At 41.7% G+C, this 72,089-nt stretch overlaps 2 protein-coding genes across 2 annotated transcripts; both read right to left on the bottom strand.

Moving 5' to 3' along the window:
* On the bottom strand, nucleotides 28,649–44,900 carry LOC8062030. Its single transcript, XM_021453476.1, has 7 exons — nucleotides 44,688–44,900; nucleotides 30,636–30,804; nucleotides 30,292–30,539; nucleotides 29,981–30,199; nucleotides 29,785–29,877; nucleotides 29,128–29,229; nucleotides 28,649–29,044 (listed from the first exon to the last, which is right to left on the bottom strand). Exons 1-7 carry the CDS (start codon nucleotides 44,898–44,900, stop codon nucleotides 28,649–28,651), a joined length of 1,440 nt encoding a protein of 479 aa, XP_021309151.1.
* LOC110432694 lies at nucleotides 58,499–59,838 on the bottom strand. Its single transcript, XM_021453475.1, has 5 exons — nucleotides 59,831–59,838; nucleotides 59,649–59,719; nucleotides 59,413–59,514; nucleotides 58,870–59,039; nucleotides 58,499–58,786 (listed from the first exon to the last, which is right to left on the bottom strand). Exons 1-5 carry the CDS (start codon nucleotides 59,836–59,838, stop codon nucleotides 58,499–58,501), a joined length of 639 nt encoding a protein of 212 aa, XP_021309150.1.

Genomic DNA, 72,089 nt, shown 5'->3' with positions numbered 1-72,089 from the left:
AGTGGGCACAGGCGCCTGCCATGGTGAGGCCACAATTAACTGTGACCTTTCATTCGTGGCGGACGCCAATGCCCACTGCGGTAAATGTAAAGTGCCCGTCACGTTCAACAGTTGTGTAGTAGTGTTTATCTTGAACCTGACGGAAGATCGGGAACCCCTGTCCCAATTATTTGGTATTCAAAGCTTCAGGTATACCGTCAAGATCATATTTACCCTAGTTTAGTTGATTTTACTTCATCCCATAGTCCACTGCCATATTTGTTTCCCGTCCTACAACCATCCGCACCATAGCCTTGCATATTTCAATTTCAGAGTCCATCGTATTGAGTTTGCATCCTAGGTTAAGGTCTTGTTGCTGGTTTAGATTGTGTTCTTTTCTAGTTTGTGTTAATCATTCCATCCGCCACCATCCTGTGTCATGATCTGTTTGCATCTTGTGTCCACTAAAACCCTGATTCAACCAGTTTCCTAAAAACTATCATAACTTGAAACAGGGTGAATTTTATATCTACGGAGAATGCTAGAAAATTTTAGATCTATTTTATCTCAGCAAAGCTAGGTTCATAAAAATTAGATTTGTGAAATTTGATTAGGAAAATTGAGTTTCCAGGCCCACAAATTTTGGTATGCTTTTTGGAGCATAATTCTAATTTTCTATAGGCTGCATCTTTTATCCAGTTGAGCTCAAATTTTTTATGGTTTGTCCTTGTGTGCTTCTTGCTAAGAAAAAATATCAAACGAGCAAAAGCAAGAAAAAAGTTTGGACAAAAAAAGAAAAGAAAAAATAGTAAAAGAAAAGAGAAGAGATCAAAAAAGGAGCACACAGGGAACACTCAATAGCTCTATTGTTTGTGGTGTCATTTGCCTTGTCCATATTTCCATTTCTACCTTTCATACTTGTTTCTATTCATATTTATTTTACTTCTTTGTTTATCACAACTGGTGTTAGGAACACGTATAAACCAGCAGCTAGGACAAGTGTTCTGGATATTTATTCAATATTGCTATCTATTACTAACTTATGTGCCACATATACATATTTATTCTTTTATGTGCCTGCTATGCTTCACATATACTTCAGATCGATACAGAAAAAGATCCTTGCAATCTTGGACTATGCCTTCTAGGTATCCTTTGCCTTGATAGTATGAACTTTGTAAGCACTTGATAAGGTGTTTACTTTGTTGTGATCTTGAGAGGCACCACTCCACCTGCGTAGTTGAATTATTTAGGATAATCTTCACTGTTTGTTGTTGTATTTCATATCTACAATGGTAGGTTATAACATTCATCAATATAAGACATCTATGATGCATGAGACATGCACTATTGCTGCTACACCTCCTCTCGCAGGTGGTTCTATTCTTTCTTCCTCATCTACTTATGATGCTATTGGTGTTGATGTGTACATTGACTGGGAAACTAAAATAGATAATATTTTTGCACAATGTCGTATGTGTGAACAAAGAAAGATTAAGAATGCATCTAGTGTTTTACGACATTTAGCATCAACATGGTGGGAGTCTTTAAGTTCTTCAGATAAACCTCATACATGGAACAATATGAAAATTATTATGAGAGGAACTTTTGTTCAACCATCTCTTGTGATTTATTCAAGTGATGAGGTCCATCAACTAGATCAGTCCCTTGTTATTCCTCCTGCTATGCCTAACCTTTTGTAGGACAATATACAAAAGAGTGAGGATGACGTGATAGAAAATGAGGTGCTCCCAACCTCATGTGAAATTTCAGAACCATCACCTATTACTCCTAAGAATGAGAGCCGAGGTAATGCCAATGATGCTAACAATGCTATACTAGTACCTTCTCTTGATTTACCATTGCACATGATGAATGTTCTATTGACCCTTGTGATAAGAGGAGTTATGTGATAGCACTGCTATGATTATTTCTATGCCCCAACTTACAAAAGAGATTGATTCTTTTGTTTTAGAACAAAATACTTATGCTCAAAATAAACATTTGCTTCCAATTGCTAATGAAAAAGATGAAATAAAATTGTTGTCTTCTTTAAATACTCTGGGATACATAGAATTTGATAATTTGTGTGCTCTGAGTAGATTGGAGAAGAAATTTAAATATATTGAATTGTCATGGTTTTCTATATGTACATATCACTTTATTGGCAAATACAATTATAAAGAAGAGTATATGGTACATCGAGTTTATATTTGTTTAAATCTAAAATCTCCTTTTCTTGTGCAACAATATCATCAATTAGAGGGCTGCAATTGTTATAATCTTGTCATGTCAAGATCCTCTAGTTTTGTTCTAAAGAAACAAGTTAAATTTCAATAAGGGGAGCAATGTTGGATACTACCTACAACCTGCCCCCGACAAAGCCCAAACCAAGGATGGTTTGTTGTCAAGAAGGGGAGGATGATAAGGGCATGACACCTTCGGATATGACCAGCGACTATATGGTGAGCTCATTCCTACATTTGTATAATAATATTTAGTATAATTTACTTGGTTCCACATGTATATGTTATTATTTGCATATAGGTACGAATGTGCCTCAAAGTGCAAGGTCATCAAAGCTGAATTTTCAGTTCGTTAGTGGCCCAATAGTGCTTTATTGGGAAGTCCATAACTCATCCATCTAGAGTGAGATTGAGGTCAATGAGTACTTGTTGGAAAGTTTGTTTGATAATCTTTCAAATAGATCTGGTCCCACCTCAATATCACACCAGAAACGCCTCCAAATCATCATGATATTTGTCGTTATTTCTGCCAAGAGCTACATCATCATCATCATGGGCATGTTTTTTATCCTTGGGACCCTGGCCCCAGTGAAAGCATGCTCCAAAGAGAAGAAGAACCCACAAAGGGAGCCCTTGGACGTCCTCCTCCTTGGACACGACCTTAGAAGGTCAGCAAGTTCGTTCAAGCCAAGTCAGAGGCCCAATTCATATCAAGTTCGAGTCTATCTCGGGCTCCAGAAGCAGTATATAGTAAAACGGACGCCCAGAACACATCCAGACTCTGTTTTTGATGATCAACATATGGATGGAAAGATAATTTCATAAACTAACCAATGGCTTTGTTTTGAGGCCCAAATTCCATCGGAGTCAACAGGAATCATTGAAACAGATTGAAGTCCACAATCTATCAGGGCGCTCCATCGCCGTCTTTTGGGTGGTTGGGCCTTATAACGTGTTAGGGCACCTTAGCCACCACCTACGTCAGGATTTGGGTTTTGCTTAGATTATTCTGTAAAGAATAGTTTTGCCGTTTTATCAGTTCGTGAGACCCCAACTCGTGAGATTAATTATTTCTCTGCAAATTTGGTTGCATTCTTTCTTGTTCTTGCTTGTGTTCTTCGATTCGCAGGCAAAGATAAGCCTTCTTGGCGAGGTTGACTATGCAGCACCCGTCAATAACCCGAGGAGACATGGTGCTAAGATTTTAGGGTTTGGGTCTTTGTGATCTAAAGCCAGATCGGTGTGTCGCTCTCCGACTAAATTGTTGTTTCTCTTGAACCTGACGGAAGATCGGGAACCCCATCCCCATTAGAGTGGAACCGCAGTGGCGGAGCTCGGCGGTGGTGATGGCGAGCGGTGGCACTGGCGAGTGCTGCTATGCAAGGTGTGAGCGAGAGAGGAAGTAAGAGAGAGCGAAGTGGAGGGAGTGGACGAGGCGGACAATTGTTGTCCTGGCCGGCCGTCGGTGTGGTCGTCGTGGCGGCCACATGCCGTCCACGTGGCATCCATAGCCTGATGCTGTCAGCCACGATGGCAAACACATGTGCGGGAGCAGGGAGGAGGTGGTCGGGCAAGGCTGAGCCAACTTCGGCTAGCATGCCAAAATGGGGTGCTCGGCCCAGTAGGGCGCCCCACCCTTCTCTTTTTTTATAAAATTATTTTCCAAATAGATTTCAAACACTCTAGGGCTTTAAAAACATTTTTAGAAATTGACCTAAAAATAAAAGTTTCTCAAAATGAAATTCTCTACAACTTTTCTTTAGGGTGCAACCCAAGAATTCAAATGGATTTTGAATTACACCGTAAAGTTAATTCTAGGTTTGAAATAAAATCCATTTTGTGAAATTTGAACTTAAATCACTTTCTTCAATTCTAGTGCTCAAAAAATGCTACTTAAAATTTCTAAATTAAGTTTAAGAATAAAACAATTTAATTTAGGCATCACAAACATTTTTAGACATAGCATGGTAATTATGATAATTAATTTACACTTAAAAGATATACATGAAATATCACTCAAGCACATGAAATGCTTATGAGATGAGATGCTGATGCTTATGCTAATGCTCATGTAGGTTTCGTGAAGCCCTAATGCTGTGCTTAACACTAGAGTGTTATAAAGGATGAGTTCAATGGTGGGTGTTGACACTTGCTAACACCACTTGAATACTAGGTTGTCATCCCTAGCATGGCACTAGAGTGTACTATGGTATTTATACGCACACAGATAAATCCGCAAGCGCACGGATACCGTTGTAGCTTTTACCCGGTTAAAGGTTTTATCGTATCCACAGGGAAACGGGAGAACTGATCTATGGTCTAACTTAACCTAGATAGATAGGTAGGTGTAAATAGGAAAGATGGTAGAATTGAATAAGAACAATATTAAAGGTAATATAACAATGGGTGATAATATGGGAATAGAGAGTAGAGCAATCTAGTATATCGGTGATGGTAGGAGAATAGAGAGGATAACTATGGTTTCTCTACTTCAAAGGGGTATGTCTATGTCTGGGATGAACCACGTGATAAGAATACACCACAAAGGATGCTTATCCATAGGCCGATAAACCCTACCCATCCTGCTAACAGGAGGTGGACTACAGGGGACCAACGTAACTGTCACCTACGCGGCCTACCACACGATCCAGCTAGACAGGGGATATCCACAAGTAATCTAGGTCTAAGCACCACGCTTACACCTATACTACAACTCTAACCTATAGGGTCCTATAGATTAAAAGTACTCAAAAGAGTTGTGAACCAGAACATACATGAATAGTAATTGCATAATGAAATAGAAGTAGACTACCAGAGTCATCCCATGAGCAAGCTTGATTAGAACTTGATCATGGCCAAGTACAACCGGAGGAAGAACTGACAGGCCGGCCTCTCCTCCAATCCTCCCTCGCTCTCCATCTCGCTACTATCTAGATCTACTCTAGTTTAGAGATGAGAGGAGAGCTCTCATCTCCAAACCCTAGTTTTTGCTCTGTCTATGTAGAGGAAAGGTTATCCTTCGAGGGCACCTCTCAACTCTACAATGAACTTCTCCTCCTCCAGGGGCCAGGGGGTCTGCTTATATAGTCCCCTCAAGTAAATTTGGGCCGTCGGATCAAACCGACATTGATTGAACGGTTATCCTTGATCCTTTAGGTCGGTGAAGCGTAATCCGCGAGACGGGTCCTGATTGGACTCTAACTCAGGGTGGGTGCCCTAGGGGGGAGGGCGGGCGCCCTGCCCCCAGGCCCGATTGCCTTCCCGTTCGTTCCCGTGGCTTCTGGAGTCTTCTAGATGATAGAAAATTGCACGGCACGTTAATATCTCTATGTAAACCCAACATGTGGGCCTTTCCTCCATATTTCCTGATAACCCCCTGCAGAAATAGACAAACACCAAAACTCGTGGAATTCTGTCAGATAAAACCCTAAGTTTGGGTGTTGGTTGTATTTGGATCCTTTTCTTTATTTATGTGATGATTATATTTGGTACTTAAGGACCGTCAACAACTCCCCCAAGCTTACCTCTTGCTCGTCCCTGAGCAAGGATGGACTCAAGAGTTTCTGCAGTGGTTTCATGCCTTAAAGGTACATATGTGTTCAAGCAAGATCTCATCTCTGAGTTAGAGTAAACTGTTAAGACTGAAAACTTACTCATTTTACCTTTCACCATGGGGCTTGCAACCGTCACTTGTGTCTTGAGCAGTTAAAAGATAGAACGGTCAAGTCAAGCGCCATGTCTCTTATTCTTGATCAGCTATGGCTCTGGAGTTTTTGCAGATTTTCAAATAAAACTCAGAGATTCCTTGTATGACTCTCTCAAATCTCTCTTTTGTGGTATTTCTAGATCCTTTCCAAGGTAGTAATGGTATATGCCTTCTCTCAAAGTACGTGGTATTTTTGGTATGAGGCATAGTGATATTGCCTTCTCTCTCACCCTACTCTAATAAGGTTTTGATATCTGGAGCTCATAGGTGGGAGACAGATAATACATACTTACAAGACATTTATTGCATAGTCAAACCATGGATCCAGAGAAACAAGTCAATAAGTAAAATCAAGATGTGCATGTGTGGCGAGTGAATGGTGTATGGTGATAACAATGGTGAAAGTCTAATTCTACTTTTGCTCTTTTGAGGAGATACATACCTTTCTTGCACTTGGAGCTTTTTGAGGGGAATGAGATGCTCTATATTTTATTTTTCTTTTCTCTCAGGTGGGTATCTTGTACCCCTAATTCTACTGTCGGGCACTTGTCTATTTTTACCTCTCGTCTCACTTTTTCTTTTCTTCGAGGTTCTAGGCACTTGCCCCTTTTTATTTCCTCGTATTTTTTTAGAGCACTCACCCTCCTAGAATAATGTAGCAAGTGGTAGTAACCAAAATATCTCGAGCATTTATTTCACGGGGAATAACAGAGATAGGATAATGTTTTTGGCTATTCTCTCCCGGATAGGAGTAGAATCATTTTAGGTGAATCTGGAGATGGGAATGAGTGGATGTATGTGGATGCGTACTTCCAGAGTAGAAGTAGCATGTATGAGTGAACGTGCAAGTGAATCTTGATTTTAACCGCATACAAGTTCCTAAGGGTCTACATAACTTGACCACACTCAATGCTCATAAGTAGTAAATGTACGGTTCATAGTCTAATAAGCATGTATATGTGGCTGTGGTAGGATTTTAAACTCTCGTCATACAGGAACTCATCATGTACATTTTAAAGATTTTCAAAGATAAAATTCTCCAGAATTCTAGCATCTCTAGGAACAGATAAAAAGCAGCTCAACCTTCCCATATCATATCCGTTAACGACTTAGACTTTAGATCAAGCACTCTTCCCACAAGCTCAGGTTTAGAGCAAATCTTAATTCATAACAGTCATGCCTAAACTTGAGAGAGAATTCAATTTTGAGAACTAGTCATGGCAGAGCAACTATTCATCATTTCCATGTGAGAGCTTATCATGAGGGTTCATAGCAAACTTTATTTATTTAGCAAACTAAGCATATATATATATATAAGCATAAAATCTTTATTTGGGTTTTTATGATTATGCATCTTTTTATTATTTGAGTAAAGTATAAACACGAGTAGAAACACTTAGCTGGATAAATGGGGGTGCTCTCCCCCAAGCTGGATTTTGACGTAATTTCTTCTCATGTAGCTAGCAGGTGGCGGAGGTGTATTTGAATGTCGGCAGCACCCTGACAGTGATTAGGATGTCCTCCGTCTCCTAGTCTTCTTTGATCATTGAATTCTGTGGAGCTCAAATAGATAACAAAGCTTTGTGGAACTAGTTAAGTGTTAGCATAAATATCTTGCCTTTATCATGTTGAGCCTCCTCAATAAATGTTACTCTCTCTGGTAGGATCATAAATTTATTTTTATATTTTCATTTTTATAGGACAGGAATATATTTATTTTATTTTTATGCCACCACAGTGAATGTACTTATGGGTTTTATGCCATGAGCATAATCACATGGGGCTTATTGTTTTTAACATTTTTATTTTCTTTTCAAGATAGCATGATTAACTAACAAGCCATTTAAGGAAAGTAAATAATTTAAGGAAAAATGGAATGCAGAAAGGATAAATATGGATAACTACCGATTTTACCTTTCGGCGAGGGTTCAATGTTTTAAGTCTTCTAAATAAGACTTCTCACTGTGTTTATTCTTTAGGTGCGTCATTTGATTTAGGTGTGGACCTTGACATCTGCACCTCTTGATACGGTGTCACCCATGTTGTTTGTTTGTCTAGTAGTTCGAGGTGCGGCATTGGCAGTATCTTGCTCAGTGTGTTTGTGCTCGTAGATCCACGTCCATCACTTGGTAGAGTCTGGGAATTGAAAAATCCTCCATGTTTCTCAAAATGTGTCCTGCTCAAAGAGACAAGGCAGAGATCAAGTGCATAGGTCCTATTGGTGAAAAACAGCAACAAAACCAAAAGTGTATTTATTCTTTTCTAACCTTAAGCATAGTGAGCAAGGCAAAGTTGATGGATGATAAGTTCATGAGTGTAGCACTTATAACATTTGTCAGATCAGATCGCTCAACCTTATGGAAAGATAATCTATCTATGTATATGTCTTTTTCTTTATATCTCTCAAAGATTGAATGTGTAACATTTTAGCTCATATGATTAGGAGTGTGGGATTATGGAGGTAGTACAAGATTAAAGGACTAAACATGCTGAATCGATTGGGTTGGTTAACCTAGAGTTGTAAATCATACATGTTTGTCTCTTTTATTCATATGAACGCCAGAAGCAAGGAGAAGCTTATAAAAGTGATAGTCAAGTGCCTTAAGATGTTACCTTACTTGAAGAGTGATGGTACAGTATCACCTTGTGGAAACTTTTCTTTCTTAGCGGTTGTGCATCTTGTTTATGTACTTTGTCTCCTTCCATGGATCATCTCTCTATGATGAATGAGCTATGTCCTTCTTGTGCAAATTGTTAAACTTTGTGAGTCACTCTCTTCATCTCCGATGTGAGTTTATCTCAGGACTTCCCAGGTTGATATTGAAAGGTTTCCTGCAGGGGTTAGTCCGACAAAATATACCAATATCTACTCAAGCAGTTTTTAGTTCAGTAACCAAACTAGATGTTGACGGTCCTTAAGTATCAAATTTAATTATCAAATAAACAAAGAAAAGGATCCAAATGAAATCAACATCTAGACTTAGGGTTTTATCTGACAGAATTCCACGAGTTTTGGTGTTTGTCTATTTCTGCAGGGGGTTATCAGGAAATAAGGAAGAAAGGCCCACATGTCAGGATTACATAGAGATATCAACGCACCGCGCAATTTTCTACCATCTAGAAGACTCCAGAAGCCACGGGAAGGAAGCGGAGGCCGAAAGGGGCCAGGCCCAGGGCGCCCGCCCTGAGGACCTGGGCGCCCGCCCACCTCTGGACTCCGTTCCGGACTCTCTTCGCACACGACGTTCCACCGACCTATTGGATTCAGAATAACATAGTACCACCTCGCCTATCGACCCAAAAACACATAGAAGGGGAGGACTATATAAGGAGACCCCCTCTGGCCCCTGGAGGAGACAAGAAATTATCATAGAGATTGAGGGGTGCCCTCGAAGGAAAACCTCTTCTCTAAATAATATTTCTTTTTAGGCTTAGCAACCAATGTAAGGTAGAAATAGATCTTCTAGTTTCTACTAGATTGAGAGAGATAGAGTGGAGGTGTGGATCGGAGGAAGGCCGGCCTATCGGTGTCTACTCCGAGTTGTACCTGCGGGATCAAGTCTCCTAACCCGAGGCTTGCTTCTAAGATTCTTCAGTAATTCGACTTCTAATACTAGTAAGTTCTTGTTTTATTGTTCTTTGGTTTATGAGTTTACTTTAATCCTCTTCCGGTTGAGTATTAGAGTAATCACTTGTTAGTGTAAACGTGGTGTTTAGGCTAGGGTACTCATAGATATCCCCTGACGAGCTGGACCGTGGTAGTAGCAAGGAACGTGACATTTCCGAGTTACCTTTGCAGATCACATCTCGTTAGCAGGACGGGTAGGTTTACAGGTGCGGGTCGAACATCCTTTGTGTTGTCTAGATTCCGTGAGCCTCCCCAATAGAACAGTAGATCATCCTTACCAAGGTTAGAACGAGACTAAGGTTGCAGTCTTCTCTATACATCACTCACATCGAGAGACATTCTTTGTAGCCTAAAGGGATAGTAGCCTAGATTTGGTTAGTCAGATGCACCCTTTCTCCCAGTGGTAAAAATATAAATACGATAACTCTGGATAACCTCCCGGGTGAAATGCTCACCGATATCCGTGCGCTTGCGGATCATTTTCTAATTGCGTTACCAAATATCAACAAGCATTTCTGGCGCCGTTGCCGGGGAGAAAGACGGTTTGCTGAGATAACTTTGAGTCTTGCTATTATCTTGTATTATACTTTTATACTTTTATTCTTTTATCTTTTTATTTTTATGGATAACTTAAATTCCATACCTATTATTGAATTCTTTGCACCTTCGGAGACCAGCCATAGACCATGGGAGTCAACACGTCCTGCCCCTAATTATGATCTGTGTCCGGAGTTGATTGCAATAGGTCAAAACCAACCCTTTTCTATAGCCGAGGTCCTATCTTTTAATCAAGAAGATAATGCACTTTTAGCTACACCTAGGGAATCTGTTAATCTTTCTATAAATTCTGGTTTAGACCTAGCCCTACAAGACCATGTTTTTCCTAGATATTTTCACATTGGTCTTAATCATATAACCTTTGGTAGAGTCTTTCTTTCTTTATCTATTAGTAAAGGAAGGTATGTCTTCATTTGTGGACATCCTTCTTGCACTAGTCTTCATAAAAATATCCTAGAGATAGAGAAGGAATCATCTCCCAGACGAGGAAAGGAAGTTTCAATAGCCAATTTCCAAACATTTCAATCCCATAATTCGGCTATCCAACCCATCCTTGAGCTTAATAATTTCTACTATGCTCTTTCTCTTGAACCTCCCAATGATCCTGTGAATCTCTCTAGACATCCCATGCATAAGAGTCACCAAGACCACAAGGAGGATCGAGAAGAGCAACATCAATGGCTAGAGGACATTAAAAATCCATGTGCTATCACCATTGAATGGATAGATAAAACAAACTTGAGAGACAATCCTAGAGGAATTTTAAGCATTTATGAAGAATCATCCTTGGAGTTTGAGAATGAGAGAAACAACAGTGAGCATGGAAGTTATTTCATAAATACCTTACCAAGTCCTTGCTCATATAAAACATCTCCCCAATCAATTGGTCTCTCCATCCTTACCACATTTGAGATCTCCAACCCCCTCTTCCTTTCTATTTATGAAAACTTTACAAGGGCAGTTGTCGATGCATATGTCTATAATAAATATTGCAGATCTTGTTGAGTTGATCTTGATATAGGTTGGTGTTGGAGGGGAAACCACTTCACCGACATAAATTGATGGTTTCCCAAAGACAAGCTTAGTGTCCTAAAACAAGCACTGATCAGATCGTAATATGAACCTCTAATTATTTACAACATTGCCGTGTGTATTAAGCATATAAAGATAATTGTAGAAATATTCCTTCGGGTATTCGTGTCACTAACCTTTCTAGGATTGGAGCAAGAAGATCGGAGGAATGACAAGCGCAAGGTATGCCCAACCAATCATCATGCAACATTGAATTAAATTCATCCAATCTTGAATTTTGCAAAATTCAAGCTTGGGGGAGTACTTTACATAAAAACATCTTTTGCCATGTTGCTACGTTGGTTGTCCTTACCTTTGAGACATGCTAAATTTGTTAAATACTAATTACACTACTTCATCTCCACTTAAGTAGATCTCTATAAATGCTCTCATGCTACCTTTATTTGCTTTAGTATATGTCTAGGTTTGGAATAGTTTCATTTATCTCTTAATTAAGCATGGTGCTTAGTTTAGGAATGATGATCTTACTTCCAAGGGATTTTAAATGAAGCATGGTGCTTAGGTTAAAATGCCCTTCTAAATCAAATTAGACATGGTGTCTAGGTTGATTTTTGAGCCGATAGTATGCTATAGTAGATATGGGATATTTTGTTGAACTAACCCCTGTAGGAAAACTTTCAATATCAACCTGGGAAGTCCTGAGATAAACTCGCATTGGAGATGAAGAAAGTGACACATGAAGTTTAACAATTTGCACAAGAAGGACATAGCTCATTCATCATAAAGAGATGATCTATGGAGGGTGCCACAAACACGATGCACAACCGCTAAGAAAGGAAAGCTTCCACAAGGTGATACTGTACCGTCACTCTTCAAGTAAGGTAACATTTTAAAGTACTTGACTATCACTTTTATAAGCTTCTCCTTGGTTCTGGCATTCACATGAATAAAGAGACAAACATAAATTAACCAACCTAATTTATTCACCATGTTTAGTCCTTTAATCTTTATTCTTAGTACTACCATCGTGATCCCACACTCCTAATCATATAAGCTAAAGTATTGCACATTCAATCTTTGAAAGATATAAACAAAACATAAAAAATAGATATATTATCTTTCCATTAGGTTGAGCCATCTGATCTAACAAATGTTTTAAATGCTACACTCATGATCCATCGACTTTGTCTTGCTCACTATGCTTAAGGTTAGAGAAGAACAAATACACTTTTGGTTCTGTTGGTGTTTTCCACCAACAGGGCCCATGCACTTGATCTCTGCCTTGTCTCTATGAGCAGGACACATTTTGAGAAACGTGAAGGCGTTTTACAACTCCCAGATTCCATCAAGTGAAGAACCGGGATCTACAAGCACAAACACAATGGAGATCAGGCGATAACTTTTCCAAAAGGAATATTGAAGAACCTTTGTGTCCGAGTTGGTACCTTGTACACTCCAGCAAACTTCGTGGTGATAGAGACTGGTAGTGAGGAGAGAGCACCCATCATCTTAGGGAGGCCATTCTTAAACACCAGAGCAGTCATCTACAAGATCAGTCTCTACATCAAGGGGAAGAAGGAGAGTTTCCTTCAAGAACAAGACTACACACAAACTTCAGAGCAATCCCGACATGAACCAAGGAAGAGGACCAACAGGAGGAACAGGAACAAGCAAATGTGGACCAAGTCAACTAAGAGGGTCACTGCAACTCAAGGAGGTCAAGATCGTTGACTCAAGTCACCTTTCTTGATCAAGAAGGACAACCCTGGTGTTCCAAGCATCGAGTACACAATCAACAGATACTCTTTTTAGAAGACACTCTACGACACCGGATCTGACGTCAACATAATGGCCGCAGTCACTTATCAGCTCCTGCATGGAACCATGCCCCTACAACCAATATATATTCAGCTCTAGATAACTTTCAGATCATTGACATGGGAGAAGACGAGTATGATCCACCCACCATCCTTGAAAGACCGTTCCTCAAACACTATCAAAGCCATCATCTATATTGGAACCGGAGAAGTCCACATGCACTTCCCCTCTGAGAAGGTACGCCACTACTTTAATGATTCTAACTATATAGTTGAAGATTCTAAGCAGGTCAGGACAAGAAGAAGACAACGCAACCGCAACCAGAGGAGGCAAATCATCAAGGATGGATGGGTAGACTACGAAAGAGAAGTGATAAGGTCTGAAGACATACAACTTGAACAGAACTGTCCTGAGGAGACCGTAGCACAGAGTCAGGTGTGGAGAGAGAAGATAGTTATACATGAAGAAGAGGCGCCGCCGGAACCACCGACTACGCCATCCAGCGAATCCCAGGACCACTGAGAAAACAGAGAGTCCCGTTCGGAGGACTTAAAAACACCGAACGCCTTGCCAAGAGGTAAACTTGGTAGTTATCCTTTCCCTTTTAATTATTTCAAATAGTTTACTTAGTTAATCATGTTTGTATTATCCTAGAAAGAAAATAAAAATGTGAAAAAAAACTGTAAGCCCCATGTGAGTAGACGAGTGGCATAAAACCCATAAGTACATTCACTGTGGTGGCATAAAAATAAAATAAATATTTTTCTGCTTTATAAAAACAAAAATATAAAAACAGGGAGTAATATTTATTAAGGAGTCTCAGCATGATAAAGGCTAGATATTTATGCTAGCACTTAATCAGTTCCACAAGCTTTGTTGTCTATTTGAGCTCCACAGAATTTAAGAATCAAGAAGACTAGCAGACGGAGGACATTCTAATCGCTGTCAAAATACTGGTGACTTTCAAACACACCTCTGCCACCTGCTAGCTACATCAAGAGAAATTACGTCAAAATTTATCTTGGGGGAGAGCACCCCCATTTATCTCACTAAGTATTTCTACCTATCTTTATACTTATATTATGTTAGAATATTAAAATACATAACTATGAAAAACCAAATAAAGATTTTATGCTTATATATCTTTTGCTTAGTGTGTTTAATAAAGTGGCTATGCTAATCTGAATCTTAATAATAAAACTTAAGCATGGATATGATGAATAGTTGCTCTGCCTAATTTGCAAATTTGAAGTTCTCTCTCAAGTTTAGGTATAACTGTTATAATTTAAGGCTTTCTCTAGACCTAAACTTGTGGGATGAAAACTTGATCTGAAGTCTAAGTTGTTAACGGATACGATATGGGAAGGTTGAGCTGTTGTTTATCTGTTCCTAGAGATGCTAGAATTCTGGAGAATTTTATCTTTAAAAATCTTTAAAATTTTGCATGATGAGTTCCTGTATGATGAGAGTTTGAATTCCTACCACAGCCATATATACATGCTTGCTAGACCTTGAGCCACACATTTACTATTTACTGCTTATGAGCATTGAGTGTGGTCAAGCTGTGTAGACCCTTAGGAGCTTGTCATGTGGTTAAATCAAGATTCACTTGCACGTTCACTCATACATGCTACTTCTACTCCGGAAGTACCATCCACATATATCCACTCATTTCCATCTCCAAAACCACCCAAAAGTATTCTACTCCTAATCCGGGAGAGAATAACCAAAAATATTTCTGTTTCCCCTTGTGAAATAAATGCTCAAGTTATCTTGTTACTACCACTTGCTATATTATCTCAAGAGATGAATGCTCTGAAAAAAAAGAGAGAAAAAGAAAATAAAAGATACGAGGAAATAAAAAGGAGCAAGTGCTCAGAACCTCGAAAGAAAAGAAAAAAAGAAGAGCATCTCATTCTCCTCATAAAGTTTCAAAAGCAAGGAAGGTATGTATCCCCTCAAAGAGCAAAGTAGAATTAGACTTCCACCACCATTGTTATCACCATCATCACCATACACCATTCATTCGCCACACATGCACATCTTGATTTGGCTTATTGATTTGTTTCTTTGGATCCATGGTTTGACTATGCAATAAATGTCTTGTAAGTATGTATACTTTATCTCCCACCTATGAGCTCCAGATATTAAAGCCTTATTAGAGTAGGGTGAGAGAGAAGACAATGTCACTATGCTTCATACCACAAATACTACATATCTTGAGAGAAGGCATATACCATCACTGCCTTGGTAAGGATCCAAAAATACCACAAAAGAGAGACCTGAGAGAATCATACAAGGAATTTCTGAGTTTTATTTGAAAATCTGCAAAAAAACCCCAGAGCTATAGCTGATCAAGAATAAGAGACATGACACTTGGCTAGACTGTTCTATCTTTTAACCACTCAAGACAGAAGTGACGGTTACAAGTCCTATGGTGTAGGTAAAGTAAGTAAGTTTTAAGTCTTAACAGTTTATTCTAACTCAGAGATGAGATCTTGCTTAAATGCGTGTGTACTTCTAAGAAATGAAACCACTGCAGAAACTCTTGAGTTCATCCTTGCTCAGGGACGAGCAAGAGGTAAGCTTGGGGGAGTTTGTTGACGGTCCTTAAGTATCAAATTTAATTATCAAATAAACAAAGAAAAGGATCCAAATGAAATCAACATCTAGACTGAGGGTTTTATTAAACAGAATTCCACGAGTTTTGGTGTTTGTCTATTTCTGCAGGGGGTTATCAGGAAATAAGGAAGAAAGGCCCACATGTCAGGATTACATAGAGATATCAACGCACCGCGCAATTTTCTACCATCTAGAAGACTCCAGAAGCCACGGGAAGGAAGCGGAGGCCGAAAGGGGCCAGGCCCAGGGCGCCCGCCCTGAGGACCTGGGCGCCCGCTCACCTCTGGACTCCGTTCCGGACTCTCTTCGCACACGACGTTCCACCGACCTATTGGATCCAGAATAACATAGTACCACCTCGCCTATCGACCCAAAAACACATAGAAGGGGAGGACTATATAAGGAGACCCCCTCTGGCCCCTGGAGGAGACAAGAAATTATCATAGAGATTGAGGGGTGCCCTCGAAGGAAAACCTCTTCTCTAAATAATATTTCTTTTTAGGCTTAGCAACCAATGTAAGGTAGAAATAGATCTTCTAGTTTCTACTAGATTGAGAGAGATAGAGTGGAGGTGTGGATCGGAGGAAGGCCGGCCTGTCGGTGTCTACTCCGAGTTGTACCTGCGGGATCAAGTCTCCTAACCCGAGGCTTGCTTCTAAGATTCTTCAGTAATTCGACTTCTAATACTAGTAAGTTCTTGTTTTATTGTTCTTTGGTTTATGAGTTTACTTTAATCCTCTTCCGGTTGAGTATTAGAGTAATCACTTGTTAGCGTAAACGTGGTGTTTAGGCTAGGGTACTCATAGATATCCCCTGACTAGCTGGACCGTGGTAGTAGCAAGGAACGTGACATTTCCGAGTTACCTTTGCAGATCACATCTCGTTAGCAGGACGGGTAGGTTTATAGGTGCGGGTCGAACATCCTTTGTGTTGTCTAGATTCCGTGAGCCTCCCCAATAGAACAGTAGATCATCCTTACCAAGGTTAGAAGGAGACTAAGGTTGCAATCTTCTCTATACATCACTCACATTGAGAGACATTCTTTGTAGCCTAAAGGGATAGTAGCCTAGATTTGGTTAGTCAGATGCACCCTTTCTCCCAGTGGTAAAAATATAAATACGATAACTCTGGATAACCTCCCGGGTGAAATGCTCACCGATATCCATGCGCTTGCGGATCATTTTCTAATTGCGTTACCAAATATCAACAGTAGACTCCATGTCTAATCGGATTAAGGAAGGCTATTTAACCTAAGCACCATGCTTAATTTAAATGCCAATGGAAGTATGTCGAGTACTTCCAAACCAACACTTGCTAGTAAATAGACAAAGGTAGTGGAGATGAAGTAGTGTGATTAGTATTTAACAAATTGAGCATGTCTCAAAGGTAGGGACAACCAGCATAGCAACATGGCAAAGGATGTTTTTATGTAAAGTACTCCCCCAAGCTTGAATTTTGTAAAATTTAAGTTTGGATGAATTTAATTCAATGTTGTATGCTGATCGGTTGGACATACCTTGTGCTTGTCATTCATTCGATCTTCTTGCTCCAATCCTGGAAAGGTTAGTGACAAGAATACCCGAAGGAATATTTTTACAATTATCCTTATATGCTCAATACACAAGGTAATTTGCAAATAATTAAAAGCTCATGTTACGATCTGATCAGTGCTTATTTTAGGACACTAAGCTTGTCCTTGGGAAACCATCAATTTATGTCGGCGGAGTGGTTTCCCTTCCAACGCTGACCTATATCAAGATCAACTCAACGAGATCTACAATATTTATTATAGACATATGCATCGACAACCGCCCTTTTAAAGTTTTTATAAATAGAAAAGAAGAGGGGGTTGGAGATCTCAAATGTGGTGATGTTAGAGAGACCAATAGATTGGGAAGATGTTACATATGAGCATGGAGTAAACGAAGTGGCTATGAAATAAATTCCATGCTCATTAATGTTATCTTCATCTCCAATCTGAATGTTTGGAGTTTCTCCTGGATTGGTCTCACCTATGTCCTTTTCTATAGTTGGATGAATCTCATCTTCAAAGGGAGTCAAGAACTCACCATTTGAAATTGAGCCAAAGTCAGAATCCATTAAGGCTTCTTCCTTGTTCATCCATTCTACACATTCCAGCCATATAGAACTTGTGATCAAGATAGGGGAGCTGATAGAATCTTCTCTATGGCTTAGCTCTCCTTCTATGGCATTACTTGACATGCCATCCTTATGGTCTTCATGACTCCTATGGTTTGGTCGTCTTGATGGATTGCTAGGATCATCATGAGACTTAAAAGGAGAGGGATAAGAGGGGTCTCTAAGGTCAAGGATGGATTTAGAATTTGTGAACATGGAAGGAGAGCAGATAGAATTTCCTATATGATTTAGCTCTCCTTCACTTGATATGTCATCCTCAACTTCTTCATAATAGGAACCAGGACATTTTCTAAGAGAACCATTACTGCAAGGATTTGAATTATCCCTGCTTGAAGGTCTCTTATGGAACCAGAAGTCTAAACCATCAGCATTTGAAAGATTTAAGGTGAGAATTCCTTCCTCCCTTGGAGAATTTTGGGATATTGATGGTTTAGGATCGATAGCTAAAGTTTGGAATTGAAGTGGTTGTGATCTGGCTATCAAAACTTCTTCTTGTCTAGGAACTGGTTCTTTCTCTTTCTTAGGGATATAAATGCTAGGAAACTTCCCACTCGATGAATCAATTAAATCCCTAGCTTCACTAGCATGTAGGTGATAGAAGGATCCTCTAGAGGCTGTATTCACGGTTTTCTTATTTTCCCTACTAAGGCCCTCAAAAAAGTGAATTAGAAGAACTTCTTCTGGAATAGAAAGCTTTGGGCCAGTGAGAGTAAGGTTAATAAAGCGGTCCCATGATTTGCTGAGAGATTCTTCTTCCAGTTGTCTAAAAGAAAGAATCTCACACCGAAGTTCCACCACTTTGGAGATTGGAAAATATTTAAAAAGAAAACTATTATATAACTCCTTCCAATCTCCGTGAACACTCCCTACTTTGAGTTTGTACCAATGTCTAGCTTTTCCTGATAAAGAGAACGGAAAGAGCTTCCATTTAAGGGTCTCATCGGACATGCCTTCAATGCGAAGGAGGTCACAGACTTGATAAAACTCTCTTAAGTGTGTGTATGGGTTTTCCTCACCTTCTCCTGAGAAAGGTTGTTTTCGAACAAATTGTATGTATTCGGGGTCTATCTCAAAATTAGATGCTATGATAGGCTTTGAAGATTTTGGTGGTTCGAGATGTGTGCCCGTAGGTCTATGAAACTGATAGATAGACATGTTTGCATTCATGATAGACCAGAAATCAAGGATTAGATAAGAGGAAAGAATAGTAGAGATCAGGCAAAAGATAAAAGGAAAAGTATTTTTTTATTATTTTTTAGAAAAATGATTAAGCTAGTTCGTAGTCAACTCAGCAACCGTTTCCCCAGCAACGGCGCCAAAAAATGCTTGTTGACACTTGCTAACACCACTTGAATACTAGGTTGTCATCCCCAGCATGGCACTAGAGTGTACTATGGTATTTATACGCACACAGATAAATCCGCAAGCGCACGGATACCGTTGTAGCTTTTACCCGGTTAAAGGTTTTATCATATCCACAGGGAAACGGGAGAACTGATCTACACTCTAACTTAACCTAGATAGATAGGTAGGTGTAAATAGGAAAGATGGTAGAATTGAATAAGAACAATATTAAAGGTAATATAACAATGGGTGATAATATGGGAATAGAGAGTAGAGCAATCTAGTATATGGGCGATGGTAGGATAATAGAGATGATAACTATGGTTTCTCTACTTCAAAGGGGTATGTCTATGTCTGGGATGAACCACGTGATAAGAATACACCACAAAGGATGCTTATCCATAGGCCGATGAACCCTACCCATCCTGCTAACAGGAGGTGGACTACAGGGGACCAACGTAACTGTCACCTACGCGGCCTACCACACGATCCAGCTAGACAGGGGATATCCACAAGTAATCTAGGTCTAAGCACCACGCTTACACCTATACTACAACTCTAACCTATAGGGTCCTATAGATTAAAAGTACTCAAAAGAGTTGTGAACCAGAACATACATGAATAGTAATTGCATAATGAAATAGAAGTAGATTACCAGAGTCATCCCATGAGCAAGCTTGATTAGAACTTGATCATGGCCAAGTACAACCGGAGGAAGAACCGACAGGCCAGCCTCTCCTCCAATCCTCCCTCGCTCTCCATCTCGCTACTATCTAGATCTACTCTAGTTTGGAGATGAGAGGAGAGCTCTCATCTCCAAACCCTAGCTTTTGCTCTGTCTATGTAGAGGAAAGGTTATCCTTCGAGGGCACCTCTCAACTCTACAATGAACTTCTCCTCCTCCAGGGGCCAGGGGGTCTGCTTATATAGTCCCCTCAAGTGAATTTGGGCCGTCGGATCAAACCGACATTGATTGAACGGTTATCCTTGATCCTTTAGGTCGGTGGAGCGTAATCCGCGAGACGGGTCCTCATTGGACTCCAACTCAGGGCGGGCGCCCTAGGGGGGAGGGCGGGCGCCCTGCCCCCGGGCCCGATCGCCTTCCCATTTGTTCCCGTGGCTTCTGGAGTCTTCTAGATGATAGAAAATTGCGCGGCACGTTAATATCTCTATGTAAACCCGACATGTGGGCCTTTCCTCCATATTTCCTGATAACCCCCTGCAGAAATAGACAAACACCAAAACTCGTGGAATTCTGTCAGATAAAACCCTAAGTTTGGGTGTTGGTTGTATTTGGATCCTTTTCTTTATTTATTTGATGATTATATTTGGTACTTAAGGACTGTCAATAGTGGGTTCGTAGAAGTCATCTAGTGTGGGCTTAGAAGTGAAGAGGATAGGATTGTCTTCTATGTAGTTCTGCTCTCCTACTATGGCATCACTAGACTTGCCATCCTTCACTCTTCCTAAATATCCTTCAAGGCGATTGGATTTGGAACACTTTCTAAGAGATCCCTTCTTGAGAAGATTCAAACTATATGCACTAAAATATCTCTTATGAAGCAGGAAGTTTACGCTCCTCCCAAAATCATCATTGAAAAAGGCTAGGGTAGAATTTCTTCTTCCCTTAGAGGAGTTTGGAGTACAACTAGTTTGGGATGGATAGCCAAATCATAGAATTAAAATATTTGTAATGTGACTATGGAAACTTCCTCTCCTCGTTTGGGGGATGATTCCTTCTTTACCTCTAGGAGTTCATCATGAAGGCTACTGCAAGGATTATGTCTACTAATAAGGACAAACCTTGCTTTACTAATGGACAAAGAAAGTAAAACTCCTCCAAAGGTGATATTATCAAGACCCGTATAAAAATATTAGAGAGGAACAGGGTCTTGTGAGGCTAGATCTAAACCTAACTTTATAAGAAGATTGTAAGATTCCCTTAGTGTAGCCAAAAGTTCATTACCTTCTTGATTGGAAGATAGGACATTGGGTTCATTACCTTCTTGATTAGAAGATAGGACCTTGGCTATGGAAAAGGGTTGGTTTTGACCTATTGCAACCAAACATGGGCGCAACTCATAGCTAGATATGAGAATCATGGACTCTGGTTGCTCTAAGCTTGTGCTCATGGGTGTAGCACATTGATAGATTGGCATGGAATTTGGGTTATTGTTGGAAAAAATGATAAAATAAAAAGGTGATAAATGAAAAAGAAAACTCAAATGAACTTGGTTTGATTCTAGAATAGCTACCATTCCCCAGCAACGATGCCAGAAAGCTTATTGGGTATTTTAAACACAAACAGAAAAATCCGCAAGTGCATGGATATCGATGTAGCTTTCACCCGGGAGTATTCCAAGGTATCGGTTTTCCACGAGGAACACGAAGTGTACTAGTTGAGGTTTAGATTGCCCAAGGATAACTATATATATGATTTTGTAGGGAGAGAGGAATTTTCCTAAGAGTCATATAGATTAATCTAGGAATCAGGGTTTACTTTAGGGTTACTTATTTTAGGACATCAGAACACAAACCACAAAAAGGGATGAGAAGGGGGCTAGGAAGTTCTGACTATGGTCGTATAAACACCGATCTGAATGTGGTGGGATACGTCGAATGTCAGGACTATCATGATCTTGGGGCTACCACAACAATCTACTGGATTGGGTGTAATTCTAGGTAATTGCAAGACTAAGCGCCACGCTTAACCTATTAATTACTACTTTAGCATATCAAAGAGCTAGAGCACTTGATGCAAGTGGGAATCGATTAAATAACTTAAAAGTAAATTATGAAAATTAAATGAAGAACTCAAGAATTATAAAATTAAAGAACCTAGAGATTGCCCAAAGATGAACCGGCTACTGCAAATGTATAATGTTGAGGAAGATCCGATAGATCCGGCTCCTCGGATCTCTCCTCTTCTCTCTTCCTCTTATCTAGTTTATAACTAGATGAACTAGAACTAGAACTAGAAGATGAACTAGAAAAACTAGAACTAGACGATCATCTAGAGGGACCTCTACTTATACTTGGATGAGGGGTGAAACCCTAGCTTTTGCTCTGGAGATGAATTATCAGAAGGAGATGCCTAAGGGTGGTCTGGCCCTGCTATATATAGCCTAGTGGGGTGAATCACAGACCTCAGATCAAACTAACTTAAAACAATGGTTGAGATGCATTGTAGAGGTTGGTTAGAGGCCATCATGCGAAGGGGGACACACCTAGTAGTGGGCCTAGACCGGCTGGCCTAGCATGTGGGGCCGATCGGCCCCACATGGTAGCCACTGAGCCTCCGCTTTGTTCCTATGCCTTCTAGTGTCTTCCACGTCCTTCTAGTGCCACGTTCCGATCTGTTTACACAATGAGTTGTGTCGTGGATGGATTCTTTCCTTTCCCAACTTCTGGATAAATCCTTGGAAAATATTATTTCACAGAACTATGGAATCTTATTAGTTTAGTCCCTGGTCTTCTGATGATGATGGTTTGAGGGTCTTTGAGTCTTCCAAGTCATATCCATCGAAGACTTGCTCTCCTGTTCTCCAAATATAGTAAATGATATGTATGTCTCGATCATTTTGATGAGCTCTCTACAATGGCGTACTCAGACCTTCCCTTGAGATACTTTTATATGGTGAAATATTGAATATCATGCAAGACAAGTGATCATAACACAACTCATGCAACTCGTTAGGATAAACCCCTATAACTATGCTTTGTGGTTCATATCATGTCATATCAAGCAATAGTTTATGGTTAAAAATGAGCAATAGTGACCATCAACACCGATATAAATAGGCATGAGGGTGGTCCGATCTTCATGATAGTAGATTGAAAGAACTAAGATAACTTGCTACGAATAGTGGTTTACTAGATTTATACCTCACAAAGGTTGGATGCGACCAAGCGATGAGGAGAGAGGCACCAAAACCATGAAGACTTTAACTCAATCATCAAACAACAATAGAACCATAATCTAGAGCTAATCCACACAAAACGGTGTGGCTAAATGGTAATTGAAATAGCACAGACTAGGGGAACCTAGAGGATTCACTTCACAAGTCCAAGAAGAACAAGGAAGAACAAAGGTTGAGTAAGGCACTCAGCAGTGCGGCTGCAATATCATGTAGTTTATCAAATGATCAAAGGTTTTCTAATAGCTTAGAGATAGGGAATATTTATACTAGGAACAACCCTCCTAGGTGGGTATGAAAATAAAATGGAGTTTCTGAAGGAAGGCAGTGTGAAGGGGCCCCCTCGGAATGGATTCTCGAAGTGGTTTCGTGTGACTGTTGGCCTCCCAGAGTAGTTTCCAATAAACTGACCATAACTCCTCATTGGAAAGTCCTAATGATGAACCCTTTCTTGGGTGTGAAACTAGACTCTATGTGCTTTATTGCAACATATTCCCTGCACCACAAAACATTGTAGATTGGTACAATTTTGCACGGCAAGTTGAACTAACATTCTGTCACAATACACTATTAACCTTCTAAGCAGTCTTGACTAATCCAAACATAACTCTTGATTGTGACGTCCAAATGAGGTGTGGATTGTGGCATTGGAAAGTGGACTTGATGAGCTTTCCAAATGTCCTCATGGGCCTCCAAAGCTTCAAGGAGTTGAGAGTTATAACTGCTTCTTTCTGATGTCCAAACATTCATGTAACCACTTTCAGACGTCCAAACATTCATGCGTGTTATTTTTCTAATGTCGCAATTCTATATCAGTTTCTCTTCCTTCGCTTCAAGTATATTCCTAAGTACAACCAATGTAGAGCACTTAGGTAGTATAACATTCAAGTGTAAAAATTACAATTAGTAAGAAAAGAATTCACCTGCTCTTGTAGCTTCTTAGCACGGCTTCTTGTAAGTGGACCTTGATTTGTAGCATTTGGACTTGAACGAGCATGCATAGCAGGGATGTCCTCATCATCCTCCCCCTCTTGAAAAGGAGTCATCCTCAACTCTTCCAATCCAAAGAAAGGAGATAAATCGGCGACATTGAAGCTTGTACTCACACCATATGTACTTGGGAGGTCAATTTCATATGCATTGTCATTGATCTTGCGAAGCACTTTGAATGGCCCATCAGCTCGAGGTTGTAGCTTACTCTTGCAATGTTTAGGAAAGTGATCCTTGTGTAAGTGCACCCAAGCCAAGTCTCCTGGTTCAAATAACATCTTCCTATGACCCTTGCTGGCACACTTCTCATATAGCTTGGTCATCTTCTCAATGTTTGCTTTAGCTCGATCATGAAGCTTCTTGATAAATTCTGCTCGCTTGCATCAAAGTTCACACATTCTTGCATAGGCAATGGCAAAAGAATGATGGGAGCAGTAGGTTTGAACCCATAGACAATCTTAAATGGACAAAAATTTATGGTCGAATGAACCGCCCTGTTGTATGCAAACTCCACATGAGGCAAGCTTTATTCCCACAATTTTAGATTCTTCTTCAAGACAGCTCGCAGTAATGTTGACAGTGTGCGGTTCACAACTTTGGTTTGTCCATCAGTTTGAAGATGACATGTTGTGGAGAATAGCAGCCTTGTTCCTAGTTTTCCCCACAAGGTTTTCCAAAAGTAGCTTAAAAACTTAGTGTCTTTGATCAGACACGATGGTACATGGCACTCCATGTAGACGCACAATTTCTCTAAAAAAATTTAGCAATGTGTGAAGCATCATCGCTCTTATGACAGGGAATAAAGTGTGCCATTTTGCTAATCCTGTCAACCACAACAAATACAGAAGCCCTTCCCCTCTTAGTTCGAGGTAAACCAAGAACAATGTACATAGAAATATCTTCCCAAGGTACACTAGGAATAGGTAGAGGAGTATATATACCATGTGGGTTCAAATGGGACTTAGCTTTGTGGTAGGTTTCATAGCAAAGAACATGCCTCTCCACATCTCTTCTCATCTTAGGCCAAAAGAAATGGTCAGCCAGCACTTGTTCTGTTTTCTTTGCACCAAAATGGCCCATAAGTCCTCCCACATGAGCTTCCTACACTAGCAAAATGCGAACAGAGCAATCTAGAATGCAGAGTTTATTAGCTCAAAAAAACCATCATGTAAATGGAATTTTTCCCATCCCTTACCACCACAACACTTGGAATATGGTTCAGCAAAATATGAATCAATGGCATATAATTCTTTTATACTTTCTAATCCAAGAATTTTAGTATCAAGTTGTGAAAGTAAAGTATGACGTCGAGACAAAGCATCAACTACAACATTATCCTTCCATTTCTTGTACTTGACAACATAAGGAAAAGACTCAATGAATTCACTCCATCTTGCATGTCTTCAATTCAGTTTTAGTTGACCTTTAATATGTTTTAAAGATTCATGGTTTGAATGTATCACAAATTCTTGAGGCAAAAGGTAGTGTTGCCAAGTTTCCAAACTCCTAACAAGAGCATATAATTCTTTATCATAAATTGAGTCATTTAGAGTTGGCCCACTTAGCTTTTCACTCAAGTATGCAATCAGCCTCCTTTTGCATGAGCATGCCACCAATTCCCACACCACTTGCATCACATTCAATTTCAAATGTCTTACCAAAAATTGAAAGTGCAAGAAGTGGGGTTGTTGTCAACTTCATTTTCAATTCTTCAAATGCCTTCTCTTATGCTTCTCCCCATTTAAAAGACACTTCTTTCTTTGTCAACTCATTGATTAGAGCATGAAAGCATCTAGGCCCCTAATGAGTTTTGGTGTTTAATGACAATGTTGATTACAATGACTAACGTGTGTTTTGTTGTGGCAAATGATTTGAGTTAGGTCGTGGTAATGGTGATCGATGGACTCGTATGTTCGTGCCTACTTGATGGTGGAAATCATTTCGGTTTTCAAAGGATTGTTGGACATCGTCAAGACTAGATTAGGTCTAAGTGCCATTTGGAGTTGAAGGGTGCTTAGAGTAGTTTAGAACTTTCCCTTCCCAATAAAGAATTAGAAGAAATAGACGTGATCCATTTTTACCTTCTCATGGAGAATTAGAGCCCGACCTTTTTAATCTGACGTTTTTGGACCACGTATATATTTTTCGAACAAATTTTGCATCTAGAAGCATGCTCGAGGAGGCGGCCCCACAAAGGAGCCAGGCACAGGGCGGGCGCCCTGATGATGAGGGCGGGCGCCTAGCCCCTGTCTCCCCTCGGCCCCGGTCTCCTCCGTCGCGATAAACTCATATATGGTAATTGATAGGTTACCGATATTAATCGATACGAGGGTGGCCCGATCTTCACGATAGTAGATCAAAAGAACAAGGATAACTTGCTGCGAACAGCGGATAACTAGCTTTATACCTGACAAAGGTTGGACGCGACCAAGCGACGGGGAGAGAGGCACCGAAACCGTGAAGACTTCGACTCGATCTCCGAACGACCGCAAAACCACAATCCGGAACTAATCCACACAATACGGCGCAGCCGAATGGAAGCCATAGAGCATGAAGTAGGGGAACCCAGAGGATTCACTTCACAAGTCCATGAAGAACAAGGAAGAACAAAGGTTGAGTAAGGCACTCAGCAGCACGGCTATAATATCATGTAGTTTATCAAATGATCAAAGGTTGCTGATAGCTTAGAGGTAGGGGATATTTATACTAGCAACAATCCTCCTAGATAGGTGTGAAAACGAAATAGAGTTTCTGAGGGAAGGCAATGTGAAAGGTCCCCTCGGAATGGATTCCCGAACTGGCTTCGCGTGACTGTTGGCCTCCAGAGCAGTTTCCAATAAACTGACCATAACTTTTTATTGGGAAGTCCAAATGGTGAACCATTTCTTGGATGTGAAACTAGACTCCAAGAGCTTTCCAGAAATGTATGCCATGCACCACGAAACGTTGTAGATTGGTACAGTTTTGCATGGCAAGTTGTACCAACATTCTGTCACGACAGACTGTTGACCTTCTGAGAAGTCTGTACTAATTCTGCTCTGCAGGCAATATGGAGTGTCCAAATTGGTCGCCACTAGATTCATTGGAAAATAGACTCGACAGGCTTTCCAATAAGTCCTCATGGGCCTTCATAGCTTTTGTGATTAAAAAGTAATGAAGCTTTTGCCATGCCATCACGCCAGCACAGCTCCACCCAATCCTTCTATGCCCAACCAGTTCTCACCACACTGCCGCGGCCCCTACTTCTCAAGGGGCCGTCAGCCAAGAAGGAGGCCACCGTCAAGGTGCCAGCCGGCACGAGGATCCTACCACCCAGGCCCAATGAGCGGGTCGTTGGAGTCAAGACCAACCGGAGCGGCGAGATCAGCAGCATCCGCTACACTACAGAGGAGGAGAGACCTTACTTCGAGAGGGTTAGAGCAGCCAAAGTTCGCTTCATCCCTTCGAAGACAGCACCAAAGCACGCCCTCAACGCTCTCGAGACACCTCCTAAGCGCCGCAAGACTATAGCAGATGTTGATGAGGACGTTCGTAGGCTAGACAAGATCATCATAGAGCTCCAGTCCTCGGTTAACTCCATCAATAGGCAGCTCTCTAACCAGAACACCGTGTTGATGGTTCTTAAGTATCAATTTTAATTATCAAATAAACAAGAGAAAGGACCAATATGCAACCAACACCTAGAATTAGGGTTTGATCTGACAGAATTCCATGAGTTTTGTTGTTTATCTGTTTCTGCAGGGGGTTATCACACTACAAAAATTTTGGCTTTGTATGACAAAAAGAAACTGTCATGTGTAGTACAAATTTGGTCATAAAAAGAGCATTACGACGAAAATGCAGCGTCATAAGGGTCGTCATATAACGACCGTCACATTATGTACCTTGTGACGATACTTAAGTGCACCGTCACATATTGTCAATATCTTTTGTGACGGTTTCGTTGTTGTGTCACATGTTATTACTATATATGACGGTGGTTCCTGTCACATATTGTTTAGTCAACGCGTCATATAAAGTTGTAATGGGCCGTGGGGGGCTGTTTTGGGTATGTTTTGTGATGACTCTGGACCGTCATATATAAGTCTAAAAACCGTCTTATTTGAGTCCGTAGATAATGTGACGTCTTGGTTTTGTCTTGTTTAATACGGTAACTGTACACTTTTTATGACGATTTTATGGCATCACATATTGTCAAATATTTATTTGACGAAAGTGCCTCCCACAAACAGTGACGACACACTGAGCTCTCATGTTGGCTGACATAATCATACAATACATAGGCAAGCCAACATACACAACATTCTCATCAGAAGTCATTCACAATTCCAGCCAACTGCTGGTTCCATCACATATCATAAGAAGTCATACACAATTGTAGCACACTTCTGGTTGCATCACATAACATCACAAGTCATACACAAATCCAGCACACTACTGGTTCCATCAGACTGCTGCAAACAGATTGCACATAGTTCCAAGTTTCACAACAGAGGTACAAACATACAAAGGTTCCAACACAAAGGTTTGAAGCATGCAAATAGATTGGACATAGTTCTGACAAAGTTCTAACCACACATTTGTTCTAGCAAGGTAGGAAAACATGAAGCAAAGGCATCATCCTCAGTTTGAGGTATGCATCCCTACCTCAATCTTTTTGAAGTTTCAGGAGAGCTCGTAGCATCGCATTGGTCTCTTCAAACTTGCTATGCATCCCCTTCACTTCCTCTTGGGTCTCACGCAGCAAACTTTTGTTTTCTTCAAGTGCAGCCTGTTGAGCTTGAAGTTGTGCTTGCAACTCTTCTTGCTTCCTAGCAGCTTCCTCTCTTTCAGCTTGGAGTTTTTCCTCAAACTGAGCTTGCATGCATGCTTGTGCAGCCATCGATGTGGACCGACCAGTCTTGGAAGTTTTTGGGACACCCATGTTTGGAAGGAAGGTGTTTGAGCGGCTGATCTGGCTGAGACTATCAGCAACAATCTTGGAGGGTGACTTTTGTGCTTCTCCTTCTTCTAGCTCTCTATCCTTCTCTGCAACCATTCGTTCCTGCATAAAATGAATGTAATTAGTAAAAGGCCATAGAAAGTGTTGAACCAGGCATTTACTTGAGTGCAGTGCATGTAACTTACATATATTTCATTTGCAAGTGGAGTGCGACCATTTCGGGGACTATTCATACATTCCCCAAAGAACTCAACTGCATCTGGCTCCATGTTGTTGTACTTAGTCCTCTGAGACATGTAAAAAATTTGGGATATAAGATTTGCCTAGTATTATTGTTACATGCCAACTGCAATACAACATAGTCAAAACATGACTCACAGTTTAAGAAAAAAGAATACACAAGAACATGCATCAATGCTGCCTGGACAGGTTTAGACTCTTAACATGGCCTAAGCAAACCCAAGTACTAAACAATTGTACTACTATTTTGTGTTATAGATGCTTTGAGTAAAAGAAATGGAGCATAAGCACCTATTGTATATACCTCACTTAGCACAGGGCACAAAATATGAACATTAAAGCTAATCTCAGAAATCAGATGGCAATTTTCAGAATCAGATACTCAATAAAATGCAAAGATATATTGCAGTTATTCATTTCATGACATATCACAGCTTTCGTATTGGCATAAGTTCAGTATCTGCTGAAACCAATAGTCAATAACACTCATTCACACCATAGAGATATTGAACTTATTAATTTCTTGACTTAACAGCTCATCTCAGAAGTAATTGCAGCACATGGTAAGTTTACATTTCAGTAGCACATGGTAATATACATACCAGGCTGTAACGATGGGCTATATAGGACCTAGCTCCAGTCCTTTGGTGAAGCTGTACATTGGCTCGGTTTGCTTTATTCTTGGCAGAGTTTTCCTACAGCAAAAATGCAATACAGATTTTTCATTCACATGCTATGTTGGCATTATATATCAGTTTGCATTGCATAGTAACAAAAGCAGAAAATGTAGTTATTGACCTGATTCTTTGGGTCACACCAATACTCTACCAGCTCGGTCCAATCCTCTTTCTTCACTTTAGGTGGAGGTTGGATGGCCAACAACTGTTCTTTGGTTAGTGACTCGTCGAAATACTTCCTTTTCAGGTTATACCTCATCTGCCTCACTCCCCACTTTATGATATCTGTGCAGGCATCTTTGCTTGGCCCCTCATTTTTAGTATCGACATCCAACCTTGACTATAGGCACACAAATGATTTATTAGAAACAATTATATCATATGGTAGTAGATTAATGCTAGAAATTATTATGAGTTCAATATTTGTCTCACCGCAACTCTAGCAAGCACTTTTCCTACTTCTGCCTGCCCTGCTTCATTATCATAACTCTTCCATGATTTGTAGATAGGTAGTTTGTCTCTAAGGGCCACACCAGTTTCTGATGCTAGCTTCGCTGCTTGAATTGGGACCTCTGGCCTTTTCTTCCCTTCAGCGACGTGGATAGCCAACCGATTTCCCCTATTAAGCATCTTCTCCAAACCATGACCCATGGTTTTCTTGCGGACAATCTTTTTGGGCGCTACATTGACAAATAATAATAACATTGTGTTAATATAGGAATAACAAATGTACATATTAAATGGACACAACAATGCTTGTAACATTTAGTGTTTACCTGGAATTAAGTCAGCATCTGGTTCTCCTTCATTCACATTACCCTCTGAAGTAGCAGCATCAAAGTGGTCAGCTGACTCATTCAAGTCATTGCTTTGCCTAGAACTCCGCGCCCCTGGCGAGGTGTCCGTATGAGCTGCTTGGGTAACACTATTTGTGGGAGTAGGTTCCTGAGATATAATGGCAGTGGGTCTAAGAGTACTTTGTTGAGTGTTTGCTCCAAGAGAAGAGATGGCTGCACTAGGCTGTCTAGGAGTACTATGTTGAGGGTTTGCATATATGGCTGCACTAGCCTTAGTGAATCTAGGAGGAACATGGTGAGGGTTTGCACCAGGGGAAGACATGGCTGCAGTAGCCTTAGTGAATCTAGGAGGAACATGGTGAGGGTGTTGACACCGTTTTTGGGCACGTGTCTAGGATGGCAGGATAAGGTGGCAGTACGATGTTTACAAAGCGGGTTGCCGATGAGGATGGTTGCCGATGAGGGAGAAGTTGAATGTGACTAAGTCCACAGGCAGTAATATGGTGCCGATGGCTGGATAAAAAGGTCTGCCGATGACTATGGCAAAGGGATTGCCGATGATGCAAAGGAGGAGTCCGGAAGCTGCCAGTTGTCATGTGGAGGAGTTTCGGTTTGTCACGAAGGATAGTTTTGTTGTTTCCTTAATTATTTGCATCGTTTTGTATACGGATTCCGTGTAATTTGGAATTCGAATTCTAATCGTGTCTGGTTGTAGCTCTTTGAGCAGGGTATAAATATAAACCCTAGGGCCTTGTAATAATTAATCAAGAAATCAATCAAACACGCGTTTTTACTCATATTCCAGCATCTACTTTTCGACGACTTCGTCATACTTTTTTTCTTTTTATTACGAGTTCTTAGGAATTCGTCGACTTAAGCTCGGCGTGTTCTCGAGTTCCGCGTGAGTACCTCTTAGCCGTGACATCCGGGCGCATCGCTGTTGTCAGGACTAAAGTATTCGAGTTATCACCTTTGCCGATAGTAAGGTCAAATCGGCTGGCACGCCTTAACGTTTGAATCGGGTATTAGCCCTTTGTGTTTGCAGATCAGTTTTGCATCAACACATCTTTTGGCACGCCCAGTGGGACAGATTCAAGATCAAGATCAACATGTCGATCTCTGACCTCGATCAAGAGAACGTCATCCCTGTGACGGAGGCCAACCTCAAGGATGAGCAGAAGCAAGCTATTGCCCAAGCCATGGAAGAGTTCAAGCAGCAATGCCTGAGGTCTTTCAGCATAAACAGGAGTGGCGAAGTGGTCCAGAAAGATGCACTGCCGGCACCACGGCAGGTCACCTTTGACGCCAATCCTGGCAAGCTTCAAGATATGGTTGACAATGCCATCAATCGAGCGTTGATTAACCAAGCTGGTGTACTGTCTAATACGGTTTTCAATGCCGTGGCAAGAACTTTCAAGGAAGGACAAATCCCGCCAGATTATGTGGGGCCCTCCCATCATCAGCCAACGGCACCAGAGGTCACGGCTCCATCGGCTGCCTTGACGAATGCAAGAGCACAACCTGCCGTCCCTCCAAGTACATCGGGGACTACTGGTGCACTATCTATGCCGATGGCAACCAACCCACAAATTTCAGTTGGGCAGCATAAACTGACAACAGATATGTTGGCATCGGCAATGTCAGGGTTGACTCTTCCTCCCAACTGGTGGGGTTATGGTATGCCTCCAGAGTTGACGCCGGGAACATCACAAATAACATCACAAACTCCTATGACATCGGCACCTCCCAATGCGCCGGTGAACCAGAGTCCTCGGTATACCACAACTACTACTGCAAGGCCTCACACTGGGAATCCTCAAGATTCAATGTTCCAGATGCCCAACGCATCGGCAGAGTCAATGCTGATGCAACAGAGGCCTATGGCCCAGTCGGGGTATGTCAATTCAACGACGGTACCCAATTACCAATCATCGGCAGCACCTATGCCGATGAACGCTAATAATGGATGGCTTGGGCAGCAAGCCTTTCCACAATCGCCCCAGCAGGGTTATCAGACTACAGGGTTCCAGCAAGGGCAGGTCTATCCCGGGTTCCAAGGTCAGGGGATTCCCAACCAGCCAATGAATTTTGGACAGCAACTCGGAGGACAGCCAATCGGTGGACAGCAGTTTGGTGGTCCGCAGATTGGAGGACAGGTGATCAATACAATGTTCCATGCAGATCACGTCCCGAACAGACACGTGGAGGTTCGCCACCAAGTGCCAGATCCGCAGCCGCCTCATCGGCAAGATGCCGATGCGTATTGGGCCGATAAGATTGCTGAAGTAATGAGGGAACAATTTGGGATAAAACCCAAAGTCAACACTTATTCTTATCGGACACCGTATCCTCCCGCGTATGATTTGATCCCGCTTCCACATCGGTACAAGGTACCGGATTTTACAAAGTTTTCCGGACAGGACGACACGTCAACTATGGAGCATGTCAACAGGTTCATTATTCAATGTGGAGAGGCTGGTAACAGGAACGAATTGAGGGTTCGTCTATTTTCGTCATCATTGTCTGGATCGGCCTTTACTTGGTTCATATCATTACCTCCCAACTCAGTAATTACTTGGGCCGATCTGGAGAAGCAATTCCACAAATACTTCTTCTCGGGGGTTCATGAGAAGAAGATCACCGACTTGGTCAAGTTGAGGCAACGTAATGATGAGTCGGTTGAAGGATTTGTGCAGAGGATACGAGAGGTTAAGAATAAATGCTATAGCCTGGTTCTGGATGATCGGCAGCTAGCCGATTTGGCTTTCCAGGGTTTGTTGCCACATATCAGGGATAAGTATGCCTCTCAGGAGTTCGAAAGTTTAAGTCATTTGGTGCAGAGGATTTCTGATCAAGACATCAAGTCTTTCGAGCCTAAGAGAGCATGGAATAAGAAAGTGTCGTTTGTTGATGAAGCCACAAGCTCAGATTCTGATGAAGAACCAGTAATCGGTTTGGCAGAGTGGGTAAAAAACAAGAAGCCGATGTCTTGTCCTTTTGGGCAGAAGGAACCAGAGAAGTTTGCTTTTGACACCGCTAAGGCTGATAGGATATTTGACTTTCTACTTCAGGAAGGTCAGATCAAACTGTCACCTAACCATGTGATCCCATCGGCAGAAGAGTTGAAGAGGATGAGATATTGCAAGTGGCATAATGCAACGTCCCATGACACCAACGACTGCAAAGTATTCAGACAGCAGCTGCAATCGGCTATAGAGTCAGGGAGAATCAAGTTTGACAATTCCAAAGCCCAGAAGCCGATGAAGATAGACCAACATCCTTTCCCGACAAACATGTTGGATGCTAAGGGGAAGGCTAAGGTCTTAACATCGGAGACAGCTGAGAAGAGTGCATCGGTAGATCCTCAGCATCAAGTTACTACTGCCGATGCAAGAAGTAAGGGCTTGGTCCAGGAAGGAACTAGCTCAGGAAGGCTTCCTCGATCTGGTATCGTCATAACTCATAGAAGGCCTCGAGAAAAATGGCAACAACGGGAAGATCGGTATCGGCGCCAGCAGGAAGATTATCGACGGGAAGAAGAAAGACGCCGACAGGAGTGGAATCGGCACAGGGATCATTGGAATTGTCCATTCTTCATCCATTGTTGGGAGGAAAATATCAAGCTTCCTACTGTCAGAGACTGCCCTGAGTGCAACGGTTATGATCGGTACGATAGGATCGATCAGCATTATCATGATGATGAACGGCGATTTAATGGGCCGATCAGAGGAAGGGTGTCAGTTCAAGACCGGCTGGGGGGCAGATTTAGTGGGCACAACAGACTTAGTGACCGTGTCCAGTATTTTCCCAGGAACCAAGAGGAGCTCAAGGGAATGGCTGATGCGCGGGTTCCCGATGAATTCATATTTTGCAGGGATGCTAACACGCATCGTATGGAGTCAAGGGAGAACCGACGCCCGATGGCAAGGCAAAGGCCACTTCCTCCATGGTGCCCTGGAGGATTAACCAAAACACAGAAAAGGAGATTGCAACGTGAAAGGCAAGAAGAGCTAAACAAGGGAGAGAACTCTGGAAGTCGGCAGCCGTCAGACACTAAGAGGGAAGGTCCATTGGCAAGCGTCAACATGGTCTTCATGTTGCCGATGGAGTTTCTTGCACCAGCCAGTGATGATGAGTTGGAATTTTCTGATCAGATAGCTCAGTTGGCTCTGGATCCGATGACGGCTATCTTTGAGAAACCTGCCGATGACGAGAGGCAGCATCTTAAAGCTCTGTTCCTCAAAGGAAGGGTTGATGGGCAGCCAATGACCAAGATCCTAGTTGATGGTGGAGCTGCTATTAATATTATGCCGTATGCAGTATATCGGAAGCTTGGGAAAGGGGATCAAGATTTGACCAAGACCGATATGATGCTCAAAGACTTTGAAGGAAACGTGTCTCCAGTCAAGGGGGCGATATGTGCAGAGTTGACCATCGGCAGCAAGACCTTGCCGACAACTTTTTTCGTGATCAGCGGAAAAGGTGCCTACAACTTATTATTGGGAAGAGATTGGATTCATGCCAATTGTTGTGTCCCATCTACAATGCATCAGTGCTTGGTTCAGTGGGTAGGTGACAAGATTGAGATTGTCCCAGGAGATTCTTCTTATGTTATCGCATCGGTAGAAGCGGATACTTACGAAAGGACCAGGTGCATTTCAGGAGAAGTTTGGGAGAAAGATTTTCTCAAAGTTGCCGATTATGAGATTCCACCGATCCAAGCAGTCGGTTCTGACGACGATTTTTAATGGATAGATTCGCCGATGATGGAAAATTAGGCCAGGGATTCACATCGGCCGACGATTTGGTAGAAGTAGATATAGGTGTGGTGATAAGCCTAGGCCTACTTTTATTAGTGCTAAATTAGATCCTGAGTGTAAGCGACAATTGACTAGTTTGTTAAAGGAATATAAAGATTGCTTTGCTTGGGACTATACAGAGATGCCTGGTTTAGACCGATCAATTGTTGAACATCGGTTACCCATCAAGTCTGGATTTCGGCCACATCAGCAACCAGCCCGCCGATGTAATCCTAACATTCTACCTGATATTAAGGCCGAAATCACTAAACTTATTGAAGCTAAGTTTATTCGGCAGTGTCGGTATGCCGAATGGATTTCCAATGTTGTTCCGGTTTACAAGAAGAACGGGAAGCTTCGGGTGTGCATTGATTTCAGGAATCTCAATAAAGCTACGCCGATGGATGGATACCCAATGCTTGTCGCCGATCTACTGGTTGATGCTGCGGCTGGCCATCGGGTCATCAGCTTCATGGATGGTAATGCAGGTTACAATCAAATATTCATGGCAGAGGAGGATATTCCAAAAACCGCATTCAGGTGTCCTGGTCATGTTGGGCTATTTGAATGGATAGTCATGACTTTTGGGTTGAAGAATGCTGGTGCTACTTATCAAAGGGCTATGAATTTTATATTTCATGAGTTCATCGGCAAGCTCGTAGAGATTTATATTGATGATGTGGTGGTTAAGTCTGGAGATTTCTCAAAGCATCTTGCCGATTTACAAAAAGTGTTAGAGTGCACAAGGAAGCATGGATTGAAGATGAATCCCAACAAGTGTGCATTTGGTGTATCGGCAGGGCAGTTTCTTGGTTTCATGGTACATCAGAGGGGTATTGAAATTAGTCGAAGATCTATTGATGCCATCAATAAAATAGTGGCCCCTACCAACAAAACCGAGCTCCAATCCTTGATCGGCAAGGTAAATTTTATCAGAAGATTTGTATCGAATTTGTCTGGTAGGATTCGTGCTTTCAGTCCTCTTCTTAAATTGAAAGCCGATCAAGAGTTTATTTGGGGAGAAGAACAGCAGTTGGCTCTGGATGAAATCAAGAAGTATCTAGTAAATCCTCCAGTTCTAGTTCCACCTCAACAAGGGAAGCCCTTCAGATTGTATTTATCTACCGATGGATCGGTTATCGGTTCAGCTTTAGTTCAAGAATTTGAAGGGAAAGAAAGGGTAATTTATTATTTGAGTAGGAGGTTGATTGATGCTGAAACCAGGTATTCGGCCATTGAGAAACTATGCTTATGCTTATATTTTTCATGTATCAAGCTGAGACATTACCTGTTATCGGCCGAATGCACTGTCGTTTGCAAAGATGACGTGGTCCGATACATGCTATCTATGCCGATTATGAGTGGTAGGATCGGTAAATGGATTTTAGCGCTGTCGGAGTTCGATTTGCGTTACGAATCGGCTAAGGCAGTCAAAGGGCAGATTATGGCCGATTTTGTAACTCAGCATTGCGGTCTAGTGGAAACCTTGGAAATTGTACCCTGGACGCTCTTCTTTGATGGATCTACTTGTGACCGAGGGGCAGGAATCGGCATTGTATTAGTTTCCCCTAAGGGGAGGAAGTATGAGTTTTCCTTGCCGATTGTTGCCACATCGACAAATAATCAGGCTGAGTATCAAGCTCTGATCAAGGGATTGGAGTTGCTGAGAGAAGTTCGTGCTGATGCTGTTGAAATATTCGGGGATTCTATGTTGGTTATAAATCAATTGGCCGGAAGCTATGAATGCCGAAGTGAAGTTCTCATAACGTATTTCGAGAGAAGTATGCAACTGTTAAAGGAATTCAAGGATTTCCGATTGGAGCATGTTCCCCGATTGCATAATGAAGACGCTAATCGGTTAGCTCAGCATGCCTCGGGATATCAGCCAATGATTAATGCGACATCGGTAGTCGGTGCCGATGATTGGAGGAAAGAAATTATTGATTATCTAAAAGATCCATCCAAAAAAGTTGAAAGACGGGTTCGATTTCAGGCAACCAAGTATGTGCTCCTTGAAAATGGATTGTATTATCGAACTATCGACAGAATTCTTCTCCGATGCTTGCGTGATGATGAAGCCAGAAGTTTGATGGGGGAAATTCATGAGGGAGTGTGTGGAGCGCATCAGTCAGCTTTTAAGATGAAGTGGATGATTCGAAGGAATGGATATTTTTGGCCAACCGTACTTGAAGATTGTTTTAAATATTTCAAGGGATGTCAAGGTTGTCAAAAGTTTGGTAATATCCAGAGAGTACCCGCATCGGCTATGAATCCTATAATAAAGCCTTGGCCGTTCCGGGGATGGGCCATCGATCTGATCGGCCAGATTTATCCACCATCTAGCAAAGGGCATAAGTTCATTCTAGTTGCCACTGACTATTTCACTAAATGGGTTGAAGCTATTCCTTTGAAGAAAGTCACATCGGCCAATATGATTGATTTTGTGAAGGAGCATATTATTTACCGATTTGGGATTCCCCAAACGATTACTACCGATCAGGGCACCATGTTCACATCGGGGGAGTTCGATGAATTCGCAATCGGTATGGGAATTAAAGTGTTGAATTCTTCTCCTTATTATGCTCAAGCCAATGGGCAGGCCGAAGCGTCTAACAAAGGAATTATCAAGCTTATTAAACGGAAGATTGAAGAAAATCCTAAGCGGTGGCATACATTATTAAATGAAGCATTGTGGTCTTATCGGATGGCTTGTCATGGATCGACCAAGGTATCACCCTATCAATTGGTGTATGGACATGATGCAGTGTTGCCTTGGGAAATTAAGGCTGGATCTAGGCGATTATCTTTTCAAGATCAATTAACTTCCGATGGTTATGCCACTTTGATGACCGATGAATTGGACGATCTAGCAGGGCATCGGTTAAAAGCTTTAATGAGTATAGAAGAGAATAAGAAAAGAATTGCTAGATGGTACGATAAGAAGGTGAAGGCTAAAGAGTTTGCCGATGGGGATTTGGTATGGAAATTAATTTTACCAGTTGGGACAAAAAGCTCGAAGTTTGGAAAGTGGTCTCCTAATTGGGAGGGTCCTTATCGGATAAGTCGATCGGCTCCTGGCAATGCCTACATTCTAGAAACCCTCGAAGGAATTGAATTTCCCAGAGCATTAAACGGCAAATATTTAAAGAAGTACTACCCCAGTATATGGGTCGATGCATAGAAGTTTAGGTGCCGATAACACTCCTATCGGCTGGATCCAAATGCTTGGGGACAAGACTTGGTGTTTCAAAAGTTTAGGCGCCGATAACAGTCCTATCGGCTAGATTAAAAGCTGAGGAAGCAGGAAAGCGCAGATACAATGCCGATGGAAACTCTATGTGTTAAGCAGCGTCTGGATTGCCGATATAGCGCGTAGCCGAATTTGGTTGGCTGCTTCTATCTCCTTGATGTCATCATCAGCAGAACCTTCTATCGGCTTCAGCTTCTTCTTCAGTTGGAGTGCTTTGCGACCATGAGCATTTCGATCGCGCTCAAGAAGCCTGATGGTCTCTGGCAATTGGCTCTCTTCCTGTTGGGCTTGGGACAGAGCGTTCTCTACTTCCTTAAGCTCCGCCAATAGGGACTCTTTTCTTGCCGATAGATCGGATATCTTCTGCTTTAGCGCGTCTCCAGAAGATCTCAGGATGCCGATGTTCTTGTGCTTCTCATCGGTCAAAAGCTTTTCTTTCCTCATTTCATCGGAGAGTTGAGTCTGAGCGGCTCTATCGGCAAGCCGCCGAGAAGCTCTTTGGTACTGCAGCTGGCGACTCTCCAGATGAGCGGCTTGGAACAGGATTTCTTCAACATCGGCTGGGACTTGGCCTCTGAGAGTTCTGAACAGGGTCTTGGTAGGGTCGGAATCATCAACCAATTGCGCTGTGTCCTGGTGAAGGAGAGCTGACAATTCTTCCAGCCTGACCCTGACCTCTGCCGATGTGATGCCGACCGACTGAGAAGTGCTTGCTTCTTCACCTTCTTCTTCAGAGAAATCGATGGCGAAGGAGAACAGGCTATCGGGAGAATCTTGTTCCTGGGAGGGAAAGCAAAATTAGCCCATACTTAGAGAATCGGCAAATAATGCTGGCGGTAAACAGTGACTTACTTGCTTCAAGGCGATCTCTTGCCTTGGACTGGGAGGTGCTGACGGAGCTGCGGGCTGACCGGCCAAAGATGCCGATGGAACTACAGGTTGATCGGCTAAGGTTGCCGATGGGACGATATCGACTGAAAGAAGACAAGAAAGGTTATGAGACTAAATGAGAATAAGTTCATCGGTAGCGATATTGTTAAAGTATGTTACCTGGAGGAGGGATAACAATTGTCTGAATCGGGAGAACTGCCGATGGTATAATTGGGCCCACCGGGCCAGTTGTTTGTTCACCCGTGTCAGCTGATGTACCTTCTGTTTGAGATCCTTCCTGTTGGGGTTCTTCTATCTGTGGTGCTTCCTGCATAGGTTGGGGAGATGGTGCTTGCTGTGGCTGGGCTTCTGGAGAAGGAGAAGACTCCACCGGAATTGGAGATACCGGAGGAGGAGGGGGAGTTGCTACCTTCTGGCGCTTTGTTCCAGTCTTAGCACCCGTGGTACCCTTCCTCTTTGGCTGGCTGGACTGGGTGGCATCGGCACCTTGACGTGTGACCTTTGCCGATGCACTGATTTGCTGCAATAACGAACAAAGGTTTATAAGTATAAATAAAACCGATATAAAGATAGTCAGCGTAAAAGATAAAGATTTGACAAATTGCCTTGAAAGCCCGCGCCAGAGTGGGAGCAGCTACCGTTGGTGATGTCTGGGTTCTCCTGGTTGTAACTTTCCTGAGGCGCACACCCCGATGCACGATGGAAGCCAGAGTGGGAGCATTGTGGCCGATTGAGGAAATCGGGCCTGATGGAAACAAGTCGATCGGCTTGCCACTCCTGCTAACCGATGGAGGAATATTGTCAGCCTGCAAAAGGAATACAAGGGTAAGCTGTCGATGGAAGTAATAGTGAGAAAATGAAACGTTGGTTTGAGTTACTTACAGTGTCATCGGGAACTTCGTATTCGGGGTCAATCATGCTGCGGTATGAAAGTGCCGATCTGCAGAATAGATGCTCTTTCCATTCTGCCCACCATAACTTGTATGCCTGAGTGATAAAAGCAGCCGGAACCCATTCTGACAGATCTACATCTACATCGGCGTTTGGTGGTAGTTGGGCTACTCGAGTCCACTCAAGAAGGTTGTTGATGGTTTCTCTGGGTTTTATCACATCGGCATAAGGAAGTGCAATCGGCAACTGGCCGAAAGCTAACTGGCGAGCTAATGCCGATGGATTGTAAAATTCGTAAGTCTGGGGAGAAGTTTTTGTGCTACCGAAAATATTCACTGGAATGGCTCTGGGAGTCACAATTGCCATCATCGCCTCATTATCCCTATCGAGAGCTTCATCAAATGGATTGAAGGTCAGAGGGAGCATGCTATCTGGTTCATCATAAGCCAACCATGGTCGTTCATCCCTGGCCAAACCCTCATGCAGAGTCTCGAAGAATCGGCCAATTTGATCCGGATTACTCCCTGAACCAGGTAGGACTATGACGGCTTCGCCAAAGTTCAAGGGGGCACGCGTTGCCGATTCCTCTTCACCCAACACAAGATTTTCGGCTATATCTCTTGGGAAGTGCTGTGAGAACAAGTTGGAATCAAGGCGCTTATGCAGGTGCAGATTGAGCCACATATTAATAAACCACCAGGGGCCTCCCAAGTTGCCGATGGATTGGCCAAGCAGGAGTTTCTGGGCTACCTGATGGAGAAGGTGGTAAACAGCGCCAAGCAAGTATCGGCCGAGAGGAAATTGGCCACCGTTAGCCAGTCTCTCTGCTGCCGATAGATAGACGGAAGTCGGTCCTGCCGATCGACCACAGAATACAAACTTGTCCAGCCACATGTTCAGAAAGGTGGTTTGCTCCTTTATGGTGACAGGCCCTCTCCCGCGGTACTTCTGAATGTACCCTGACCAACCGCCGATAGCGCGAGTCTCCACTTTGGCACTGGGGGCAGTATCAAAAAAGTGGGTGCTATCGGCAGAAGATATATCTAGCCCAGTGAGCATGGCTACATCGGCAAGGGTAGGAGAAGCAGGGCCGTGGCCAAAAACAAAAGCATTGAGGGCGTCTGACCAAAAGTAGGACGCAGCTATCAGCAGTGACTCGTTCCTGTGCATATCGGCAATGGATAGCCTAATGCATTGGGCTAGCTTCCTTTCACCCCACTGGACTTCATAAGAATTGCTGACCCTCAAGAACCAGTCTTTCCACCCTACGGTAGGGCTGGGCCAAGAGCGAAAAGTGTCTTTCCACAGATCTAAAGAAAAGTTTTCAGCTCTAAAGGGGATCCTATTGGTTTCTGCGTTAATAAGGTTGGTTGGATCTGAATCCCCTAGAGGGCCGAGACATTGAAGGTGTGGTTGATCGGTGGGGATGACAATTTTATTGGACAACTCCTAGTGATTTTGGGGGAATAAAAATACAAAGAAAAAGGAAAAGGAGAATATTCAGTAAGATGAATCGCGGATGAACAGGAATAAAAAAAATACAGAAGATGAGATGGAGATCTGACCTCAGGGACGACGAAGCCAATGGCCATCTTGTCGTGAAGAGGACGTTGGAGGGCACCAGAGTTGATGAAGAGAAGTGCTTGTCGGAGGTCTTGAAGGTTGTAAATGGCGCCGCCGCTGGAAAAGTAAAGTTGGGTAGTAGAATGGTGTGATGGGGAAGGAGTACCCAAGAAGGAACTATTTATAGGACAAGATGGGCAAGGGCAAATCCGACTTATCTCTTTGCCGCATCCGAGAAACCCGAGGGTACTCAGGTGGATATGGTAACTGTTCGCACGGTAATCCAGGGATTGTGCAGGTGATTTGACGGGAAGCGGTCATTATTTGAAGATATTTTACTGTGCGAGATCTCCTGGTCGGTCCATCGGCGATATTCTATAACGGTCATCTTGCCGATGGGCGGATAGAGGGGAAGTAATCGTTTTTGCGAATATCCGGGTCAGAGCATCGGCAGATCTTTGTAACGGTATTGTTGCCGATGTACGACTGAGAAAGATGCCCGTTTAGGAAGTTGGGGATTTCGAGGAATCTGCGGAGGATCAGGATCAGAGTTGTCCAGATTGAGGTTGTCGGTTACCAGATTAGGAGCATTAATTGCGGGAGAAGGCATCATTACTGCAGAGAATTTCGGAGCATTAATAGTTTTATACTCCGAAACTGGGGGGCATGTGTTGACACCGTTTTTGGGCACGTGTCTAGGATGGCAGGATAAGGTGGCAGTACGATGTTTACAAAGCGGGTTGCCGATGAGGATGGTTGCCGATGAGGGAGAAGTTGAATGTGACTAAGTCCACAGGCAGTAATATGGTGCCGATGGCTGGATAAAAAGGTCTGCCGATGACTATGGCAAAGGGATTGCCGATGATGCAAAGGAGGAGTCCGGAAGCTGCCAGTTGTCATGTGGAGGAGTTTCGGTTTGTCACGAAGGATAGTTTTGTTGTTTCCTTAATTATTTGCATCGTTTTGTATACGGATTCCATGTAATTTGGAATTCGAATTCTAATCGTGTCTGGTTGTAGCTCTTTGAGCAGGGTATAAATATAAACCCTAGGGCCTTGTAATAATTAATCAAGAAATCAATCAAACACGCGTTTTTACTCATATTCCAGCATCTACTTTTCGACGACTTCGTCATACTTTTTTTCTTTTTATTACGAGTTCTTAGGAATTCGTCGACTTAAGCTCGGCGTGTTCTCGAGTTCCGCGTGAGTACCTCTTAGCCGTGACATCCGGGCGCATCGCTGTTGTCAGGACTAAAGTATTCGAGTTATCACCTTTGCCGATAGTAAGGTCAAATCGGCTGGCACGCCTTAACGTTTGAATCGGGTATTAGCCCTTTGTGTTTGCAGATCAGTTTTGCAATTAGATGGTTTGCACCAGGAGAAGACATAGCTGCAGTAGCCTTAGTGAATCTAGGCACTGTGTTTGGAACTGGTGAAGACATTGCTTGGCTGGTCCTGTTCATTTCAGTAGGAATAGTCATATGGTTTGTAGTTTCATTGGTGTTTGTAGTGGTTGTAGTGTTCTGGACCTCTACTTGGGTAATAGTAGAAATGGAATTTCTTTTAGGATTGGCTTTTGGAGTGGTCTTAGGAGGCAGGGGATGTCTTGGCTTAGGTGGCGGACGCCCTCCAGGCGAATGCATGGCTGCACTTTGCCTTGTAAGTCTAACTGGAGTGCGTGGTGGCTGCTGGTGGGCAGGCGGCATTGTTCCTGCCTTTTGCTTCTTTTGGTGAGGGCGAGTTCCTGGAACCATCTGTGTTGCCTAAGAAGATGAAAAATGTAGTTGATTAGTTATGAAAGAAGTATATGTTCTTAGGAGGTACAATGGAGTACATGTATGAAATATGCAGGCCATGACCATGTGAATTTGGTTAGCAGTGCATCTCACCTCATCATCATAATCATCGTCAGTGTCAGATTGGTTTTCAATTTCAGAGCATGGATCATAATCATTGTCAGAATCTATAGCCTTCCCTCTGCCCTCTTTCTATTTTGGTGTAATAGCATCTCTAACAGTCTGTGCTAGGACTTGAATACCCAGAGATTTAAAAACTTCCTGAACATGCTTTACATTCTTGTCCCTTGCCAGCTCATAGTGGGTTTTTCCCATTTCTTCTATTACTTATTACACAAAAACGTAGATAGAGCAGAAACTGATTCCAGTTTCTGTAAAAGAGTTGAAGAAACAACTAACAAATCAGTATTTTGGTTAGTACACACATTTCATACACTCATTTAAAAAAGCAGTGGGCTATACACCGCTAGACAATGAAGAAACTACAAACAACTAATATATGTATTTGTCAGTTACCAACTTGTTCTTCATCATAAGCAGTAAAATTTTTATATGTATTTGTCAGTTAGCAACTTAGCAGTAAATCATCATAAGCACAAACTATTTTGTTCTTCATCTAACTGACAAGTCATCTAACTGACAGCTTATACACATGTAAAAAATCAACAGTTAGCAAAGATCCACATCTACATTTGTCAGAAGAAGGAAGGGAAATAGAAGGTACCTAATTGAAGCCGTCGTCAGCACTAGAAGAAGGGGGGCAGCGGGCATGCGTCTGTCGACGAGGTAGTCGGTGAGGCAGCCTTGGTGGTGACCGGTGAGGTAGCGTGGGTGCTGACCTGTGGGGCCGCCTGGGTGGCGGCCGGTGAAGCTGCCTTCGTCGCGACCGACACGGATCTGGTGAAGCTGCCTTCGTCGCGGCCGGCACGGATCTGCCTTCGTAGCGTGGGTGCTGCCTGGGTGGTGGCCGGTGAAGCTGCCTTCTTCGGCGACGGGGTTGTGGCGGGTGTGCCGGTGGGGGTTCTTCGGTGGTGCGGCAGCGTGGAGGGCATGAGTGGTGGAGCTAGGTGTAGGGGAGGGAGGAGGAGGCCATGGCCGCTTTGCGTGATGGGCTCATCTGTGGCGGCGTGGTGGGCACAAGTGGCGGAGCTAGGTTGAGGGGAGGGAGGAGGAGGCCATGGCAGGTCTTGGGGTTGAACGGATCCGTTCAGCAGCAGTGGTGCGGCGGCGTGGTCTACTGGAGTGGTGGCGTGGTCGGCGCGAGTGGCGGCGCTAGGTCGTGGGGAGGGAGAGGACTGACGGAGAGGACTTGGGTGAAATGTGAGGAGCCGAGAGGATAAGGTAGGAGGGGAATTTTGGTCGTCTTGGGCGGGAGGCGCATTGGGGCCCACGTGTCGGTGGCATAGCGTGCGCGCGGAACGGGAAGGTGATGGCGTCTAATTTTGGGACCTGACAGGCCGGGGCCATATGTCAGTGAGAGAATTCATACTATTTTGAGTTTAAACACAGTTTTAGGGTACTATATGATATCAAATGGAAAAACAGTAAGAAGTGAAGTTGTTACACTAATTGAGATCTACTATTTTGGTATTGGTCATTTTGTCAATTGACTTTTTTAAAAAGATTGAATTTTGAATTTGAAAATATTCAAACTTTAGGCACAAATATGTGGTACTTAGTAAGTTCAAATGAAAAAGTCAATAACATAGAAGTTGTTTCACTCAGTGATATCTATATTTTGTATATAGGTCATTTTTTCATCCGATGAAGTGATGGTAACTTCCTTCTCTAATCATACTCATCTCCATGATAGTTTATGAAACTATGAGTGAGATGAGTAAGATTTGAGAACAAACTAACCATCAACTCATCGTATGAAAAAATGATCTATATAAAGAATGTAGATCTTGATTAGTTGTACAAACTTTGTATTAATGACCTTTTGGGTTGAACCCATTTTGAGGTTCAAAATGAGCTTCAAAGTTGCAATTTTTTGGTTGAATCCATTTTGAGTTGTTCAAATTTTGTCACATTGAAATACAATGAAAATAAATGGAATAGGCTGATAAATCAGAATTTAAGAAAAAATTAGAAAAAAAGCATCAGATTCGGAGAAAGTATGTGGGAGGAAAACTTGTTACAATATTTTCACATGAATTAAAAAGAGAAATGATGATTGAATGATGAACTTGCTAAATAGTACAGTATGTAGGGCCCACATGTCATAGACCAAGGGCCCACATGTCATTGCCAATCGGTACCCAGCCTAGTCTGTATATGTGGACAGCGCTGAACTTAAAAAAAATGCACACCCTCTCAACTAGCCGACCAACCCCCCCCCAGCTCGTCGTGCTCCCAGCGTCGGCGGCTAGATCCACAACGACGGCGACCCCACCCAGGCCAGCGGTGACCCAGGCAGGCCCACCCCACCCAGGCCGGCGGTGACCCAAGCCTACAGAAGGAGTGACGCCGGCCACAGCGCTACTGCCGGCGGCCACACAGCGCCGCTGCCTCCACACCGCCAGTGGCCTCCTGCCCCTCCTTCCTCACCATGCACGCCTCTGGCCCAAGCTGAAGCCTTTGTGGCCACACTGCGCCGCTGCCTCCGGCCACACAGCACTACTCCTGCCCCTCCTTACCGGTAAGCAAGCTGAGGTGTAGGAGGATATACAAGTGTTTTGTCGATTTCTATCTATCCATGACGATTTGTAAAAATTTGTCACATATATATGTGCAGGATGAGATGGACAAAAGCTGGGTATACAACAGTGTGCCATTTAGTGAAAGATTTATGCTTGGTGTTGAACAATTCATGGGACATGTCAAAAGTAGATTTAGTGTAGATGAGAAAATCAAGTGTCCATGTAGAAAATGCCTGAACCAAATAGAAAAAAGTCAAGATGAGGTGCAGGAGGATATTGAAATCAATGGTATTTCCAGGTGCTATACAAAGTGGGTTTACCATGGAGAGGAGGATTTTGATGTTGAAGAAGATGATGATGTCACACTAGATGTTGAATATATGTCATGGTATGGACAGGCTCCACTTGATGATGGACAAACTGAAGATGCCATATTAGATGACAGTGATCGGGGAGTTCAAGGTTTGATTCCAGATCTATATACTGCAGCAAGCCATGGTGTCGGTGGCAACTTATATAAGCAAATCATGGAAGAGGCAAAGCGTGAACTTTATCCTGGTTGCACCGAGGAGTCTAGGCTAAGTTTCATTATTAAACTGCTGCATATAAAAGTGTACAATCGGATACCAAATTCTGGGATCGATGCAATCCTTGAGTTGCTTTCGTCATCTCTGAAGAATGTGCCCGGCCTACCTAAGTCCTATAATGAACTGAAAGTTCTACTTCGGAAGCTTGGTTTTGGTTATGAAACTATTCATGTGTGCAAGTATGATTGTGCCCTATTTTGGAAAGATCATGAAGAGGATGACCATTGCCCAGTTTGTGGGTACACAAGATGGAAAGTGAACAAGGAGGGTAGAAAGAAAGTGCCTCACAAGGTCCTCCGGTATTTTCCAATAATTCCACGCCTCCAAAGGATTTTTATCTCCAAGCAGCGGGCAGAGTATGCAAGATGGCACAAGGAAAAGAGAAAACCGGTTGAGAATGAAATGAGACATCCTGCTGATGGAGAAGCTTGGAAAGAATTTGATGATTGTTTCAAGTCTTTTGCAGATGATCCCTGTAGTTTGAGGTTAGCCATTGCTACAGATGGATTTAACCCATATGGTCAGATGAGCAATGCATATAGCATCTGGCCAACTATAGTGGTTCCATACAATTTTCCACCTTGGATGTGTATGGACCAATCCAATTATATGCTTGCTTTGCTGATTCCAGGGAAAAAAATCACCCGGCAAAGATTTCCATGTGTTCATTGTTGACGGTTCTTAAGTATCAATTTTAATTATCAAATAAACATGAGAAAAGACCAATATGCAACCATCACCTAGAATTAGGGTTTGATCTGACAGAATTCCACGAGTTTTGTTGTTTATCTATTTCTGCAGGGGGTTATCAGGAAATAAGGAAGAAAGGCCCACATGTCGGGATTACATTGAGATATCAACGCACCGCACAATTTTACATCATCTAGAAGACTCCAGAAGCCACGAGACCGAAGCGGAGGCGAAGCTGGGCCAGGCCCAGGGCGCCCGCCCTGGAAGCCTGGGCGCCCGCCCCCCTGCTGGAGCCAATTGAGGACTCCTTCGCTCGGGATATTCCACCGACCTATTGGATCAAGAAAAACATAGTACCACCTCGGCTATCGACCCAAAAACGCATAGAAGGGGAGGACTATATAAGCGAGGCCCCCCTGGCCCCTGGAAGACATGAAGAAATTATCATAGAGACTGAGGGGTGCCCTCGAAGGAAAACCTCTTCTCTAATTAATATTTCTTTTTAGGCTTAGCAATCAATGTAAGGTAGAAATAGATCTTCTAGTTTCTACTAGATTGAGAGAGATAGAGTGGAGGTGTAGAGTGGAGGAAGCCCGGCCTGTCGGTGTCTACTCCAAGCTTGTACCTGCGGGATCAAGTTCTCCTAACCCGAAGCTTGCTCCTAGGATTCTTCAGTATTTTGACTTCTAAATTCTAGTAAGTTCTTGTTTTATTGTTCTTATGGTTTATGAGTTTACTTTAATCTCTTCGCGTAGAGTTTAGAGTAATCATTGCTGGCGTAAACGTGGTGTTTAGGCTGGGGTACTCATAGATATTCCCCGACTAGCTGGACTGTGGTAGTAGTGAGGAACGTGACATTTCCGAGCTACCTTTGTAGATCACATCTCGTTAGCAGGAAGGATAGGGTTTATAGGTGCGGGTTGAACATCCTTTGTGGTGTCTAGATTCCGTTAGCCTCCCCATTAGAACAGTAGATCATCCTTACCAAGGTTAGAAGGAGACTACGGTTGCAGTCTTCTCTATTTATCACCCACATCGAAAGACATTCTTTGTGCCTAAAGGGATAGTAGCAATAGATTTGGTTAGTCAGATGCACCCTTTCTCCCAGTGGTAAAAAAAATAAATACGATACTCTGGAAAACCTCCCGGGTGAAATGCTCACCGATATCCGTGCGCTTGCGGATCATTTCCTTATTGCGTTCCCAAATATCAACAAGCATTTCTGGCGCCGTTGCCGGGGAGAAAGACGGTTTGCTGAGATAACTTCGAGTCTTGCTATTATCTTGTATTATACTTTTATACTTTTATTCTTTTATCTTTTTATCTTTATGGATATCTTAAATTCCATAACTATTATTAAATTCTTTGCACCTTCGGAGACCAGCCATAGACCATGGGAGTCAACACGTCCTGCCCCTAATTATGATCTGTGTCCGGAGTTGATTGCAATAGGTCAAAACCAACCCTTTTCTATAGCTGAGGTCCTATCTTTTAATCAAAAAGATAATGCACTTTTAGCTACACCTAGGGAATCTTTTAATTTTTCTATAAATTCTGGTTTAGACCTAGCCCTACAAGACCATGTTTTTCCTAGATATTTTCACATTGGTCTTAATCATATAACCTTTGGTAGAGTCTTTCTTTCTTTATCAGTTAGTAACGGAAGGTATGTCTTCATTCGTGGACATCCTTCTTGTACTAGTCTTCATAGAAAAATCATAGAGATAGAGAAGGAATCATCTCCCATACAAGGAGAGGAAGTTTCAATAGCCGATTTCCAAACTTTCCAATCCCATGATTCGGCTATCCAACCCATCCTTGAGCCTAATAATCTCTACTATGCTCTTTCTCTTGAACCTTCCGATAATCCTATGAATCTCTCTAGACATCCCATGCATAAGAAGGAGGATCGAGAAGAGCAACATCAATGGCTAGAGGGCATTAAAAATTCATGTGCTATCACCACATTTGAGATCTCCAACCCTCTCTTCTTTTCTATTTATAAAAACTTTAAAAGAGCGGTTGTCGATGCATATGTTTATAATAAATATTGCAGATCTCGTCGAGTTAATTGATGGTTTCCCAAGGACAAGCTTAGTGTCCTAAAACAAGCACTTATCAGATTGTAACATGAACTTCTAATTACTTGCAACATTGCCTTGTGTATTGAGCATATAAGATAATTGTAGAAATATTCCTTCGGGTATTCTTGTCACTAACCTTTCTAGGATTGGAGCAAGAAGACCGGATGAATGACAAGCGCAAGGTATGCCCAACCAATCAACATGCAACATTGAATTAAATTCATCCAATCTTGAATTTTGCAAAATTCAAGCTTAGGGGAGTACTTCACATAAAACATCCTTTGCCATGTTGCTATGTTGGTTGTCCTTACCTTTGAGACATGCTCAATTTGTTAAATACTAATCACACTACTTCATCTCCACTTAAGTCGATCTCTATAAATGCCATCACGCTACCTTTGTTTATCCTAGTAACTGTTAGTTTGGAAGTACTGCACATACTTCTATTGGCTTTTAAATTAAGCATGGTGCTTAGGTTAAACAGCCTTCCTTAATCTGATTAGACATGGAGTCTAGTTCGGTTATCGAACTAAAAATTGCTTGTGTAGACATTGGTATATTTTGTGGGACTAACCCCTGCAGGAAAACTTTCAATATCAACCTGGGAAGTCCTGAGATAAACTCACATTGGAGATAAAGAAAGTGACACATGAAGTTTAACAATTTGCACAAGAAAGACGTAGCTCATAAGAGATGATCCATGGAGGGAGCCACAAACACGATGCACAACCGCTAGAAAGGAAAGCTTCAAGGTGATACTGTACCATCACTCTTCAAAGGTAACATCTTAAGGTACTTGACTATCCTTTTATAAGTTTCTCCTTGGTTCTGGCGTTCACATAAATAAAGAGACAAACATGTATGATTTATAACTCTAAATTAACCAACCTAACTGATTCAACATGTTTAGTCCCTTAATCTTTGTTCTTAGTACTACCTTCGTAATCCCACGCTCCTAAACATATAAGCTAAAGTATTGCACATTCAATCTTTGGAAGATAAAAACAAAACATAAATATAGATGATTATCTTTCCATTAGGTTGAGCCATCTGATCTGACAAATGCTACACTCATGATCCATCAACTTTGTCTTGCTCACTATGCTTAAGGTTAGAAAAGAACAAATACACTTTTGGTTCTGTTGGTGTTTTCCACCAACAGAGCCCATGCACTTGATCTCTGCCTTGTCTCTATGAGCAGGACACATTTTGAGAATCATGAAGGCGTTTTACAACTCCCAGATTCCATTAAGTGAAGAACCGGGATCTACGAGCACAAACACAATGGAGATCAGACACTTAGTTTCCCAAAGGAAATATTAAAGAACCTTTGTGTCCAAGTTGGTACCTTGTACACTCCAGCAAACTTCGTGGTGGTAGAGACTGGTACTGAGAAGAGGGCACCCATCATCTTAGGGAGACCATTCCTAAACACCAGAGCTGTCATCTACGCTAATGCTGCCAAGATCAGTCTCTACATCAAGGGGAAGAAGGAGACTTTCCTTCAAGAACAAGACTACATAAACTTCAGAGCAATCCCGACATGAACCAAGGAAGAGGAACAACACGAGGAACAGGAACAAGCAAATGTGGAACCATGCCCCTACAACCAATATATATTTAGCTCCAGATGATTTTCAGAACATTGATATGGGAGAAGACGAGTACGATCCACCCATCATCCTTGGAAGACCATTCCTCAACACTATCCAAGTTATCATTGGAACCGGAGAAGTCCACGTGTATTTCCTCTCTGAGAAGGTACGCCATTACTTTAATGATTCTAACTATATAGTTGAAGATTCTAAGCAGGTCAGGACAAGAAGAAGACGACGCAACCGCAACCAGAGGAGGCAAATCATCAAGGACGGATGGGCAGACTACGAAGGAAAAGTTGTAAGGTCAGAAGACGTTGAGTTTAAACAGAATTATCCAGAGGAGACCGAAGCACCAAGTCAGGTGTGGAAAATGAAGATAACTATACATGAAGAGGAGGCGCTGCCGGAAGTACCGACTACGCCACCCAACGAACCTCAGGATAATTGAGAAGGAGGAGAGTCCCGTTCGGAGGACTTAAAAACACCGAACGCCTTGCCAAGAGGTAAACTTGGTAGTTATCCTTTCCCTTTCAATTATTTCAAGTAGTTCACTTAGTTAATTAAGTTCTAAACAGAAAGTAAAAATGTGAAAAACAGTAAGCCCCATGTGAGGATACGAGTGGCATAAAACCCATAAGTACATTCACTGTGGTGGCATAAAAATAAAATAAAAATATTTTTCTGCTTTATAAAATAAAAATATAAAAACAGGGAGTAATAATTATTAAGGAGTCTCAACATGATAAAGGCTAGATATTTATGCTAACACTTAATCAGTTCGACAAGCTTTGTTGTCTATTTGAGCTCCACAGAATCTAAGAATCAAGAAGACTGGCAGACGGAGGATATTCTAATCGCTGTCACAATGCTGCTGACTTTCAAATACACCTCTGCCACCTGCTAGCTACATCAAGAGAAATTACGTCAAAATTCAGCTTGGGGAAGAGCACCCCCATTTATCTCGATAAGTATTTCTATCTATCTTTATACTTATATTATTTTAGAATATAAATATACATAACTATGAAAAACCAAATAAAGATTTTATGCTTATATATATATATGTCTTTTGCTTAGTGTGTTTAATAAATAAATAAAGTGGCTATGCTAATCTGTATCTAAATAAAACTCAAGCATGGAAATGATGAATAGTTGCTCTGCCTAATTTGCATATTTGAAGTTTCCTCTCAAGTTTAGACATAACTGTTATAATTTAAAGCTTGCTCTAGATCAAAACTTATGGGATGAAAACTTGATCTGAAATCTAAGTTGTTAACGGATATGATATGGGAAGGTTGAGCTGCTGTTTATCTATTTCTAGAGATGCTAGAATTCTGGAGAATTTTATCTTTGAAAATCTTTAAAATGTTGCATGATGAGTTCCTGTATGATGAGAGTTTAAATTCCTACCAAAGCCATATATACATGCTTGCTAGACTTCGAGCCACACATTTACTTTTTACTGCTTATGAGCATTGAGTGTGGTCAAGCTGTGTAGACCCTTAGGAGCTTGTCATGTGGTTAAATCAAGATTCACTTGCACGTTCACTCATACATGCTACTTCTACTCCGGAAGTACCATCCACATATATCCATACATTTCCATCTTCAGAATCACCCAAAAATATTCTACTCCTAATCCGGGAGAGAATAGCCAAAAATAATTTTCCTTGTGTAATAAATGCCTCAAGATCAATAAAGAGTATTATTATGTCTTGTGTGTCTCTACTTTATTTTTGTGCAAGAAAGCAGAAAATAAGTATGGGGGAGATCCCTCGACATGCTAAACACACTCCGACTACACCACTCCATGATTCAGGTACACACTCTGCACACTTTACTTCATACATACATTTATTTTGGATTATGCAGATTACTGTTTCCGACATGATAAAATAAAAAGAGTAAAATATTTCTAATCATGATTAATCTCAATCTGTGATATTTCCTGAAAACTTGCAATTAGTATAAAATCATTTTTAAAAAAATCCTGTGTTACTTAAGTCAAGATGGAATATGTGATGGTAGAGTATGAGTTTCTTATTCTTGATATCATTGTTGCGTGGAGAATTTATTTCAAAATATTCAAATTTCTAGCTACCATCCTCAGTGTTTTATATGCCTGATAAAACTGAAATATTAATTATGATTATAAAAGCTATCTGCTCTGTATTGAGTTTGTTCAAAATGAGTTAGACCCTTGTTGAGAGATTTATCATGCTCCCAAGATCAAGACACTATTTCAGTAAGATTCACTCTTCCGAAGTATTATTGCATTAGAGGCATGGGCTATGCAAAAATAGAGATATTTCGAGGAAATAAAAAGGAGCAAGTGCTCGACAACCTCGCAGAAAAAAATGGACAAGTGTCCGGCAGTAGAATTAGAGGTACCTCGGTATCCACTTAAAAAAAAATTGAAAAAAAATGATAGCCCATGGTCCCTCTAATAAGCAATATGCCAGCAAGAGTTGACAAAGATTTTAATTTCCAAAGTCTTTGATCTAAGAGTATGACATTCCCCTCCTCGGATCCCGTTTTGATCAGGCAATAAATGCAAAGTAAGTATGCTTGAGAATTTTTGCAAAATAAAACAGCCTCAGTGAGATATATAAAAGATAATGAGTGATCTGAGAGAACCTATGAGGATCAAAAAGGTATGCTAACTTTCTTTCAAAAAATATACAAAAACTCCAAGTGACAGGATTGAGAAGAAAGGATCTTTACTCTTAACCATATACTTCCCTGACTACAGTACACAGTGGAATTTTAACACCCTGCAAATTATATAGAGAATGTTTTAAATGTTTATCCCAGATATTGTTCTTAACCATCCTTTTCTCGAGGACGAGTAAAAGCCTAAGTATGGGGGTATTTGTTGACGGTTCTTAAGTATCAATTTTAATTATCAAATAAACATGAGAAAAGACCAATATGCAACCATCACCTAGAATTAGGGTTTGATCTGACAGAATTCCACGAGTTTTGTTGTTTATCTATTTCTGCAGGGGGTTATCAGGAAATAAGGAAGAAAGGCCCACATGTCGGGATTACATAGAGATATCAACGCACCGCGCAATTTTACATCATCTAGAAGACTCCAGAAGCCACGAGACCGAAGCGGAGGCGAAGCTGGGCCAGGCCCAGGGCGCCCGCCCTGGAAGCCTCGGCGCCCGCCCCCCTGCTGGAGCCAATTCAGGACTCCTTCGCTCGGGATATTCCACCGACCTATTGGATCAAGAAAAACATAGTACCACCTCGGCTATCGACCCAAAAACGCATAGAAGGGGAGGACTATATAAGCGAGGCCCCCCTGGCCCCTGGAAGACATGAAGAAATTATCATAGAGACTGAGGGGTGCCCTCGAAGGAAAACCTCTTCTCTAATTAATATTTCTTTTTAGGCTTAGCAATCAATGTAAGGTAAAAATAGATCTTCTAGTTTCTACTAGATTGAGAGAGATAGAGTGGAGGTGTAGAGTGGAGGAAGCCCGGCCTGTCGGTGTCTACTCCAAGCTTGTACCTGCGGGATCAAGTTCTCCTAACCCGAAGCTTGCTCCTAGGATTCTTCAGTATTTCAACTTCTAAATTCTAGTAAGTTCTTGTTTTATTGTTCTTATGGTTTATGAGTTTACTTTAATCTCTTCGCGTAGAGTTTAGAGTAATCATTGCTGGCGTAAACGTGGTGTTTAGGCTGGGGTACTCATAGATATTCCCTGACTAGCTGGACCGTGGTAGTAGTGAGGAACGTGACATTTCCGAGCTACCTTTGTAGATCACATCTCGTTAGCAGGAAGGATAGGGTTTATAGGTGCGGGTTGAACATCCTTTGTGGTGTCTAGATTCCGTTAGCCTCCCCATTAGAACAGTAGATCATCCTTACCAAGGTTAGAAGGAGACTACGGTTGCAGTCTTCTCTATTTATCACTCACATCGAAAGACATTCTTTGTGCCTAAAGGGATAGTAGCAATAGATTTGGTTAGTCAGATGCACCCTTTCTCCCAGTGGTAAAAAAAATAAATACGATACTCTGGATAATTTCCCGGGTGAAATGCTCACCGATATCCGTGCGCTTGCGGATCATTTCCTTATTGCGTTCCCAAATATCAACATTCATGCAACCTTTGATAGAAGACATGATGACTCTGTGGAATGGTGTCTCTACTTTTGATGCATATGAAGGCAAAGAGTTCAGCCTGCGTGCAGCGATTCTGTGGGGAATCAATGACTATCCTGCATTAGGCACCATGTCAGGTAGAACCACTAAGGGTTACTTTGCATGTGTGCACTGTGATGAGAATCCATGCTCCGAATGTCTGAAAAACAAAATTGGATTCATAGGACATAGACGGTTCCTCCCAAGCGACCATGTTTGGAGGAAAAATAGATCTTTCAATGGCCACCATGAAAATAGAGAACCACCAAGGAAATTTAGTGTAGATGAGGTTATGGCAAGGTTGGATGAAGTTTGCTATGTTCCTGGCAAAAATCCAGATATGCCGAGATCAAGAAAACGACGTCGTGATGGAGAACCAGTATGGCATCTAAAGGTTAGCTTGTATGATTTGCCATACTGGTCAAAATTGAAGCTACAATACAACCTTGATGTTATGCACATAGAGAAAAACATATGTGAAAATATTTTTGGTTTACGCTTCTCAATATTCCAAACAAGACAAAAGACACAGTTTCTGCTCGAGTAGATTTGGAAGAAAGAGGTATAAGAAAAGAGCTTCATTTGCTAGATGACAGTGGTAATACATCCTCCAAGCCAAAAGCTTGTTACGTTCTAACACCAGAAGCTAAGAAGAAGTTCTTGCAATTTGTGAGCAATGTTAAGTTTCCAGATGGCTATGCCTCCAATATATCAAGGTGTGTCAATATGGAGGGAGCAGGTTCAATACATGGGCTGAAAACACAAGACTGTCATATACTATTGCAACGTATTTTACCAGTTGGCCTTCGTGGTTTGGTGAGAAAAGACATATATGAAGTAATTACTGAATTGGGTAGTTTTTTTAGACAACTTTGCTCAAAAACTGTAAAGGTTGATGCACTAAAAAAGCTGAAGGAAGATATTGTGCTTATCCTTTGCAAGCTAGAGAAAATTTATCCACCTGCATTCTTTGATGTCATGGTTCATCTAGCAGTACACTTACCTGATGAGGCACTTCTTAGGGGACCGGTGCAGTATGGATGGATGTATCCCATTGAGAGAAGATTGGGCACCTTTAAGCGTTTCGTCCGCAATAAAGCAAGACCTGAAGGATCTATTGCAGAGGCATACACTGCCTATGAGTGTATGACCCAATGCTCAACATACTTTAGTGACATCATTAATAGGTTCACTAGGCCTGACAGGAACTTGGATGGAGACACCTCACCCAATGGTTTTCTATTTTTGGTCATCGTGTTCACCTGGTGGGTGCTTCAAAATTTCAATATGCAGAAAAAGACTATGACTCCATGGTCTGGTTTGTTCTAAATAACTGTGAAGAGGTTGATGAATACAAAGAGTAAGTAATTGCTCCAATTCCATTGCAGCCAACTTTAGTCAATACTTGTGTCACAAAAAACTAATTATTTTCATCCTTTTTCAGCATGTACAGGGCACAATTACAACAAGAAGAGGTCAATGATGTTGAAAAAATGATGTCAACACAATTTGCTGCATGGTTTGAGAATCATGTGTGTGCAACTTCTACAACATGACTAAATAACTTATGATACACTACATTCTGAAACTCACTAACTCAATATGTTTTCATCATGCAGATTACTAGATTGAAATATGAAGGCACCACACATGTTGATGAAGACTTATACTCACTAGCATGCCGGCCGGATCCGAGAGTGCGTTCATACACAGCGTGTATAATCAATGGGGTACGGTTGCACACTCTGGCTCGTGACGAACACAGGAAGACACAGAACTCCACCATCAAAAGTGCAGGTACTCATGGTGATCACACAATTGACTTCTATGGGACAATCACGGATATTATTGAGTTGAGTTACAGTAACAACAGCAAAGGGCGTAGAACTGTTATCTTATTACGGTGTGAATGGTACAATTTAGAGGGAAGGACAAACCAAATGAAAGATGATGGTTATTTCAAGAGCATAAACACCCAAGGCCGTTGGTATAAAAATGATCCTTTCATTATAGCCACAGATGCTACACAAGTATTTTTCTTGGAGGATACAAAGTTAGGTCCATGTTGGAAAGTGGTACAAGAATTTGGCCACCGACATTTATTTGATGTTCTAGAGACCGGCACAAACCAACCCATCCATGAACAAGTTCAGATGAGATGTCAAGAGGCATACCAAGGGGAGCATAGTGGATTGAGAGATGGTGCAGTGGGAGACATTCATCCAGACTTGGATTTGTTGCACTTGGATAATGAACCAGGCAGCCCTATTAGTAGACACCTCGTGGACAACATCCGCTGACAAGACCATACAACTAATGGTGATAACACACAAGGTGATGAAGAAGATGAAGATGACACCTACCTTGAGTACCATAGTCCAGAAGAAGGCAATACTTCAGGAGAAGACAATGATGATGAATAACCTTTGCATTTCTAGAGACTTTAGAAATTTTGTTGTTGTGTATTTCAATTATGCTACTACAATTGTATCAAAATTCTGAATTTGTATGACCTTATATGCAATGAATTTGTTTTCAGTGGATACTAGATATATCATGCAAGTTACCCAGATTCTTTCATTGAATGGCAATCTTTCATGACAATGAAATTGTCATGGAATGCCCAGATTCTGTCATAAAAAGTATATATTTTGTCACAAAATGTATAGGCTGGCATAAAGATGCACAGTCTGCAAAAATTTCATCCCACACAACTAAATCATCATAAGCAATTGATATCTTCATTTCCAACATACATCACAAACACACAGATTCCACAAGAGCTTGAATGCCCTTACTTCCTAGGAAGAACACATACATCCACCACAATGTTCATTACAACTTGTTCTTCAATAGTACAACTTCAACACAAAAGCCAATACATCATCAACATTGCCTACTTCAGCACAAAAGCTACAACTAAGAAGATGGCAACCAGCAGGACTATTGTTACATTCACACATCCACACATGAGACAAATGAAGCTTCCCATGCCTTCTCTGTTCTTGCTAACCATTTCTTGCACCTTGTTCAGATTTTGCTCCAAGCTATCAATTTTTTTCACAAGCTCAGGAACCTCGGTTGTCAAACCTGCTTCAATGGTGGAGGATGCTGATGGTAGATGTCCATTATCGTGAAGGTACACCACATATTCTTCATCGAACCAAAACCTATCACATGTCCCCTACATCCAAATTTGAGCAAAGTCAACCACTGCAAACAAGAATAAAATTTGGGCAATGCAAATTAAACAACCACTTTACTTACATTATTATAGTTCTTCCTAGGACACTTGAAAAATCTCTTTCCAACATTACTCCCGTTCTTGGTATTAGCAGCAAACACTCTCACATCCTTGCAAGTTGGGCACACTATCAACGGCAATCTAGTCACTTCATCGATCGGCGCCTCCAGATCGACGCCAATCGGCAAACTGCCTGCAGCAACAATAGCAAGGGGCCTGGGTTCTACAACATCTCTAGTTGCGCTTTGGCGCCTACTACGCACAGTTGATGATGAGGCCTGCGACATGATCCCTGATTGATGCACATGGGAATGATTAGCAACTATGATGCCAATAGAAATATGTACACGGTTCAAAAAAATTGAAATATGAACAGGGAGGGCATGAGGGTGCCGCTGTCGACCAAATTAAAGGGGATGAGGAGGGGCATGAGGAAGTGGGGAGTAGGAGCACGCCCGCGTAACAACCTGATTTCGTTGTGGCGGTCACCGGAGATTCGCGCTCCTTCAGGCGGCCTGCGGGCAGCGGAGCTCGTGTGGCCTCCACCCAGACAACCACGCCCTGACCTAGGGAGAGGGAGAGGCAGCTCCACCTGGATCCTGCCCAACGCCGGCCGTCCAGATCCCGCTGCCCGCGCGCGCGCCGCTCGCCGCCCTCCGCGCTCGCCGCTCGGGGAGAAGGGGAAAGTGATTGCGGTCAACTTGAATGGGGTACGGTCCACCACAGAGATATATTTACATTCGGGCCAGTCATTTTTTTAATAAACATAAAGTGACGCCGCCAAATCATCACATAAACATACCTCTAAGCGTCATAAAAGCAATATCGTCTACCGGCTCCTGGCGCCAGGCAATATGTGACGAATTTTCATACCTTTATGTGACAAATAAAGTTGTGTCGTCATAAAATTTTCTTGGCCTCACGAAATTATGAAGACCCTAAAAGTACCGTCATATTATGTGATATTATATGACGATAACAGACCTCGTCATTTCGCATTTTGTCATAGAAAGACAAATTTCTTGTAGTGTCAGGAAATAAGAAGAAAGGCCCACCTGTCAGGATTACATAGAGATATCAACGCACCGCGCGATTTTCTACCATCTAGAAGACTCCAGAAGCCACGGGAAGAAGGCAGAGGCCGAAAGGGGCCAGGCCCAGGGCGCCCGCCCTGGTGACCTGGGCGCCCGCCCCCTGTTGGATGCCAATCAGGACTCTCTTCGCACGAGATATTCCACCGACCTATTGGATCAAGAAAAACATAGTACCACCTCGCCTACCGACCCAAAAACGCATAAAGGAGGAGGACTATATAAGAAGACCCCCTGGCCCCTGGAGAAGACATGAAGAAATTATCATAGAGATTGAGGGGTGCCCTCGAAGGAAAACCTCTTCTCTAATTAATATTTCTTTTTAGGCTTAGCAACCAATGTAAAGTAGAAATAGATCTTCTAGTTTCTACTAGATTGAGAGAGATAGAGTGGAGGTGTTGATTGGAGGAAGCCCGGCCTGTCGGTGTCTACTCCAAGCTTGTACCTGCGGGATCAAGTTCTCCTAACCCGAAGCTTGCTCCTAGGATTCTTCAGTATTTCGACTTCTAAATTCTAGTAAGTTCTTGTTTTATTGTTCTTATGGTTTATGAGTTTACTTTAATCTCTTCGCGTAGAGTTTAGAGTAATCATTGCTGGCGTAAACGTGGTGTTTAGGCTGGGGTACTCATAGATATTCCCTGACTAGCTGGACCGTGGTAGTAGTGAGGAACGTGACAATTTCGAGTTACCTTTGTAGACCACATCTCGTTAGCAGGAAGGATAGGGTTTATAGGTGCGGGTTGAACATCCTTTGTGGTGTCTAGATTTCGTTAGCCTCCCCATTAGAACAGTAGATCATCCTTACCAAGGTTAGAAGGAGACTACGGTTGCAGTCTTCTCTATTTATCACTCACATTGAAAGACATTCTTTGTGCCTAAAGGGTTAGTAGTAATAGACCGGTTAGTCAGATGCACTCTTTCTCCTAGTGGTAAAAAAATAAATACGATACTCTGGATAATTTCCCAGGTGAAGTGCTCACCGATATCCGTGCGCTTGCGGATCAATTCCTTATTGCGTTCCCAAATATCAACAAGCATTTCTGGCGCCGTTGCCGGGGAGAAAGACGGTTGCTGAGATAACCTGAGTCTTACTACAAGCTTGTATCTATACTTTTATCTTTTCTTATCTTTTATATTCTGTATTTATTTTCTTTACCCTTACCTTATGGAAAACCAAAATTCTAAATCGATCCATGAGTCTGCAATCCCTTCAGTAACTGACCTTTTACCATGGGAATCATCACAGCCTATCCAAACATCCCAGTATAAGTTAAGTTCTAGGTTGATTGCCATGATTCAAAACCTATCTTTTTTGGAAAAGGAAGACGAAAACCCTTACCTTCATATTAGAGATTTTGAGCAAACATGTGATTGTCTTCGTATTGAAGGCATTTGTGATAAAACTTTACGTTGGAAGCTTTTTCCTTTTTCTTTAAGGGGAGAAGCTAGACAATGGTACAGTCAGAAGGTAAGTCAACAACAAGGTGAATGGGGAGTTTTACGAGCTAACTTTTGTCTAGATTTCTATTCCCTTGACCGTATAGCCGACCTTAGACTCGAAGTCCTATCTTTTAAACAAAAAGATAATGAAACTTTGGGAAAATCCTGGAAACGTTTTTCTGATCTTTTAGAATCTGGTCCAAACCTTAATCTTGAAGACCCTGTTCTTTTATTCCACTTTTTTGAGGTCTTCATAAAAATCACAAACAAATGCTACACACAATGTCTAGAGGTTCTTTCTTTCGCATCCCTGCTGATGAAGCTAGAGTGATCCTAGATAGAATCCTAGAAGCTGAGATGGATAATGAAACCTACGAAGCCGAAGTAGACACTCTGCCAAATTCTTCATCTACTTTAGCTATCCCAAGTTCTGAGCCACAAGAGGAAGAAATTCCACCACCGGACTTCATGCTGGATATAGAATCCGATCTTTTTGCCGATTTTGGAAACATTTCAAACTACCATTCTATTGACAAACCCCAAAATGGCCAGTTTAGCATTTATTTGCCAAGTGAATATCAATTGAGAGAGCTTATCTCAGTAATGAGTAGCGAATGGTTGGAGGAATCAGAGCTTTCCTCTGATGTGATCCGTTTGGACACACCCTCTATAACTATACGTTGTGCTTATAATTCTGATCGATTTAATGCTCTATATAATCCTGTTGTGGGGATCAACATCATGTCTGAATCTTTTGCACTTAAACTATTTAAAAATCTTGCCTTAACCCCCACAACAAAGGTCATAAAGGAATCTTCGGGACGATTAGTCCCCAGTCTTGGAATTATTAATGTCCTACCTCTTACGGTAGAAGGCTCCATGGTTCATTTGAACTTCTATATCTTTGATACATGGGACTTCGACCTGTTGATAGGACAACCTTTTAGAAGACTCCTTTATGAAGGTCATACTGGAAAGCTACACATTTCTTTTGGAAAAACCTTTAAAATCCCAATAACAATTTCACACTCCTTAAACAATAAGGCCGAATCATATCTTTTGCCTGATCCTATGGAGGAGGTAAAGGCTGCATCTCTAGAGCTTTGAGATGAATCAGACTTAGAAGACGAAACTCCTTTCTTCACAGAAGAAGAAGACGAGCCTTCTGAGCTTGAACCCTTAGATGAGTTTGCAGAAACACCTAGACCCCCATAGAGCTTAAAACTTTACCACCCGGTCTTACCTATGCTTTCCTAAACAATAATCCACAGTTCCCTGTAATCATTAGCGATAAACTCACTCAGGATCAAACTCTGCGATTAATGACCATTCTTGAGAAACATCACTCAGTTTTCGGCTACTCACTCCAAGATCCTACAGGAATCAGTCCTATGATTTGTACCCATCGTATTCCAACAGATCCTTCTGTTTCACCCTCTCGAGAACCCCAACGTAGACTTAACAACACTATGAGAGAGGTAGTTAAAAAGGAAGTTATAAAGTTGCTGCATGCAGGGATTATATATCCTGTGCCGCACAGTGAGTGGGTAAGCCCAGTGCAAGTTGTGCCTAAAAAGGGAGGCATGACTGTTATTATGAATGAAAAGAACTAGCTAATTCCGCAACACACCGTCACAGGATGGCGGATGTGCATAGACTATAGAAAACTAAACAAAGCCACGAGAAAAGATCACTTTCCTTTACCTTTTATAGATGAGATGCTAGAGCGGTTAGCAAACCATTCGTTCTTCTGTTTCTTAGATGGATATTCAGGGTATCATCAGATCCCGATCCATCCCGATGATCAAAGCAAAACCACTTTTACATGCCCATATGGAACTTATGCTTACCGTAGAATGTCTTTTGGGTTATGTAATGCACCAGCTTCTTTTCAAAGATGCATGATGTCTATATTTTCTGATATGATTGAAGAGATTATGGAAGTTTTCATGAATGATTTCTCTGTTTATGGAAAAACTTTTGATAGTTGTCTTGAAAACAAGGACAAGGTTTTGCAAAGATGTGAAGAAAAGCACTTAATCCTTAATTGGGAAAAATGTCATTTTATGGTTAGGGAAGGAATAGTGCTGGGACACCTAGTGTCTGAAAGAGGTATTGAGGTAGACAAAGCTAAAATTGAAGTAATTGAACAACTACCTCCACCTGTGAACATAAAAGGAATTCGAAGCTTTCTTGGTCATGCTAGTTTTTATCGTGGATTCATAAAAGATTTTTCATTTATTGCTAGATCACTTACTCTGTTGCTAGCCAAGGATGCTCCTTTCGAATTTGATGATGCATGTCTAACATCTTTCAATTTATTAAAGAAAGCACTCATCTCTGCACCAATCATTCAACCCCCTGATTGGTCGTTGCCTTTTGAAATTATGTGTGATGCTAGTGATTATGCTGTGGGGGCAGTATTGGGACAAACTAAAAATAAGAAGCATCATGCAATTGCTTATGCCAGTAAAACTTTGACAGGAGCTCAACTTAATTATGCAACCACTAAAAAAGAGCTTCTGGTTGTTGTCTTTGCCATTGATAAATTTAGATCTTATTTAGTTGGAGCTAAAATAATTGTTTACACTGATCATGCTGCACTAAAATATTTGCTCATTAAAAAAGATGTTAAACCTTGCCTGATTAGATGGATCTTATTACTCCAAGAATTTGACTTAGAAATAAAAGATAAAAAGGGAGTAGAAAATTCTGTTGCTGATCACTTGTCTAGAATGTATTTTAAGAGTCCACAGGAAACCCCCATCAATGATTCACTCCGGGACGACATGCTCAACGGGATTAACAGGTCTGACCCCTGGTATGCAGATATTGTTAATTTTATGGTTTCAGGGTATGTACCACCAGGAGCAAATAAGAAGAAGCTTATTCAAGAAAGTCGTTCACATATATGGGATGAGCCATACCTCTTCCGAGTATGCTCTGATGGCTTACTCAGGAGATGTGTGACCACTGAGGAAGGATGGAAGATCATCGACAGATGTCATTCATCACTATATGGAGGTCACTATGGAGCATTCCGTACACATTCAAAGATCTGGCAGTGTGGATTCTACTGGCCTACAATGTATGAAGACACGAAGCAATATATCAGAAGATGTGGGCCATGTCAAAGACACGGAAACATAAATACAAGGGATGCAATGCCACTCACCAACAACCTTCAAATTGAGCTCTTTGATGTCTGGGGAATAGACTACATGGGTCCATTTCCTCCATCAAAGAAGTATGAGTATATCTTGATGGCGGTTGACTATGTTTCCAAGTGGGTAGAAGCGTTACCTTGCAAGCATGCCGACAACGTCAGTTCAAAGAGGATGTTTGAAGAAATTATATTTCTAAGATTTGGAGTCCCCAGAGTAGTGATAAGTGATGGAGGAGCACACTTCATTGACAAACGCTTCAAGCAATATCTAGCAAAACATGGAATCCGTCACAACGTTGCTACCCCTTATCATCCTCAGACAAGTGGCCAAGCAGAGACTTCCAACAAACAAATCAAGAATATTCTTCAGAAGACAGTAAATGAAATGGGAACGGCGTGGAAAGACAAGTTACCCGATGCACTCTGGGCATATCGGACAGCATACAAGACCCCAATCGGAATGTCTCCATACCAATTGGTGTACGGGAAGACTTGCCATCTACCTGTTGAACTAGAGTTCAAAGCACACTGGGCCGTAAAGAGATGGAATATGGACCTAGATGTTGCTGGAGATTATAGAAGAATGCAACTTTCAGAATTGGAAGAATGGCGAGAGAAAGCATATCACAACTCAAAGATCTACAAAGAAAGAGTCAAAAGGTGGCATGACAAGAGAATCAAGAAGAAGGAGTTCACACCCGGAGATAAGGTATTACTTTTTAATTCCAGGGTGAAGCTTTTCGGGCATGGAAAACTCCGGAGCAAATGGGAAGGACCATTCAAGGTAATTAATTCATCATCCCATGGAGCTATCACACTTCAAAATAGCGAAGGTACGTTATTCAAGGTGAATAGTCAACGTCTTAAATTATTTTTAGAGCCTAATGAAGAATTTGAAGAAATAGACGTAGTCCATTTTTACCTCCCCATGGAGAATTAGAGCCCGACCTTTTTAGTCTTATGTTTTTGGGTCATATATATATTTTTCTAAATAATTTCGTATCTAGAAACGCGCTCGAGAAAGTGGGCCCACAGAGGGGCCAGAGAGAGGGCGGGCGCCCAGCTCAGGTGGGCGGGCGCCCAGCTCCTGTTCCCCCTCGGTCCTGATTTTCTCTGTTATGGAAAATGCACTTATGGTAATCTGAATAATCCCTCGGATGGAAAGTTTCGCATGCACATCGACGGGAGAAACCCGAACAACCCATAGAGGCACTTTTTGACCCCTATATAAACAGACCCCTGACCTCAGTTTTCAAACACCAAGCCACCAAGCCTTCTCTCCTTCAATTAGAGCTTGATTAGTTCCTTGCTGCTCCAATGGCCAAGAAGTACCACGATGATTGGGAAGTCGTCCCCTTCAACCTCAACATGGAGCCTGTAGAAGACCCCGATGCCTGTGCTCTCGTCCCGGCCAACACAGAGCGACAGCTAGAAGCCATGCCATTACGCCAATGCAGCTCCGCCCAATCTTACCATGTTCAACCAGTTCTCACCGCACCGCCACAACCCCTACTCCTCAAAGGATCATCATCCAAGACGAAGACCACTATCAAGGTGCCAACCGGCATGAGGATCCTTCCACCTAGACCCAATGAGAGGGTCGTTGGAGTCAAGACCAACCGGAGCGGCGAGATCAGCAGTGTACGCTACACTACGGAGGAGGAAAGACCTTACTTTGAAGGGATTAGAGCAGCCAAAGTCCGTTTCATCCCTCCAAAGGCAGCCCCTAAGCACGCTCTCAATGCTTTTGAGACACCTCCCAAGCGTCACAAGACTATAATGGATATTGATGAGGACGTTCGCAGACTAGACAGAGTTATCATAGACCTCCAGTCCTCGATTAATTCCCTCACTAGGCAGCTCTCTAACCACAACACTATTATACTAGGCCTCAGGCAGGATCTTGCTAGTGCCAACAAGAAGATTAAGGAATTAGAGCGCCGCTAAGTTATCTAGATTAGACCTTGAGGCAATGCATTTTAGTCATCTATCTTTAAATTCGGTTTAGGTTTGCTATTATCATCAGTTTGCTATTATCAGTTTGCTACTAGTCTTTTGTAATAAATGCCTCAAGATTAATAAAGAGTATTATTATTATTATGTCTTGTGTGTCTCTACTTTATTTTTGTGCAACAAAGCAGAAAACAAGTATGGGGGAGATCCCTCGACATGGTAAACACACCTCGACCACACCACTCCACGATTCAGGTACACACTCTGCACACTTTACTTTACACATACAACTATCTTGATTATGCAGATTACTGTTTCTGACATGATAAATTAAAAAGATTAAAATATTACTAATCATGATTAATCTCACTCTGTTATATTTCCTGAACCTTGCAATTATTATAAAATCATTTTAAAACCCTGTGTTACTTAAGTCATTGTGGAATATGTGATGGTAGAGTATGAGTTTCTTATTCTTGATATCATTGTTGCTTGGAGAATTTATTTCAAAATATTCAAAATTCTAGCTACCATCCTCAGTGTTTTATATGCCTGATAGAACTGAAAATATTGAATATTAATTATAAAAGCTATCTGCTCTGTATTGAGTTTGTTCAAAATGAGTTAGACCCTTGTTGAGAGATTTATCATGCTCCTAAGATCAAGACATTTATCCAGAAAGAATCACTCTTCCGAAGTATTATTGCATTGGAGGCATGGGCTATGCAAAAATAGAGATATTTCGAGGAAATAAAAAGGAGCAAGTGCTCGACAACCTCGCGGAAAAATGGACAAGTGTCCGGCAGTAGAATTAGGGGTACTTCGGTATCCACTTAAAAAAAAGAGAGAGAAGAAGAAAAAGAGAAAATGGTAGCCCATGGTCCCTCTAATAAGCAATATGCCAGCAAGAGTTGACAAAGATTTTAATTTCCAAAGTCTTTGATCTAAGAGTATGACATTTCCCTCCACGGATCCCGTTTTGATCAGGCAATAAATGCAAAGTAAGTATGCTTGAGAATTTTAGCAAAATAAAACAACCTCAGTGAGATATAAAAGATAATGAGTGATCTGAGAAGAACCTATGAGGATAAAAAGGTATGCTAACTTTCTTTCAAAAATATACAAAAACTCCAAGTGACAGGATTGAGAAGAAAGGATCTTTACTCTTAACCATAAATATCCCTGACTAGGTACACGGTGGAATTTTAACACCCTGCAATTATAAAGAGAATGCTTTTAAAATGTTTGACCCCAGATATTGTTCTTAACCATCCTTTTCTCGAGGACGAGTAAAAGCCTAAGTATGGGGGTATTTGTTGACGGTTCTTAAGTATCAATTTTAATTATCAAATAAACAAGAGAAAGGACCAATATGCAACCAGCACCTAGAATTAGGGTTTGATCTCACAGAATTCCACGAGTTTTGTTGTTTATCTGTTTCTGCAGGGGGTTATCAGGAAATAAGGAAGAAAGGCCCACATGTCGGGATTACATAGAGATATCAACGCACCACGCGATTTTCTACCATCTAGAAGACTCCAGAAGCCACGGGAAGAAGGCAGAGGCCGAAAGGGGCCAGGCCCAGGGCGCCCGCCCGGGTGACCTGGGCGCCCGCCCCCTGTTGGATGCCAATCAGGACTCTCTTCGCACGGGATATTCCACCGACCTATTGGATCAAGAAAAACATAGTACCACCTCGCCTACCGACCCAAAAACGCATAAAGGAGGAGGACTATATAAGGAGACCCCGTGGCCCCTGGAGAAGACATGAAGAAATTATCATAGAGATTGAGGGGTGCCCTCGAAGGAAAACCTCTTCTCTAATTAATATTTCTTTTTAGGCTTAGCAACCAATGTAAAGTAGAAATAGATCTTCTAGTTTCTACTAGATTGACAGAGATAGAGTGGAGGTGTTGATTGGAGGAAGCCCGGCCTGTCGGTGTCTACTCCAAGCTTGTACCTGCGGAATCAAGTTCTCCTAACCCGAAGCTTGCTCCTAGGATTCTTCAGTATTTCGACTTCTAAATTCTAGTAAGTTCTTGTTTTATTGTTCTTATGGTTTATGAGTTTACTTTAATCTCTTCGCGTAGAGTTTAGAGTAATCATTGCTGGCGTAAACGTGGTGTTTAGGCTGGGGTACTCATAGATATTCCCTGACTAGCTGCACCGTGGTAGTAGTGAGGAACGTGACAATTCTGAGTTACCTTTGCAGACCACATCTCGTTAGCAGGAAGGATAGGGTTTATAGGTGCGGGTTGAACATCCTTTGTGGTGTCTAGATTCCGTTAGCCTCCCCATTAGAACAGTAGATCATCCTTACCAAGGTTAGAAGGAGACTACGGTTGCAGTCTTCTCTATTTATCACTCACATCGAAAGACATTCTTTGTGCCTAAAGGGTTAGTAGTAATAGACCGGTTAGTCAGATACACTCTTTCTCCTAGTGGTAAAAAAATAAATACGATACTCTGGATAATTTCCCGGGTGAAGTGCTCACCGATATCCGTGCGCTTCCGGATCAATTCCTTATTGCGTTCCCAAATATCAACACACCGTTATACTAGGTCTTAAGCATGATCTTGCTAGTGCTAATAAGAAGATTAGGGAGTTAGAGCGCCACTAAGTTATCTAGATTAGATCTTGAGGCAGTGTATCTTAGTTATTCATCTTTAGATTCGGCTTAGATCTATTATTAGCTTCAGTTCATTATTAGTCAGTTGTAATAAATGCCTCAAGATTAATAAAGATTATTATTATTATGTCTTGTGTGTCTCTACTTTATTTTTATGTAAGTAAGCAGAAAACAAGTATGGGGGAGATCTCCCGACATGCCGACTACACCACTCCACGATCCAGGTACATACTCTGCACACTTTACACATACACATATATCTTGGTTCGTACAGAATATTCTCTGTAACATAATAAATTAAAAAGATAAAAATATTTCTAATCATGATTAATCTCACTCTGTGATATTTCCTAAAAACTTGCAATTATTAAAAATCATTTAAAAACCCTGTGTCACTTAAGTCAGTGTGGAATGTGAGATGGTAGAGTATGAGTACCTTATTCTTGATATCGTTGTTGCTTAGATAATTTATTTCAAAATCTTCAAAAATTCTAGCTACCATCCTCAGTGTTTTATATGCCTGCTAAACCTGAAAATATTAATTATGATAATTATAAAAGCTATCTGCTCTGTATTGAGTTTGTTCAAAATGAGTTAGACCCTTGTTGAGAGATTTATCATACTCCTAAGATCAAGATATTTATTCAGAAAGATTCACTCTTCCGAAGTATTATTGCGTTAGAGGCATGGGCTATGCAAAAATATGAATATTTCGAGGAAATTTAAAAGGAGCAAGTGCTCGACAACCTCGCAGAAAAAATGGACAAGTGTCCGGCAGTAGAATTAGGGGTACCTCGGTATCCACCTAAAAAAAAGAAGAAAAGAGAGAAAATGATAGCCCATGGTCCCTCTAATAAGCAATATGCGAGTAAGAGTTGACAAGTTTTTAATTTCCAAAGTCTTTGATCTAAGAGTATGGCATTCCTCTCCTCGGATCCCGTTTTGATCAGGCAATAAATACAAGGAAAGAATGCTTAAGAATTTCTGCAAATTAAAACAGCCTCAGTGAGATATATAAAAGATAAATGAGTGATCTGAGAGAACCTATGAGGATAAAGGTATGCTAATTTATTTTTTAAAAACATACAAAAACTCCAAGTGACAGGATTGAGAAGAAAGGACCTCTACTCTTGACCATATATTTCCCTGACTACGGTACACAACCATGGGCGACGCCAGGGTATGCCCCTGTATTCCATGGAATACCCATGATTTTTTGGCAAACACAAATATATGTATATATACATATATATATATAATCAGCATATATGTTAGTTTGTTGAATGTTGCAAATATATAGCCCATAAGAGCAACTCCAATAGTCTGGCTAAAATTAATTGTCAAATTCTATTATTTAGCTATTTTGTCGAATAGAAAATTTCTAAAAAAAGAAGAGATCTACAACAATCTTGTTATTTTACAAAGTCTTACAGTTAGCGTCTGTAATAAGCACTGAAAATCAAGAGAAAGCCAACTTCCTATTTTACAAAATTAGATAGCATATTAGTTGGAGTCTACTTTTTGCTATACAAATTCTGAAATAGCATAAACAATAAGAATAGTTAAACTCTTGAAGTTGATCTCAGCCTAGTAGAACAACTAGTAACGACAACCTATGAACTCATCAGAAAGAAACCCCATCGACGACATTCCTCTAGCGGCGGCGCCGGTTAGTGGTCTTTGTAGGCTTTCTCATATACGGCTCCCCTCAGCGTCTTTCTCATATACGGCCTTTCTCATATACTGCTTGAAGCAACAACAAGTTGAACACAAAGATCCTACATTTATTTTTTATTCTTCAAAGTAAGAATTGAAGGTTTCGTTCTCTTCTTTTTTTTGTTGTGTTCTGATTTTTTTAAGAAATGTTGCATTGTGTTCTTGTAACATAGATAAAGAATTTATATATACTTTGATTATTACCAAGGGCGACACTAGACTCACTTTGCCTGATTCATTGTTATCAGGATAAACAAATATTTCACTTAGCATATATTTTAAGAAAATTATATGTACTACTTAAGTTGTGCATCAGGATTAATTTTGCATTGATTTTGTCCCCTATTACTATTGCACATATACATTAAATTTTTTTTATACGTGGAATACCCAGCCGTGAAATCCTGGCTCCGCCACTGTACACAACGGATTTTTACAACACCCTGCAGGTATGAAGAGAATGCTTTACAATGTTTTAACCCCGAATATTTTTTCTAAACCATCCTTTTCTCAAGGACGAGTAAAAGCCTAAGTATGGGGGTGTTTGTTGACGGTTCTTAAGTATCAATTTAATTCATGAAATAAATAAGGAAAAGGACTAATATACAAGCAACACCTAGAATTAGGGTTTGATTTGATAAAATTCCACGAGTTTTGTTGTTTATCTATTTCTGCAGGGGGTTCTTGCGATCCGCCGCGGCGACCAGGTTGTCGTCCGACCGACCCTGCTTCCCCTTGCGACCCTTTTTCTTCTTCTTAGGGTCGCGGGAGCCCGAGGTCTTGGTGGTCTCGGCCTTGTTTCCCCTGGGCAGCGCCATCAGAGAAAATTGCACCAACTGTCTCTACGCCCGAGGCAAAGTTGGTGGCAATGTCGAGCAGCTGGCTGGTGCTCGTGGGGGTCTTGCGTCCGAGCTCGTGTACCAGCTCCTTGCAGGTGGTGCCAGCGATGAAGGCCCCGATGACATCGGAGTCTGTGATGTTGGGAAGCTCGGTACACTGCTTGGAGAATCGCCTAATGAAGTCTCGGAGGGACTCATCAGGCTTCTACCTGCTCCTGAGGTCCCAGGAATTTCCAGGGCGCATGTATGTGCCGTGGAAGTTCCCGACAAAGTTCCTGACTAGGTCGGCCCAACCATGGATCATGCGCTCAGGAAGATGCTCGAGCCATGCCCTAGCTGAATCGGCCAAATGCAGTGGCAAGTTGCGGATTATGAGCAGGTCATCGTCCGCTCCACCTAGCTGGCACG

The sequence above is a fragment of the Sorghum bicolor genome, chromosome 2, assembly GCF_000003195.3.
Source record: "Sorghum bicolor cultivar BTx623 chromosome 2, Sorghum_bicolor_NCBIv3, whole genome shotgun sequence".
Lineage (NCBI taxonomy): Eukaryota > Viridiplantae > Streptophyta > Magnoliopsida > Poales > Poaceae > Sorghum > Sorghum bicolor.
The sequence above is the reverse complement of the archived record's forward strand: the minus strand, read 5'-3'. Positions and strand labels throughout refer to the sequence as shown.

What these genes read in the sequence shown, in the direction of transcription:
- LOC8062030 (XM_021453476.1), bottom strand. Translation starts at nt 44,900, where the DNA reads ATGCCCTCCACGCTGCCGCACCACCGAAGAACCCCCACCGGCACACCC. An exon ending in GGTGTGACCCAAAGAATCAG is followed by an intron (nt 29,878 to 29,980) that starts GTCAATAACTAC and finishes TTTTTGCTGTAG; the next exon opens with GAAAACTCTGCCAAGAATAA. An exon ending in CACTTGCAAATGAAATATAT is followed by an intron (nt 29,045 to 29,127) that starts GTAAGTTACATG and finishes CATTTTATGCAG; the next exon opens with GAACGAATGGTTGCAGAGAA.
- LOC110432694 (XM_021453475.1), bottom strand. An exon ending in CTGCCTCTCCCTCTCCCTAG is followed by an intron (nt 59,040 to 59,412) that starts GTCAGGGCGTGG and finishes TTGTTGCTGCAG; the next exon opens with GCAGTTTGCCGATTGGCGTC. An exon ending in CTAGGAAGAACTATAATAAT is followed by an intron (nt 58,787 to 58,869) that starts GTAAGTAAAGTG and finishes ATTTGGATGTAG; the next exon opens with GGGACATGTGATAGGTTTTG.